Genomic DNA, 72089 nt, shown 5'->3' on the forward strand with positions numbered 1-72089 from the left:
GAAAATGTTTCATTCTCTGCTCCCTCAGTGAAGGCTGGATAAGTTCCGCAAACCTTACCCTTGTAGGGTGGATCAAGAAGGGTTGCCAGCCAGTAATGATCTCTCTCCTTGCTATGAATCCGAAGGTTCTTTCGCAAGCTTTGCATGATCAGGGAGGCCATGCGGCGAAGGTTTGCTGAGGCATTCGATCCGGAGTCCTCTGGGTCACTAAGCATGACATGATCCACAGCCACCTCCTCCCAGCCACGTACAAGTCCATGGGTTTCTGGGGACTGAAAACGATCCCTTGAAGACTGCTGCTGATGCTGAGTGCTAGGTTCCACCTCCGTGCTGACACAATCCTGATCCTCCTCCTCCTCCTTCTCCTCCTCTCCCTATGTGATCAGCTGGCTCACAGGAATACTGTCTGTAAAAGGGGGCCTTGATAGGTAAGGAAGTCCTCCTCTTCCTGCCTCTGTTCTGCCTCAAGTGCCCTGTCCATTATTCCACGAAGAGTGTGCTCCAACAGGAAGACAAGAGGGACAGTATCACTGATGCATGCACTGTTACCACTCACCATCCTCGTAACCTCCTCAAATGGTGACAGGACAGTGCATGCATCCTTGATCAGTAGCGACTGGCGTGGCAAAAAAAAGCCAAGCTCCCCTGACCTTGTCCTGGTGCCATACTCACACTAGTACTCATTGGTGGCCCTCTGTTGCATGTGCTGCTGCTGCACAATTGCCAGCGTTAAGTTCCACCTCGTGGGTATGAGACAAAAGACTCGGTTCTTGGGCAGGTTGCATTCCTTTTGAAGGTCAACCAGCCAAATACTGGCATTATATGACCGGCAAAAATGCCCACAGACTTTCTTGGCCTGCCTCAGAAGATCCTGTAAGCCTGGGTACCTGAACAAGAACCTCTGGACCACCAAATTAAGGACATGAGCCAAACAGGGAACATGGGTCAAGTGTCCCTGTCGGAGGGTGGAGAGGAGGTTGGTGCCATTGTCGCAAACCACCATTCCTGGCTGAAGCTGGCATGGCAGTAACCACCACTGAGTCTTCCCCTGCAGAGCTGACAGAATCTCTGCCCTAGTGTGGCTCCTGTCCTCTAAGCAGACCAACTCAATCCTGCATGGCATCTTTTTGCCTGAGTGTCTGCATAGCCTACAGAGCACTGCTGGTTCCGAGGACATATCTGCAGAGGAAGAGGCCATAGAGGAAAAAGAAGAGTAGGGGGCGGAGGAGAGAGGTATGGCAGAATCACCACTACTAGCATTTTGGAGGCGTAGTGGCATAAAAAGCGCCAACAATACTGCACCCTTTCCTGCATCCTTCCCAGCTGCCAGCAGAGTTACCCATGCCTACTTGCCTACTTGTCAGTGGTAATTTGCACCTTGCCGCTGGCCGTCCTGTCCAACGAGGCCAAGACATTGCCTTCCACATGCCAGTAGAGAACCAGAATGACCTTCTGTGAAAAGAAATGGCGTTTGGTAACCTGCCACTGAGGTAGCGCACATTCCACAAATTCACAAAAGGGGGCAGAATCTACCAGCTGACAAGGCAGAAGTTGGAGTGCTAGCAATTTATCCAAGCTAGCATTCAGCCGCTGAGCATGTGGATGGCAGGGACCGAATTTCTTTTGACGGCTTAGCAACTGGGGTAGGGAAATTTGCCTGCTACAATCGGATATTGGTGTAGCGATAGCAGATTGCCCGCAAGTACTTGGCACACCTAATTCTACACCTTCATTCCTCTCAGTGCAGGTGTCTAAGAGGACTGAAGGTATAGTGGGGTTGGAGATCTCAGCTGATCAGGAGCAAGGAGAAGTCCGCCTTGTTCTTTGGCGTGGGTCTTTTAAGTACTGTTGCCAATGGACTGCATGGGAGGTTGACATATGTCTGGAAAGCCTATGGTGCTGTCACGTACCTTACAGCGGAGTCAGACTGTTGAGGGTGGCCTCTTGCACGGTCTCGGTCTCCACACCCCTGGAGGTGGTAACAGGGAGCGTGAAGACAGTGAAAGGGTGCAGGTGCCTGCAGGTGGAAGTTGAAGACCTGGAGATGCTGGTTCCTCACGGAGGAAGAGGTGTAGGTTGATCATGGAGGTAGACAACGGAGGCTCAGCAGGTATACAGGAAACACTGCACGTCTGGAACAAGCAAGGTCGGCAACTGGCAGGCAATGCGGTACAGGAACGAGAGGCAGGTGCGTAGTCAAGGACGAGCAAGGGTCTGGTAACGTGCTAGCAATGAGGTACAAAATCAGGAAGCAAGCCAAAGTCGTAAGTCCAAGCCGAGGTCAGTGGTAGTCCAGGAGATTGTAACAAGGAGTATCCAAAGGAATGGGTATCAGGAACAAGGTCACAGGAACAAGATCACAGGAACAACGATCAGGTGTCTCCGGAGTAGCTGAAGACGATCCAGCACTGGTATGAGGCCAGGATCTTGTGTATATAGGGAGAAGTGTGCCAGGATTGGTGGAAGTGGCCGTCCGTGCGTGAGTACATACATACGTTCAGTTTGCGCGGGTGCGTCCGCGTGTTCGGATTGGCATACGTCCACGTGTTCGGATTACCGTGCGTCCGTTCGTTCCGGAACTCGTACGCCTCTGACGGGGACACTGCGCATGGCGCCTAGAACGAAGATGAACCGCTGCTATACGGGGACGGGCATTCACACGGTGAGTTCCCTGACAGGTGCCCAAGCAGCTGCTGTTTTGGCCACCCTTGATAGGCTTCAGACATATGTTGCAAACAGCAATGGTGTGATCTGCTGCACATGTATCAAAAAAGGACCACACCAAAGAACTTTTCAAAATACATGGGGAGTCAGCAGCGCCCTGCACATGCGGAGCTCTGCGGTGTGATGCAGTCAGGGGGCTGCCCTTAAGTGACCTCATCATCCCCTCCCTCCTCATCACTGGAGCAAACCTGGAAGTATGCTGTAGCTGGGGGAACATGACCTCTGGGCTCACGTTACTGCCTTCCTCAACCTGGGTACCATCATCAGAGCCTTCAAAACACTGCACATCCTCCTGCAGCATGTACCCAAAACTGTGGTTGAACAGTTCGGGGGGGAATCCTCCGTGCATGATGGTGGCGCTAGGGAAGGAGTGACTGATGACATTGAGCCAATGGAATAGGCCACTTTGGCAGCTCTGTTGCCAGACAAACTACTCTGAACCTGAGTGACAGAGGATTAGGAGGATGAGGAGGGCTTTATCTATTCCACCAACTCTTCTGCATTTTGTGGCTCAATAACACAGCCAGCTGCAGGAAAAAAGGACAAGTGTGCCCCACGGCCACGTGCTGAGGATGCACCGTGTCCATGGCCAGCACTGTTGGCTGTAGACATAGAGCCAGCTTGCCCTCTTTTAGTGGCCTATGAGCATCTGCCTCTCCTTGGTGGCCTTCCAGACAAGCATAAAAAGTTTTATTAGCAAAACACGCCTGAAGTTTACTAGAAAAAGTACACCAGGAATGGCCTACAGTCAGATATAGGCTTGGCTAGACTGGAATGCAGTGGATATATAAATAATATATGTAAGGCACTGTATATTAGACATGTGCAGAGTAAAATATTTTGTTTCGGAATTTAGTTTTCGTCCGAAAAATGTATTTATTTAGTTACTCCCGAAATTCTTTTTTATTTATTTAGTTTTTCGTTCAAAAATTGCATTCGTCCAAAAAATACACATGAATTACACTCAAATCTGTCTTTGAAGGCTTATGGTGTCTGTCGAATGTATAAAGAAGATTCGACAGAGCTAGTATATAGCATACTTCGTGTGAATTTTAGAACCCTATTAAAGTCTAAGGCCGCGTACACACGCGGGGACTGTTCGCTCAACTTTGTTCGTCAAACAGTTTCAGCGGACAGTCCGCTCAAAATTAGCATGGACGGACTTGGCCACACACGACGAACGAACAGTCCGCTGAAACCGTGCGCGATGACGTGAACGGCACGTACGACGGGACTAGAAAACGACGTCCTATACACTGCAATGCAACCTTCGGCGTATAAATTCTTTCTGAGCATGCGCGGAACTTAGTTTGACGAACAAGCCTACACACGCGGGGACTGTCCACTCAAACCAAGTTTCAGCGGACAGTTTTTCCGGATTTCCGAAAAACTTTGTTCGTCAAACTGTCCGCTGAAACTGTCCGCTGAAGCCCACACACGAGCGGACTGTCCGCTGAAACACTGTTCAGCGGACAAAGTTGAGCAAACAGTCCCCGCGTGTGTACGCGGCCTAAGGGACTCCAACATTCAAAATCTAAAGTGCAAATTTTAAAGGCTAATATGCAAGTTACTGTCCTAAAAAGTGTTTGGAGACCTGGGTCCTGCCCCAGGGGACATGTATCAATGCAAAAAAAGTTTAAAAACGGCTGTTTTTTCAGGAGCAGTGATTTTAATAATGATTAAAGTGAAACAATAAAAGTGTAATATTCCTTTAAATTTCATACCTAGGGGGTGTCTATAGTATGCCTGTGAAGGGGTGCATGTTTCTGGTGCTTAGAACTGTCCCTGCACAAAGTGTCATTTATGCAGGAAAATAAAGTCCTTTAAAATCACTCGCAGCGGGGGGCGTGGCTAGCCGCGGAGCAAGATGGACGCTTGATCACCGAGCTCCGCTCCACAGCAGGCTTCCTCAGCTACACCAGCGCAACTGACTGACTCTCTCTCGCACAACAGAGACTTGAAGTCGTGGGACACTCGGCGGTATGCCCGGACGCCGCCATCCTCCGCCGCAACCGCGCCGAATGACTGAATACTTCGGCCGCATGGAGAACGGAGGGAGCCAAGATGGCGCCGACCAGGCCGCTCTGCACACAGGCTCCGCGCCGCACAATCCACAGCCGCTCAATCCACATTGTGACCGGCCCAACACAGACAGGGATGGCGGAGGAGACCATGAGGAGATGGACAGTCTGCCCCATACACCGCTATACACAGGGGATACACCGCAAGAGAGAGGTAAGAGACTAGCCTCTTCCCCCTGTAACTCTCCTCACAAAGCGCCCACCGCTAAAAAGCACCATGGCCCTGACTCTGGCCCTTCTCATACCACCTCATCCCCCTTATCTACCTTGGCTACTATACCGGTAACTGACAACCCTGTGTCTGAAAGCATGTTAAAATCTATGCTGCTCACTCTGCAGAAAGACCTCCACAGGGAGCTGCAGCTCTCCCTATCCCAGGCACATGACAGGCTAGACTGCCTGGAAGATAGAGCAGACGTGATGGAGGACCACCTTTCAGACATGAGCAGGGCTCACAATGAACTCCTCAATGCACACGACCACCACACGGATGAGATTCAAAAGATAAAGCTGAAGCTCGCAGACCTCGAGGACAGGTCCAGACGTAACAATATAAAATTTAGAGGTATCCCTGAAACCGTATTGCCTAACGAGCGGCCGAAGTACCTGCACCATCTCTTTCTCACTCTTCTTCCTGACCTCACACCTCATGATATGACCATCGACCGAGCGCATAGAATTGCGAAACCGGACCATCTCCCAGATGACACACCCTGAGATGTTCTAGCAAGAATCCACTTTTATCAGGTCAAGGATCAACTCCTTCGCGCGGCCAGGAACTTGAGACCCCTTCCAGCTCCTTACAGCAAAGTGTCACTTTTTGCGGACCTGTCCCCTGCAACCATGGAGTTCCGCAGGGCATTCTCACCGGTTACGTCCCTACTCCAAGAGCACAATATTGTTTATCGCTGGGGATTCCCCACCAAGCTCCTAGTCACCTACCAACAAAAAGTGGTCCCAATCTTGTCACCCAAGGACGGCTACAAGAAGCTAACTAACTGGGGCCTACTTCCTCTCCGACCGAAGTCACACAACTCAGCAAATCACCCGAAAGACTCTCCGCCTCCTCCTCGGCGACCATCGCACAAATCCAACAAAACCTGATGCCCTCTACGACAAGCGCTGTCCCAGATACATGAAGCCTGCCTGGGCGTCTTCTTCAGTTTCACACCCCCGTTGAATTACAGTGTGCTACGCACACATTGTTAGGTGCCTTCCTTTTCCACGAAGGTAACCTGCTCTGTTACTACTTTTGGGTATTTTTTTGATTTTCCAGTTTTTTGCTTTTGTTCTTTTATTGTTTTGGTTCTTATTTTCCTCCCGGCCCTTGTTTCACCACCTTGTTAACCACTGGTGCCCAACAATTCTTGTAAGAACCACCAGTCCCTGAGGCCAGTCGCTTGCTCGACACACTGACATCTTTAAACCCATCTGAACTATCTCTTTTATTGTAATCTTAATGATCACAGATTTTATAAGATGTAAATCGCAACTGTCAACGTAGATTGTTGTACTGTATAAAATTGTAATACACTGTCTTATTCTGCCTGTGGTCGCGCTCAACATCTGTGCAACTCTATTTCATAATTGACCGCCATGCCAATTAAAATAGTCTCCCTCAACGCCAAAGGTCTTAACTCCCCCTTCAAAAGAAACCTCCTCTGGAAGGAAGCGTGTAAGCAAAAAGCTGACATAATATGTGTGCAAGAAACGCACTTTGCGCAACATAATCCACCCAAATGTACACATAAAAATTATTCACACTACTTTTTCTCTAACCACACTAAAAAGAAATGTGGAGTAATGATAGCTGTTAGCTCCGATCTATTTTTTAACCCACATCAAATTGACACGGATGAGGAGGGAAGGTTTATCATTCTAAATGCAACGATCGATAACCAAATCTTAACGTTAGTGAATGTCTACGCGCCCAACACCTCTCAAAAGAAGTTTTTTAAACGCCTCAGGTCCAAATTACAATTGATTCAACATGACTCCCTAATCATATGCGGGGACTTTAATGATATCCCTGACCCTTTGCTAGACACAACCAATCCCAGTAGGAAGGACTCCTCCGCCCTTTCCACGTTTATGACCAATGAAAATCTATACGACCCATGGAGGTGCGCACACGATGTTGAGCGCGATTACACTTTTTACTCCTACCCGGGCAACTCCTACTCTCGGATCGACCTCTTTCTCACAAACAAAAAAGCTTTATTGTCCACCTCAGAAGCCCATATTGGCACGATTACATGGTCAGATCACGCACCAATCTCTTTGACCCTATTTCCTCCTCAATGCCCCACTAATCACTCTGTGTGGCGAATGAATGCATCCCTATTAACCAATATTACTTACGCAAAGGAAATAGAATCCGAGATTGGGAGTTTCTTTGAACGCAACTGTGCATCGGTAGACAACCAAGCTACAGTATGGTTAGCACACAAAGCCTCACTACGGGGGCTTTTTATGAAATTGGGAGCCAGAGAATGCAAAAGACGAGACGCAGAGGTAGACCAGTTGTTACAACGCATTAAATCCCTGGAACTGGCCCATAAATCCAACCCCACTACTGTACTGCTAGACTCCCTTCGTGATTATAGAAAACAACTTACTGAATTATTGAACCACAAATTTGACTACTACATCAAGCGACTAAAACTGAACTCATATGCCTTCAGCAACAAATCTGGAGCCTTTTTGGCTAAACAAATTAAAAAACAACAACGCAAGGCCAAAATCCCATACCTCCTAAACTCTTATGCCCCGTACACACGAGCGGACTTTTCGACATCCAAACTCCGACGGACTGAGTCCGGCGGACTATCCGATCGTGTGTGGGCTGCAACGGACTTTAGCGAAGCTAAAGTCTGACGGACTTTAGAAATGAAGCATGCTTTAAATTTTCCCGACGGAACTCCGCCGGACCCGGTCCCCTTTGAAAAATCCGCTCGTGTGTGTGCTACTCCGACGGACTAAAACCGACGCTAGGGCAGCTATTGGCTACTGTCTATGAACTTCCTACGTCGAATCCAGTCGTACGTCATCACGTTCGACTCCGTCGGAGTTTGGTGTGATGGTGTGTGGTCAAGTCCGTTCGGTCGAAAAGTCCGCCAGAACTCCGTCGGAACTCCAGCGGAACTCCGGCGGAACTCCTTTGGAGGTCTGTCAGACTTAATTCCTCTCGTGTGTACGGGGCATAAAGGTACACGAATGACCAGTCCTCTTGACATAGCCAACACATTTGCAGCCTTCTATTCGGACCTATATAACCTACAAACAACGATGTCAGATCCCCCGATAACTACCGACTCTATTAACGCTTTCCTATCTTCAGTTCAACTACCAGTATTGACACCGACTCAACTGCAAGACTTATCCACCCCCTTTTCGCACACCGAAGTACAATCAGCTATCAAATCGCTCCCACTACATAAAGCACCAGGCCCCGATGGATTTGTTAATGAATATTATAAGCTCTACAATGACATCCTTTCCCCTCATCTCTGTAATGCCTTTAATCAATATGCCTCCTCTGGCATAATGCCAAAGGAGTGTCTGAATGCCCTTATAGTAACCCTACCCAAACCGGGCAAACCCTCGGATACTCCAGGAAACTTTAGACCTATTTCACTCTTAAATACGGACACCAAATTATACGCTAAACTGCTGGCTCTTAGACTATCCACGGTGATGACTCAACTGATCCATATAGACCAGGTGGGCTTCATCCCTGGAAGACAAACCTCGGACGGCACTCGTCGCTTTGACATTATTCAGTGGACAGAACACACCAAAACGCCTTCTCTGCTCCTTTCCCTGGATGCAGAGAAGGCGTTTGACAGAGTTCATTGGCTATATCTGGAAGCTGTCCTACGTAAATTTGGCATAACCGACAAACTATTACAAGCCATCTTGTGCCTTTATTCATCCCCTAGTGCAAGGGTATGGACATCTGGAGTCATCTCGGATCCCTTTTCTATCACTAATGGCACACGCCAGGGGTGTCCCCTTTCCCCTCTAATTTTTGCTATGATCATGGAACCACTAGCCCAACACATTCGTTCCAACCCAGACGTTAAAGGTGTCACAATAGGCCAAGTAGAACATAAAATAGGATTATACGCAGACGATGTAATAATCTCGCTCTCCGACCCGCAAAAGTCCTTGGGGGTAGTTCAACAAATCTTGAGTCAATTTAGTGCTATCTCTCTTTTTAAGGTGAACCACAGCAAATCTTTGATGCTAGCCCTTGGTCTTGACAAATCGACGGTCCAACATATATCCACAGTCTCACCCTTTTCCTGGTCTACTTCTGCGTCTCTGACTTATTTGGGAATTAAATTAACTTCCTCCAGTACACAACTACTGCGGTCTAACTACTCGGCCCTCACAGAGAGGCTCCATCAATTATCACATGGGATGAATCATCCGTTTGTCTCATGGGCTGGCAGGATTGCATTAGTTAAGATGTTTCTGCTCCTCCACATTTTATACATTTTCCGCACTCTCCCGATACCGTTCCTACCGGTACATTTGAGATCTCTTCAAGCCATTCTCCATGCCTTTATCTGGCAAGGTAAAAAACCCAGGATTAATAGGAAAATCTTAACAACTCCAATCTGTAAAGGAGGTATGGGAGTCCCCAATGTCACTCTATACTACAAAGCAGTTATCCTAGAGCAACTTAAGGTTTGGTGGAATCCAACTAGCCCATCTAATTGGGCACAGATAGAAACAGAAATACTATCTACCAAACCCAAGCTACTTTTATCTGCCTATATCCTCGCACCTGGAACTAGACATTACGCGTTGGACACTGTATCTGCCTCCATTAGAGTATGGTCCTCCCTTTCACAAATGTCGCAAGGCATACCACATTCTATAATGCCCCTTATTCCTACTCAATCACTGACTCTCATTCTACCTGACCTCCCCATACAACCGTAGGTTGAAGCGGGCATATCGGATCTAGGAAAATTATTGTCCACCTCACGTCTAAAGTCTTTTGCGGAGCTCCAATCCACTTATCTAATCTCTCACAAATCCTTCTATATATATTTAAGGGTTAGGTCCTTACTCAACAAACTCAAATGGACTCATCACCGTGGGGTATTGCATACCACGGTAGCATATTTCACCTCAAACGATCTTGCATGCAAGGGCATATCGTACTTATACAAAGAGCTTTCCCGATCCTCAGATGATCCGCTACAAGCTCATATTTTAAAGTGGTGCACATGCCCGTGGAATGGCGCCAAACGTCGCTACTTAAAAATCCCCATAGGTGACGCTTTACATTTTTTTTACTGGTTACATGTTTTGAGTTACAGAGGAGGTCTAGGGCTAAAATTATTGCTCTCGCTATAACGTTCACGGCGATACCTCACATGTGTGGTTTGAACACCGTTTTCATATGTGGGCGGGGCTTACGTATGCGTTCGCTTTTGCATGCGAGCACATGGGGACAGGGGCGCTTTAAATTTATTTTTATTTTTTTTATTGTTCATTTAACTTTATTTATTTTAGTTTGACATTTTTTTCCCCAAAAATATATTTTTGATCACTTTTATTCCTATTACAAGGAATGTAAACATCCCTTGTAATAGGAATATGGGATGACAGGTCCTCTTTACAGTGAGATCTGGGGGTCAATAAGACCCCACATCTTACCTCTAGGCTGGAAAGCCTGAAATAAAAATAAAAAATAAAATAAAAAGGCTTTGATCGTATTGGCGAGTTGGTAGAAGCACCAGAGGGGCGGTGAGGGGCGTCTATGGCTGGGTATTGCAGGGTATCACCGAGTATGGCTGGGTATCTCCGAGTATGGCTGGGTATCTCCGTGTATGGCTGGGTATTGCAGGGTATCTCCAAGTATGGCTGGGTAAGGCAATTTATGGCAGGGTATTGCAGAGTATTGGTGGGTATTGCAGAGTATTGGCGGGGTATTGCAGAGTATTGGCCGGTATTGCAGAGTATTGGCTAGTATTGCAGAGTATTGGCTAGTATTGCAGAGTATTGGCGGGTATTGGAGAGTATCGGCGGGTATTAGAGAGTATTGGCGGGTATTGCAGAGTATTGGGGGGTATTGCAGAGTATTGGGGGGGTATTGCAGAGTATTAGCTGGTATTACAGAGTTTTGCCAGGGTATGGAGGGGTTAAATTCGGAGAGCAGCGATGTGGGCACTGCGCTGCTGACACTGATCTATTTCCCCTCCGCTGTACCGATCGGTACAGAGAGGGGGAGGGAGTCATAACATGACGCCGGTTTGTTTACAAGTGATCACTCCGTCATTTGACGGAGCGATCACATGGTAAACGGCCGCGATGAGCAGCCGTTTACCGTGATCCATGATGCACCGGGTCCACTGGACCAGGCGGTCACAGATGCTCTCCTGTGCATGCCCCAGGGGGCGCGTGAGAGCAGAATTCTGGGTGGCCATTAATTAACAGCCTCTCAGAGTTAAACAACCGCCCTGAAGCCCTTAATCGGCTATGGGCAGTTGTTAAGTGGTTAATATCCATACCAGACCTAAAGGGCCTGGTAATTGAATTTGGGGGACCCCCACGCTTTTTTTTTTTATCAATGACTTTTAATGAGTGTTCTCTGTATTACAGAGCCGACAATTCATAATAGCTGCGAGTGATTTTAAAGGACTTTTTTCCTGCATAAATGACACTTTGTGTAGGGACAGTTCTAAGCACCAGAAACATGCGCCCCTTCACAGGCATACTATAGACACCCCAGGTACGAAATTTAAAGGAATATTACACTTTTATTGTTTCACTTTAATCATTATTAAAATCACTGCTCCCGAAAAAACGGCCATTTTTAAAACTTTTTTTTGCATTGATACATGTCCCCTGGGGCAGGACCCGGGTCCCCAAACACTTTTTAGGACAGTAACTTGCAGAATCTTTTCTCTCTGTCGAATCTTTTTTTCTCTGTTGAATATTTTCTCTATATAATCTTGGACTAATAGAGGAAAGGTTAGGCACATTCGACCACAGGTTCTATAGACACAGACTGTTATTGTCAGAGTCACGTCGAATCTCCTATTCTATATCGAACTCTTGTAACATAGAAAACGAAAATAAAACATTTATTTATGTTGGATCTTTCATTTTTCGGATTCTGTGCTTTCGTTATCATTTGTCAAAAAGAAAATACCTGAAATTCGGACGAAAATGCATTCGGACGAAAACGAATGCACATGTCTACTGTATATACTGTATATTGCATGCACTGCAGATCACTGAATCACCTACCTGCCTGCCTGAAAGAATATTTGAAAATGTACACCAGGAATGGCCTGCAGTCAGATATAGGCTTGGCTAGACTGGAATGCAATGGATATATACATATGTGTGTGGGATACTGTATATATATTTTATGCACTGTAGATCACTGAATTGCCTGCCTGAAAGCATATTTGAAAACATGCACCAGGAATGGCCTGCAGTCAGTTATAGGCTTGGCTAAACTGGAATGCAATGGATATATTTAATATATGTAGGAGACGGTATATATATATATATATATTGTATGCATTGCAGATCACTGGATCACTTGCCTGCCTGAAAGTGTATTTGAAAATGTACACCAGGAAGGGCATGCAGTCAGATATAGGTTTGGCTAGAGTAGAATGCAGTGGACATATATATGTAGGAGACTGTATATATATTTAATGCACTGCAGATCACTGAATCACCTGCCTTCCTGAAAGTATATTTGAAAACGTACCCCAGGAATGGCCTGCAGTCAGATATCCGCTTGGCTAGACTGGATTGCAGTGGATATATATGTAGGAGACTGTATATATATTTAATGCACTGCAGATCACTGAATCACCTGCCTTCCTGAAAGTATATTTGAAAACGTACCCCAGGAATGGCCTGCAGTCAGATATCCGCTTGGCTAGACTGGAATGCAGTGGATATATATGTAGGAGACTGTATATATATTTTATGCACTGCAGATCACTTAATCGTCTGCCGGAAAGTATATTTGAAAACGTACATCAGGAATGGCCTGCAGCTGCTTTTCTAGACTGGAGTGCAGTGGATATATATATATAGGTAGGAGACTGTATATATATTGTATGCATTTCAGATGATTGAATCACCTGCCTGCCTGACTGAAAATATATTTGAAAATGCACACCAGGAATGGCCTGCAGGCAGATATGGGCTTGGCTAGACTAGAGTGCAGTGGATATATATATATATATATATATATATATATATATATATATATATATATATATATATATATATGTAAGGGGCTATGTATATATTTAATGCACTGCAGATTACTGAATCACCAGCTATAGGCTTGGCTAGACAATAATGCAGTGGATATATATATGTAGGAGACTGTATATATATATATATATATATATATATATATATATATTGTATGCATTGCAGATCATTGAATCACCTGCCTGCCTGCCTGAAAATATATTTGAAAATGTACACCAGGAATGGCCTGCAGTCAGATATGGGCTTGGCTAGACTAGAATGCAGTGGACATATATATATATATATATATATGTAATATATGTAGGAGACTGTATATATATTTTATGCACTGCAGATAACTGAATCACCTGCCTGAAAGTATATTTGAAAATGTACACTAGGAATGGCCTGCAGTCAGATATAGGCTTGGTTAGACTAGAATGCAGTGGATATATATATCTAGGAGACTATATATATATATTTTATGCACTGCAGATCACTGAATCACCTGCCTGCCTGAAAGTATATTTGAAAATGTACACCAGGAATAGCCTGCAGTCAGATATAGGCTTGGCTAGACTGGAATGTAGTGGATATATATAGGTAGGAGACTATATATATATTTTATGCACTGCAGATCACTAAATCGTCTGCCTGAATGTGTATTTGAAAACATACACCAGGAATGGCCTGCAGTCAGATGCAGTCAGATATAGGCTTGGCTAGATTTGATTGCAGTGCATATATATATATATATATATATATATATATATATATATATATATATATATTTAATGGACTTCAGATCACTGAATCACCTACCTGCCTGAAAGTATATTTGAGATGTACACCAAGAATGGCCTGCAGTCAGATATAGGCTTGGCTAGATTATAATGCAGTGGCTATATATATATGTAGGAGACTGTATATATATTTTTCTGTTCAAATTTTTTATTGTGTAGAAACATAAGGATAAAGGTTACAGGCAAACACATTCAAGGCCGTAAGTACAGCGCGTGACATCAATTCAGCAGGGATAAAAAAAAACAAAAAGAAAGAAAGCATAACTTATAAGTCACAAAGTATACATAGCAGGGGGTATAACGTTAGCGCTCTTCAAGTTAGAACAAGGAGATTAAGGAATTCCATAGAATGAAATCTAGTAGGGGAGGAAGGACCCCCCACCCAACTTCAGCATAAAACAGCAAAACTACTATGTCGAGATAGGGGAGAACATAAGATCAGTCAAGTCGTCAGTAAACAGGCCTTGTTCATGGTTCAGGGAACACAGGTATATCGTATGCAGCCATAGGCTAAGAAAAAGAGAAAAAAAAAGAGAAAAAAAAGGGGGGAGACAGAGTAGGAAGAAAGAAGGTAGCATGTAGAGGGGGGACAGAATAGAAGTGGGGGAGAGGGGGGGGAGAGGGGTGGTCGGTGTCGGTAGGAGCACTCGGAGCCCCAGGCAGCCATCAGATTAACCAATTAAAGTGTGGACTAAGTTTATGGTACAAGAAGGGTAGAATCAAAATCTTGGGGAAGAAAGTTATCCACCCATGGAGCCCAAATTCGAGAATGGTGAGGGACACGGTCTAGTAACGTCGCTTCAATCTTGCTATGGATCATAGCATGAGTCACTCTATGTTTAGTCTCAGTTATATGAAGGTTCGGGGTCTTCCAGGCTTTAGCTATGGTCTGTTTTGCAGCCGTAGTCAATTGAAGGAGAAGACGGCATTGCAATTTGGTATAATCTCCCGGGATATGATTTAGAAGCGCTATGGCCGGGTCGGGGGGTAGGGTATCATGAAGCAATGTGGAAGCAATTTGAAAAACTGCCAACCAGAATTGCTGTACTATCGGGCATGTCCACCATATATGAGCATGTGTGCCCCTTTCCCCACAGCCTCGGAAACATGCTGGAGAGTAGTTTGGTAGAAATTTGGAGATCCTGGCAGGTACCAGATACCACCACATGAGCACTTTATAATTAGCCTCCAGGGCTACTATGTTTTGGGTAGATGATTTAGTCATGGCCCACACATGGGACCAGCTCTCCATATCAAGGGTCAGTTGCAGGTCCTTGGACCACTGTGCAGCATAAGAGGGAAGGGTAGTAGAGGAATTGGTTAGGTGGGCATAGATGGTTGAGATAGTACCCGGGGCGTGAGGGTTTGAGGAGCAAGTTTTCTCGAAGAAAGACAGATTGGTAAGAGAGGTAGAGGAGCCAATTATTGTTTTGACGAAATGGGCTATTTGGAGGTATCGGAAAGCTTCAGAGGGGGGTAAACCATTTTGGGCCTAAAAACCGAGAAAGATTTAAGAGAGGTATTAGTAACGAGATCAAGTATTCTGCAGAGGGGGGCGTGGCTTGCGCGCGGCCGAACATGGCAGCTTGAGCTGAGAGCTCCGCACACCATCCGGACGGCAAAGCAACTTACCGGGCTCCCACACCGACATCCGCGGCACCGACAGATCCCCCGTAGCTGCCCGCATCACCAGCGACCGAGATGTCCCGCAAACGAGGGCAGGAACCGGGCCCGCGGCGCCTCCAATCATTCGCCTATCAGCCCCACACAGCCAGGCAAGATGGCGCCGCCGGAGGCACAGCGCGCCATTTACTGTCCTTCCCTGAGCCTGCCTCAAACCATCCACACAAAATTAGGCACAGGATGGCCTCAGGAGAACCGCCAGACTACGCTCCAGCGACCCCAGCTACCCAGAGTCCAGCGAAGACAAGGATGCGGATGGATACAGCAGGACAGGCCGCAGACACTGTGAGTACAGGCCTACATAATGACACTGCAATCTCTTCCTTGCAATCATCCATCGCTCAGTTCCCTACCCTGGGGCAACCGGTGCTAGACACCACCATGAAGGACATGTTAGTGTCCCTCCAATCATCCCTCATGTCAAATCTTTCCTCTTTGATCAACAAATTTTCACTTGAAATGAAACACATGGATAACAGGGTGACTTTCATTGAGACCAAAGTGGAAGAGTGCACGGAAACGATTAATGATCTGGTTGATGCCTATCATGACCATAAAGACGATTCCCTATGGATGAAATCTAAACTCGCGGACCTTGAGGACCGCTCAAGGCGCAATAATGTTAAGATACGCGGCATCCCGGAATCTGTACAGCCTACAGAATTGCATAATTTTGCTAGCACCCTGTTCTCCAGCTTACTACCAGAACTGTCCCCCATAGAACTAACGATTGACCGCATACATAGATTGCCTAAACCACGCCATCTTGAGGCGGATGTCCCTAGAGATGTTCTTCTCAGAGTGCACTTTTTCCAAGCCAAGGAGCAAATCCTCCTGAAAGCGAGAGAACTGTCCCCTCTACCTGCCCCCTACTCGGATATCCAGCTATACGCTGACTTGTCTCAATACACGCTACAGATGCGCAGACAACTCCGCTCTATCACTAAGGCCATGAATAACCACAAAATTCAGTACAAATGGCGTCACCCGGCCACCATATTGGCCACCTACAACGGCATACCCCACACCATCTCCACCCTGGAAGGAGGCTTGAAACTGCTGCGAGATTGGGGTGTCCTTCTAGATCCACCACCGGAGACGCGTGATCCCAAAGGGACCCCAAATCCATTCTCCTTTGGCGCGGGCCGCGGATCCCGCAAGAATAACCGTCGCTGATAAAGAACCCGGGACACTCTCAACGACTGCCCGTCCGGCATGGTTTGCGACACGAATCATACTTGCTGAACTATACCCCCACCCTGACCAGCTGCCCTTCAGCGTCTGCTGCTGAATTGGCCACTGGCTGATCCATTGTGCATACTGCACATCTCGGATCTCTACTTTTTTTGTTGTTTTAACTTTTTCTTTTTACTCCCCTTTTCTCCCCTCTGGACACGTTTGTCCCACCTTCTATTGTTCTCATTGCCCTGCTCCCCAGTTGCAGATACCACAGCTCACCGACCAATATTTTCGACGCCGCTACCAGGAGCAGCGACTAGTGCTTTTATCAGGTGACATCTGAGGACCTACCCAGGTCTTTTCCACAACTACTGCCAACTCCAAACGCTTGAGGGGATACCGATTAGAGCTGAAGTTACTTCTACCACATCCTAGATCTGAGCTAATCCACCAGCACTCGGGTCCTCAGGACCCCAGGAATCTTCTCCCTTGCCTTTGTTTGCCTATTTATTTATTTTTATTTTTCCTTCTCTCTTATCATCAACATCTTTAAGTGCTAGAGACCTCCTCCCCTAAATACGAATAAGGGAATCAACATCATCTCAATTAATGCAAGAGGTCTAAATCACCCCGCAAAAAGATCATCTCTATGGTCAACTGCTATGTCCCACCATAGCGATATTATTTGCGTTCAAGAGACACACTTCTCTGCGAAAGCTCCCCCTAAATGCCAACATCGGCTGTACTCACGGGTGTTCACATCCTCATTCCACAAGAAAAAACGGGGAGTGATGATAGCGATCAAAGACTCAGTGAATTTCCAACTTGGATCCTGCGAATCCGACCCGGAAGGAAGGTTTTTAATATTGATCGGTTCAATTGATAATGTTATGTATACCTTTGTCTCTGTTTATGCTCCCAACAATGGTCAATTGGCGTTTATCAAAAAAATTGTCCGTAAAGTTAAGAGAATCCATCGAGGCCATATCATCCTATGTGGAGACTTTAACATGGTACCTGATGTTGACCTTGATTCAACCTCTGGCACCAAGAGACGCCCCTCCCTACTGGGGAGTTATTTGTCCTCAATGGATCTGTATGATGTCTGGAGGTGCTGTCACGCGAGTGAGAGGGACTTTACTTTCCTCTCGCCGCGTCACAACACTTACTCGAGAATTGATCTATTTTTGGTTGATAAGATATTGTTGCAGAGAATAGTAAAATCTGATATACACACCGCCACCTGGTCGGACCATGCTCCAGTGAGCATTAGCATCTCTGATGGCCCCTCCCACCAAAAATCTTTCATATGGAGAGTAAACGACTACTTACTCCGTAACACTAGCTCATGCTCCCATATCAGGGAACGACTAGTAGAATACTTTTCAATCAATCAGGAAGCTGTGTCGGACCCGGTGGTGGTGTGGAACGCTCATAAAGCAGTGATTAGGGGAACCTTCTTGCAACTAGGTGCTAGAAAAAAAAAGGCTAGATCGCAGAAGCTAGATGAATTGACTAATGCATTAGCAAAGGCTGAGTCACAGAACAAACTTGCACCCTCTCCTGCCCTCCAAGCACAAATTTTCACCCTGCGCCACGACCTGCGAGCACACCTCCTTGAGAAACAAGAAAAGCTATACAGGTTAATAAAGGCCAGATCATACACCACTGGCAATAAAGCAGGTAAAGCAATGTCTCTTAAAATCAAAGGATATAGAACCAAGACTAAAATCCCATTTATATTCCACCCTCACTCCCACAGGAAACTTCTTAAACCTCATGACATCGCCAATGCCTTTAGTACGTACTACGGAGATCTATATAACCTTGCTAAAGACCCCTCCGCCACACAGCCCTCCCCGGAGAGTATATCTTCCTTCCTTGACAAACTACAACTCCCACAAGTATCGCCAAACCAACTCGCTTCACTCAATAGCCCATTCACGATTGATGAAATTAGACGAGCCATCCATAACCTCCCAGCAGCCAAATCTCCTGGCCCTGACGGTTTCACAGGCGAATATTATAAAATGTTCCAAGACATTTTAGCGCCCTTTCTATGTAATACCTTTAACACAGCTGCCAAATCCGCACAATTTCCCCCTGAAATGCTTAGTGCTCGAATAGTGGCTCTTCCCAAACCGGGGAAGGAGCCAGACTCCCCTAAAAACTTCCGACCCATTTCGCTGCTAAATATTGATATAAAAATTTATGCTAAACTTCTTGCTAATCGACTAGATAACATCCTACCCTCATTGATACACCCAGACCAGTCCGGATTTACGAAAGGCCGCCAGGCATCTGACGCCACTAGACGCATGATAGACCTTCTCCACCATGTCGAACACACCCAAACCCCATCCCTACTCCTATCTCTCGACGCCAAAAAGGCATTTGATAGGGTGCACTGGGGCTATATCTCATTGACGCTTCATAAATTTGGGCTATCAGGTCCAATCCACGACTACATAATGGCTCTCTACTCAAACCCATCTGCCAGGGTACTTGCCTCAGACACCCTATCAGATCCCTTCAATATCACTAACGGGACAAGACAGGGATGCCCGCTCTCCCCACTAATATTCAACTTAGTTATGGAACCCCTAGCAGAAAGCATCAGAACCAATAGCAACATACAGGGCATCCGCATAGCAGACACTGAACACAAGATTAACCTCTTTGCGGACGATGTCATACTTTTAATCACAGACCCAGAAAGAACACTACCAGAGGTCCAAAAGATGCTAGCCTGGTTCGGAGAAATATCATATTACAAGGTTAACGACACTAAATCGTATATACTAGATCTGGGAGTAAGTAAGGACACCAGCGATCGACTCAAACTAATCTTCCCTTACAGTTGGGCGAAGCTCAGCATAACGTACCTCGGCATCCAACTTACCCCTAGAACGAAGCTATTATTTGAAGCAAATTATATTCCACTTCGAACTAAACTTCACTCAGACCTGACCAGGCTGGCATCGGTTGAATTCTCATGGCTGGGCAGACTAGCGGCGTTTAAAATGCTCCATCTCCCCCAAATATTATATTTGTTCAGGACTGTCCCGATCCCCATCCCCGCCAAGTTTTTCCAATCTCTGCAATCTCTCCTCTTGAAATTTGTGTGGCAAGGCAAAAGACCCCGTTGCGCAGGGTCCCAACTGACTAAACATCGTATGGCGGGTGGACTAGGCTATATTAACTTCCAAGATTATTACTGGGCTTCCATCCTGACCCAAGCTAAAGCATGGTTCTCCAACGCACCATCCCCTACCCTATGGGAATCCATTGAACGATCCTCAGTCCCAGGCAAGGACCTGGTGCCCTGGCTAATGGCCCTCCCTTTAGGAGGCAAACATCCCCGAACCCTATCTCCCCCAATCCTTGCTACATGCCAAACTTGGTCCAAATTAACAAAACTTTCCTCTGATGACCCTGACTGCTCCAATGTTCCTATCCCCATTGAAACACTTCAACATCTGATCGAAGAATCCGACTTCAAGCGATGGAAAGGGTTAGGAATAACTCACCTAAATGATCTGGTTAGCAAGAATGACATTACACCTTTTCCTATACTATGTGCACAATACCAACTACCCGGCTCTGATATATTTCTATACCTTCGCACTAAACATTGTATTACCGTATATACTCGAGTATAAGCCGAGATTTTCAGCCTCTTTTTTGAGGCTGAAAGTGCCCCCCTCGGCTTATACTCGAGTCATCGCCGTCTGACTGCTCGATCAGCGTATCGAGCAGACAGACGGCGGACATACTACAATTTGAAAGCCGCGCCTCCTTCTCCGCCTCCGCCTGTGATAGGCGGAACACTGAATTTCCCAGCAGCCTGTGTTCCGCCTATCACGGACATCGTCTCATCCTCGTCCGTAGTACGAGGATGAGACGATATCGGTGATAGGCGGAACACAGGCTGCTGGGAAATTCAGTGTTCCGCCTATCACAGGCGGAGGCGGAGGCGGGGCTTTTGAATTTTAGAATGGCCGCCGAGGCGATCCTGGCAAGGCACGGGACGGAGGCAAGGCAAGGCACGGCACGGGACGGGACGGAGGCAAGGCACGACACGACACGGGACGGAGGCAAGGAGGCAAGGCACGGCACGGGACGGAGGCAAGGCACGGCACGGGACGGAGGCAAGGAGGCAAGGCACGGGACGGAGGCTCGGGACACAGGTAGGCTGGACACACACACACACACACACACACACACACACACACGGACACACACGGACACACACGGACACACACACACAGGGATGGATGGATGGATGGAGACACACACACACAGGGATGGATGGATGGATGGAGACACACACACACAGGGATGGATGGATGGAGACACACACACACAGGGATGGATGGATGGATGGACACACACACACACAGGGATGGATGGATGGATGGACACACACACACACAGGGATGGATGGATGGATGGACACACACACACACAGGGATGGACGGACACACAGGGACGGACACACACACAGGGATGGACAGGCATGTCTCACCCTCGGCTTATACACGAGTCAATAAGTTTGCCAGTTTTTTTGGGGGTAAATTGGGGGCCTCGGCTTATATTCGGGTCGGCCTATACTCGAGTATATACGGTAATTCCCTTAAAAAACGTACCGTATCAATCCCCCGTCCAGCTTGGCAGTTCCTTTCCTCTTCCTCTAAACTTAGTAAGGGCATATCTCTGTTCTATAAACTATTTAACCACAAATTGACATTTGTCAAATCGACTCCTCTAATCCGCTGGGAGAAAGATCTAGGCCACTCCTTCACCGCAGAAGAATGGGAAAAAGCAGGTAGATCCGTCTACAAAGCCACCAGTTGCTCCACCCTCTGGGAACTAGCATATAAAATAACGTATCGTTGGTACCTGACCCCGGTCAGGATATCCAAATTTGATTCTGCAATATCTGACCTATTCTGGCGAAATAGCGGAATGAAAGGCAGCTTACTCCATATACTTTGGCACTGTCCAAAAATCTCGGAATATTGGAAAACAGTATACCAACTTATAACTGAGGTAACATTAGCTGATGTACCAAAAAAACCTTCTCTTGCCATACTATCTCTATCACTGAACAGGTTCCCCAACCCAACCAGACACATTATAGCTCACATTTTTCTGGCGGCGAGGCTTAACCTTACCAGGAAATGGAAAGATCCACTTCCCCCCACCCTGAAAGAAGTACTTCACACAATACAGACACACTTTACTCACGAATCCACTCTAGCACTAACCCATAAGAGCTCATCACAAACTCTCCTCATGTGGAAACCATGGATAGAATGGACCGAATCCCCAAGGTTGTTACAGATCTTTGAATAAGGTCAATAACATATGGATCTCTAGATTCACTAACGGAGCGGGGGGGGGGGGGGGAGCACCCTACAGGGACGCAGAAGTGATCCCTATACGGGGTGTCCAGGTGGGGTGTTCCTCCTGCACTTCTCCCACAGAACGACTTCCAACACATAATGAAGGTCTGTACTGAGCTCCCCTGCGCAACTTGTATCACATCGCGTAAACGCTAAGCTTCTTGACACATGAAGGGTAACGAATAGGCGGTAGCCCATTCTTGTACTTCCTTGGATGTCACCAGTAGACCCAGGTAACGGCATTATAGCATATGAGTCATGGTATCTGTTTCTTTGTTATCTACTGATTTGACGTTATTTCTTTTTCTGTTTTTATTTTCCTTTCTATTTGTACAATGGAACTGTATATGTTACATGTGCTATGAGACAATCATCTCTGTTCACCATTTGTTTGTAATGAAAATCTTTAATAAAAATCTATTGAGAAAAAAAAAAAAAGTATTCTGCAGAGACCAGCTTGGGACCAGAGGATAAATGACCCAGGCTCCATCAGAGCCGGGTAGAAACGGGGGTGGCCAAAGAAGGAAAGTAAGGGGGAATGCCGAGAAGCCAGCCCAAAAGGGCCACGTAATCTGTCCCATATTTTTAGAGAGTGCTTCGTAATAGGATTAGTTATGGGGCCACGCGCCCCGAGGGCGGGAGCCATAATGTGTTATGTATTAGTAAAGGATATAACTCTATCGCTTCCAAGCTGACCCATAGGGGGATTTCTGTAGTAGCATGAAACAGGGCCACCTGAGCCAGCTGGGCAGCCTGATAATAACGAGTAAAATTAGGTATACCAAGACCTCCCCTACCCCTATCCCGGAGAAGAATGGATCTCGGAACCCTGGGTTTGGTTGGACCCCAAATGTACTTGAACACCCGAGACTGTATAATACGATGGAAGTAGGACGGGACTGGGATAGGGAGAACTCTGTAGAGGTAGAGGAGTTTAGGCAGTAGAGTCTTCTTAACGGCCGTAATTAATTAAAAACTGCCTATCCAGGAGACACATAGGGGCTTCCAGGTTTCTAACAGTGAGGTAAGGTGCGATAGCATGGGGATATAGTTAGCACGGAAAAGAGCGGAAGGATCTCCGGTCAGTTTAACTCCCAAGTATGGGAGTGTAGAAGCGGACCAAGGAAAGGGGAAGGTACTTTGTACATGTGCCAATTCCGAGGGCGAGAGTGACACATTTAGAGCTTTAGATTTCTGCTGGTTAACTTCTAGGCCCGAGATAGTTGCAAATTTATCTAGAATAGAAATAAGATTCGGGAGGGTTGTTCGGGGGGAGGTCACGAATAGGAGCGCGTCGTCAGCAAATAAACAGATTTTGTGAGAAGTGGATGCTACTTCATGTCCTTTTATATCAGGGGAATTTCTGATTAGGGCAGCGAGAGGTTCGATAGTCAAAGCAAAAATAAGGGGGGAAAGAGGGCAGCCCTGTCTAGTTCCTCTTTCTATGGGAAAAGCATCTGAGCGGAAACCCGAGTATTTAATATAGGCTTGTGGTTGATTGTAAAGAGCATTCACCCATTGAAGAAAATGAGGGCCAAACCCCCAGCGTTTGAGGATATAGTCTAGGTAGGGCCAGGACACTGTGTCAAATGCTTTTCTTATATCAAGAGATAACAGGTGCATCGGGATTTTACGGGTCTTGGCTAGGTGTTGGAGTAAGATTACCCGTCTAACGTTATCACTAGCTTGACGTCGAGGCATGAAGCCCACCTGATCCTTATTGACCAACTTACCAATCAGTGGGTTAAGACGAAGGGCTAAAATCTTGGCTAGGAGTTTAATGTCCAGGTTCAGCAAGGAAATAGGTCGGAAGTTAGACCATAAGGAGTTATCAGTGTTAGGTTTGGGAATCATAGCTATTATAGCAGTTAGGGTGTCTCAACCAAACGTCCGATTCAGCAGAAGGGCATTAAAGGATTTACAAAGGAGAGGGGTCAGAATGGGGGCACATTTTTTATAATACGTGGCAGAGAGCCCATCTGGGCCAGGTCTCTTATGCGGCTTGAGAGTCTTGATAGCTGCAAGAATTTATTCCGATTTAATGGGCGCTTCTAGGGATTCCCTATCAGTGTCAGTCATAGATGGCAGGGAAAGGTCCTGAAATAGTTGGTCAGCCGTCCGTTGAGAAAAAGTAGATTTAGCTTTATATAGGGTTTCAAGGCGATTACGGAATTCCCGGAGTACTTTAACGGGGTTACTCGTGTAAGCATTCTTACCTATTTTAAGCCTAATGGGGGCCTGGGCTCTATCAGGGCATCTAAGGCGCATAGCCAATAACGTATCCGGTTTATTAGCTTTCATATAGAGAGTATGATTGGATCTACGGATAGCCTTGTCAGCCGATTCAGCCAGTAGCAGATCCAATTCAACTCTAGATTTTTCCATTGTCAATCGGTTTTGATCTGTTGGGGAGGACTGGAACTGTAGAAAGTCTTGGTGGAATTTCTGCTCCAACCCAGCCAGGTGGAGTTTTTTATTTCTCTTGAGATGTGTGGATACTGAGATACAGGTGCCTCTAATTACTGGCTTATGTGCTTCCCAAAGTAAAGTAGGGGAGATTTCAGGGGTGGAATTATTTCTTATATAGTCCCTAAGGGCAACTTGAATGTCTAAAAGGAAAGACTGATTGGTGAGATGAGCTTCATTAATGCACCATGAGCGATCTCGGGATTGTGGAATCAGAGAAGATATAGAGGTTATTACTGCGCAGTGGTCCGACCACGATATGGGGTGAATAGAGGAATCAATCAGAATCGGGGATGAAGCAACTGACAGGAAGATATGATCAATTCTGGAGAAGGAATTATGGGGATAGGAATAAAAAGTATAATTTTTCCTGGACGGGTGGCATTCACGCCATGTGTCAAGCAGGGAGGCTTGTTGTAGTAGTTTCCGAAACCGTAGGGACAGAGCGTACTGTTCAGGGGCATATGGGGATTTGTCCAAATGGGGTTGCAGAACTAGATTGGAATCCCCAATGGGTCCGTAAAACCTGGAGCAGATGTGAAAAGAAGGGGAGGGGGTTGTTATTGGGGGCATAATAGGAGACCAAAGTAGTTTCTACATCTTGGAGTAGGCCTACTAGAATAATATATCGCCCCTCAGGGTCTTTAATTTCTGAGAGTACCGAAAAGGGGAGGGTATGATGGATAGCTATCAGCACACCACGCTGTTTCGTGGCTGCGGATGCAGTGAAAACCTGGGGGTATCGGGAATTAAAATATTTTGGGGTTGCGTTAGAGGAAAAATGGGTTTCCTGAAGAGCTACTATGCCAGCCTTCAGGGACGCAAAAGTCTTGAAAGCCTTGACCCGTTTGTTAGGGGAATTTAATCCCTTAACATTCAATTAAATAATGTTTATGGGGGCCATCGGGAGGGTATTGGAAAAATATTAAAGGGCGTCTCCAGGACTCCGCCGTCCCACCGACACACGACCAAAGGGGGAGGAAGGAAAGGAGGGAAGAAGAATAGAGAAATAGGGGTAGAGAAGTTGGATTCGTAAGGCAAAGACACGGGTAACTTATGGTGGGGAAAACAGAAATCTGTTGCCCGACCAAATAGTGCGCAGACTCCCCAGCCGGCGAGCCAACTGAAGGGTTTGCACACCATACTAGGGGGAAGCAATGACAGTTCCCCGCCACAAATGGAATCTTTTGAAAACAGGTCTAAGAGGTCTTTAAACAGCAATGAGACATCACACTAGGATAGCCACTAGTAACAAGCTTTGAACAATAGTGTGACTAGCTAAGCACTCTTACAGACAGATTCACTGTGTGGGCAAGAGTAATCGTATGCTGAGTAAAGAAGCAAGTCGTTTAGACCACGTAACAGTGCACATATAACAGGAACAGAACAAAATTAAGCAAACAACAGCACAAATAATATATATAAAAGAAAAAAAAAAGAAAAAAAAAATGTTCGGAAATAACAGGGTTCGAGCCTGTGCAACCCCAGAGGGTGATAGGAGACTGCATGAGCTCCCCCCAAAACACACAAAGAGAAGGGGGAAAGCCCATCACAGGACAGTCTCCTTAGGCCCTGGTGGAGGAGTTAGGCAGTAAAAATACAAACGCGTCGGGGCCTCACACCAGGGTACCTCCGGTAGCACTCAGTATAAAAGTAGACGACAGGATTCAGCGTGGTGAGTATAACGAACGGTCAGATACGGTCTCACGAGGCGGACGAGCTGGGGTCCCTTTTCGTACAGAAGAAGGAGCAGGTGGAGGCCTCCTCGGAGTGGCAGCGTAGGGGTGATTCGAGATCCGGGCTGGGGTGCGAGGTAAGGCCACCTCAGACGGTTGAGGTGGAACAGCCAAGCGAAGGGATTCCAGGAGGCTCTGGAGGGCTTCAGGAAAGGTACAGGTGTGTTGCTGCCCTTGGTACGAGAACTGTAAAGCGAAGGGAAATCGCCACGTATATTTCACCTGATGTTGTTGTAGAACCTGTAGCTGTGGCTTCATCGCGTGGCGTTTTGCGATCATTAGAGGGGCTAAATCGGAGAAGAGTTGGTAGGTATAGCCTTGAAAGATAAGGTTGTCTTTCGTACGTGCAGCAGCCAGTAATTGTTCCTTGGTACGAAAGAAATGGAGTTTAATGATGATATCCCGCGGAGGGCCATCAGGCTGTCGTCGGGTGAGGGCCCTATGTATCCGATCGAATTCCAATCGTTCGATCGATATGGAAGGCGACAGTTCTTGGAAGAGGGCAGTAACAAAAGATTGTATATCATCAATCGCTTCTGGTATGCCTCGCAAGCGCAGGTTGGATCTACGGGAACGATTCTCCGTGTCTTCTAGGCGAGAGAGAAGGGTGGTATTCTCATCTCGCAGGGCCGCTTGCTCCCGGACCTGCTCTTGTAATGTAAGTTCAATATCATCAACTCTGGTTTCCAGATCCGATGTACGTTGGCCCAATTCCCTGATCTCTCTGGTCAGCTTATTGGTGATCTGGTCCGAGGTGGATTTAAGTGCCTTATGGAGCATGGTCTCCATCAGGGATAAGAAGTCTGCCTGAGATAATCCTGAGGGTGGAATGGTGGGGGGGCCCTCAGCGTGGTCATCCTCCTCACTATCCGTGTGGCCTGTACCGTCTGGGGAAGCAGCACGTTGCAGAGCTAGGGCCTTCGCCGCCATCTTGGACGAGGCGCGGGCTAGAGCTTCCTTAATCGGTTTAGGCTTGTTCTTGCCTCGTTGACTTGTCAGGACCATACCGTAACGGTCAGTATGCGTTCCGGAGGCGATATGTTGAAAAAAAGGGGTTGCGGGGTGGCACAAACCCGTAATAAAGGTCCGATGTTGTGGCGGGGAGTGCGGAGCTCTAGTGGAACACGTCCTCCATGCAGAGCCTCGCGCATGCGCCCCCCCGACTGTATATATATTTTATGCACTTCAGATCACTGAATCACCTTCCTGCCTGCCTGTCTACCTGCCTGAAAGTATATTTGAAAACATACACCAGGAATGGCCTGCAGTCAGATATAGGCTTGGCTAGACTGGAATGCAGTGGATATATATCTATCTATATATATATATATATATGTATATGTAGGAGACTATATATTGCCTGCCTGAAAGTAGAAAGTTCACTATGCAGTAAATCACGTCTCGGGGGGGGGGGGGGGGGGTTAATTGTCTTGGGGTGGAGGTCTAAGGGCCGATGGAGCATCTCCATCTCGATGGGGGAGTCCACCGGGTGGCCTAGCAAGTCATTGAAAATGGAACATACTGTTTGCGGCAAAGTCCCAGCCTCTATTCCCTCAGGTATTCCCCTGACTCTGACATTGTGTCTGCGGCCACGATTGTCAAGGTCCTCGACTTGACGGTGTAAATCAAAGAGATAGGACAGTTGTGAGTCATAGGAGCATTGCACTTGCCTTATAGCTGCAGTATGTGTGGTTTGCTCCACGTCCGAAAGGCGGGTAGCTACTGCATGATATCTGTCTTGAGGTCCAGGATAGCCGAAACAGGGTGGTTGTGATGTCGGATGCCACTTTCTGCAGATTTGAGAGGCTTTACGTGGGACTCACATGCCTGCCAGGCGTGTCTCTCTCCTCCGGTAGTGAGTCCGATGCCGTACTCGGGGACCAAGGTTCTGAGGCCTGTGATACCTCGTTGTTGTCGGAGTGGAGGGTTCAGAACAGTTCAGGGATTAGGGTCTTTGCCTAAGCGCCCATATACGGACCCAATCAAGCCACGCCCCCATGATTAGGGTCTTTATCACTGTCACCTCAATTGTTCAGGTGAGCAGGAGAGGATACGGGTGGTGAGATGTCTGTTCTTTTAACAGATATTGCTCTATTACAGTCTCTACATTTAGCTGCTATGTTATCATACCTTGATGAAGATGATGATGATGAAGCAGGCAAGTTGGGTTCAATGAAGCTGAAGCAGGGATCGTTTCTGGTCCAGGCTTGATCATTGATGAACCGGCAAAAATATGCGAATGGAGGAAAAGATACGTTATAGTCTCTTTTGTACCTTGAGCCTTGTTGTGCCCATTTGTCTTGCAGGCCATATGGCAGGTTAGGCACCACTGGATTGACATCATGAGCAGTGTCCAGGAAGATTAGTCCAGGTAGAGGTGGGTCTGTCTTTTCCAACTCCAGCTCCATGAGAAGATCACCCAGATCTTGGGGCTTGCGATAGTCTTTGTTCCCTATTTTTGGGAAGTTTTGCAGTCTCTTGAATAGAGTGCTTTCTATGGCTTCAGAGCTACCATAGGCTTGCTCAAATATTGCCCATGCAGCAACAAGACCTGCATCTGGGTGGTCAACAATGCACTGTTCTCAGTCTTTTAACACAATCTGCAGATTCTGGCCCCAGCCACTTTATGAGCAAATCAAGTTCCTCCTTGGTAGTAAGGTTGAGATCAGCACTGGCAACTTTGAAGTTTAATCTTCAGGCCCTGTAGCTCTCCGGACAGTCGTCAAACCTTGAGAGGGTAGTGTTAACGAGCTCACGGCGTACCATTAGGGATGAGCTTGGTGTTCGAGTCGAACGTATGTTCAACTCGAACATCGGCTGTTCGCACGTTCGGAGAATACCGAACACTATGGGCTGTTTGCGCCAAATGTGTGTGGCGTTCACGACCCACAATGCACTGCACCATCGCAGTGCATTGCTGGCTCATGAATGACCAAGCATGCACTGTGAACCCACATGCTTGGTCAATCACAGTGCCGGCAGTGAAGAGAGCCATAATTGGCCACAGGCAGGATATCTGTGGCCAATTATAGCTCAGGGGGTTTAGTACACACCCCACTCTATATAAGGCCGCCAGCACGGCGGCCTTATGTAGTGGGTTCCGGCGTGAAAGGGAAAGAGCTAGATAGGCAGGGACAGTGTGTTCTTTTCTCAGGCATCTGCAGGAGTTAGACCCCTTTCACATCACACTGCCCATAGCATGGGCAGTTAAAACGCTGCTATTTTTTAGCGACATTTTACCGCCGTATTTGCGGCGCATTTCGGCCGCTAGCGGGGCGCTTTTACCCCCCACTGACGGCCGAGAAAGGGTTAAAACTGCCGGCAATACGCCGTAATAGCGGCGTTTTGCCGGCGGTATTACATCGCTGCCCCATTGATTTCAATGGGGAGCAGCGGTGGAGGAGCGGTAAACACACCGCTCCTTCACTGCTCCAAAGAAGCTGTTGGCAGGACTTTTCCCTGACGTCCTGCCAGTGCACCGCTGTAGTGTGAAAGCCCTCAGGCTTTCACACTACAAACAATGGTGCAGCTTTTTTAGGGCGGATTGCAGGCGCTATTTCTAACACTATAGCGCCTGCAAAACGCCCTGGTGTGAAAGGGGTCTTAAAGTGGGTGTTGTGTGCCTCCAGCATAGTATACACCTGTATCTACCCTTTATTGCTGGTGGAGGAGGAGGAGGATTGTGTCAGCATGGAGGTGGAGCCTGGCACTCAGCATCAGCAGCAGCAGTTTTTTAGGGATGATTTACAGTCCCAAGAAACACGTGGACTTGTACATGGCTGGGAGGAGGTGGCTACGGATCATGCTGTCCTTAGTGATCCAGAGGACTCCGGACTGAATGCCTCAGCTAACCTACGCTGCATCCCTGATCCTGCAAAGCCTGCGGAAGGATCCTTGTATTCTACGGATCAAGGAGAGGGACCATTACTGGCTGGCCACTCTCCTTGATCCACTGTACAAGAGTAAGGTTGCGGACCTTATCTTGCTGTCACAGAGGGAGCCGAGAATGAGACATCTCCGGGAGGCCTTGCAGAAAGGTCTGTGCAATGCGTTCCCAGAGACTGGGAGGTTACAAACTCCTAGTCCTGGACAACGTTTTGCTGAGGCTTCGGTCAGTCACAGAAGAAGCGTTGGACCGATGCATTCAGACAATTTTTTAGTCCGCAGCCCCAAGGTATGATCGGTTCCAGCAACCATCGCCAGCGTCTGATTTACATGGTGCAGGAATACCTAGGGGCAAGGTCAGACTTGGACACCTTTCCCACCAAAAATCCTCTGGGTCTTGAGGATGGATCACTAGCCAGAGCTTGCACAGTATGCAATTGAGCTACTGGCCTGTCCTGCATCCAGCGTTCTTTCAGAACGCACCTTCAGTGCTGCTGGTGGCTTTGTAACCGATCACAGGGTGCGCCTGTCCACTGACTCGGTTGATCGACTGACCTTCATAAAGATTAATCAGTCTTGGATCACCACCAGCTACCAAGCACCTGAAGCTGATGCAACTGAATATTTTTTTTTGAAATGTCACATCCCTTCAAGACTGCCTATGCTGATGCCTCAATGATCCTGCTGATATCTTGGAAGAACATTTTTGGTTCTGGGTGATGCCACCAGGCCAATTTTTCAGCCCCATGTTTAACAGCAGGGCTCATTCCTGCACTCCAAATTGAGTATATGGGAGAGGTTGCAGTGTCGTGGCACCAGCACCAGTGCTTAAGGCCCAATTTTTCAGCCCCTGTTTAACAGGGGCATGTAATACAATTTTTTGATGCAATGCTTTGCAGCAGGGCTCATTCCTGCACTCCAACTAGAGTATATGGGGGATGTTGCAGTGTCATGGCACCAGTGCCTAAGGCCCAATTTTTCAGCCCCTGTTTAACAGGGGCATGCAATTAAAATTTTTGATGCAATGCTTTGCAGCAGGGCTCATTTCTGCACTCCAACTAGAGTATCTGGAAGAGGTTGCAGTGTCATGGCACCAGCAAGCAGTGCCTAAGGCCCAATTTTTCAGCCCCTGTTTAACTGGGGCATGTAATTACAATTCTTGATATAATATTTCACAGAAGGGCCCGTTCCTGCGCCCACCGAGAGTAACTGTGAGGACTTATAGTGTTGTGGCACCAACACCACCACCACAACCACCAAAGGCCCAATTTTTTCTACCACTGTTCAACAATGGCATGTAATTACAATTCTTGATATAATCATTCACAGCAGGGCGCTCCAGCGCCCACCAAGAGTCACTTTGAGGGCTTACAGTGTTGTGGCAACACCAAAACCTTAGACCCACATTTCTACAGAGCATATAGAGCAGGCTCCTACTTTCAAACATCCAACTTACAAATGCCTCCTACTTGCAAACGGAAGGAGACAACAGGAAGTGAGTTGAAAAAAGATGGACGGCCAAAAAAATTATACAGGGGCGATAACCCTTCCCTATGTTTTCCAAAAAGCTTAAAAATAGATTTTTTGACTGGAGCTACACTGTCTTGTTTGCACCGCCTGTATACTGCTGCTCTGAGTATATAGGGCCTGGGGGCCCCATGCCTTTCCTTTTTTTAATATGGATTGGGTACGGGGTTCCCCTTAATATCCATACAAGACCCAAAGGGGCTGGTAATGGACAGGGGGGCTACCCATGGCATTTTTCTCAATGATTTTCATCCATATTGCCGGAAAAAATTACATTAAAACCGCAAGCATGTTAAATGTCATTTTGTGCAGGGACTGTTCTAAACAGGGGAAACACCTGCAAATTCACAAGCATACTATAGACACCCCCCCCCCCCCCCCCCCCCCGGCACAATATTTAAAGGAATATTTCACTTTTTTCACTTTAATCGTCATTAAAATCAGTGCTCCCGAAAAAAACTGCTGTTTTTAAAAAAAAATGTAGGCATTGACCAATGTCCCCTGGGACAGGAGCCGAGTCCCCAAACTCTTTTTAGGCCAATATCTTGCATATTAGCCATTAAAATTAGTACTTTTTATTTCGAACGTTCGAGTCCCATAGACTTCAATGGGGTTCTAAAGTTCACACAAATTTTTGGTCTGTTTGAAAGTTCTGGTGCGAAATGAACCAGGGGTGTTTGGCTCATCCCTACGTACCATATATCTGGCAAAGTCATTGAAGTCTGATCTCTCACTCTTCGGTGCCAAAGTAACTCGTGGAACCCCATGGGTGTGAAAGTTTTCTGGTGAAGTAGGGTGAAGTATACCAGGATGAAATGATGTTGCAAGAGCGTTTAACTGTGTTATAGTCCCTAAGGCTTGTGCTTGCTGTGGCTTGAGCAGCGGCTTGTCACTGGAAGTCACCTTGTTGTCAGCAAGAGGTGATGCAATTTGCTGCATAGATGCACATGTGTTGTAGACTTGAAGAGGCTCAGGCATTTGGAGCTGAGAGGTCTCTGTGTTGAGAGTCAGAACAGTGTTGTTAGTAAGATGTACAGGAGATAACTCTGTATCATTGCAAACATTATGCTTTAGTACATATTCACTGGTGCATTCGACTGGGTCTTTCAGTTCCGCTGGGATGGACCAGTCTGAGTTAGCGCTTTCTCCCATCGCTTGTTCGAGGACTCTCAGCCTTGCTAAAGCAGCTGCTTCCACCTTTCCATTTGCAAAATCTTTCAGTTGTAATCTGCCTCTGCTTGTTGAGCTTTCATCTTTGCCTCTACTTCTGCTTCCTTTCTGGTAAAGGAGCTTTGCACTTTTTTTTTAATTCCACATCAGCGTGGGCCTCTATCATCTTATCACTTAATGTTGAACTTCTGGAGCGAGAGGATCTAGAAGAGCATGTAGTGTGTGCTTGGTTGATGGAGATCTGGTCTCCTGCAGGTGAGCAATGCGGAGTTCGGTCTTACACTGGGCTTTTTGCACTAACAGATCCCTTTGTTGGTTTAGCGCATTAGCCCTGTCAGTTCTGCTGAAGAATCCTCCATATTACAATCCTACAAGAAAGCTGTCTATTTTGCAAACAGCCACTGGTAGTGTTCGTACGCAGCAGATAAGTGATCTATAGAGTCTCTTAGTTCAGCTGGTCGATCATATTTGACAAAACTGACATGCAGTGTGAAGTTCTGTGCCATTAGTCTGACAGATTGCTGGAGAACTCATGTCTAGTGATTTCATCGTTTTTTCTGAGTTTCCATGTAGGTTTTATTGTACGTTTGGGTCTTACAATCTGTTCGGCAATATCTGCAGAATCTGCTCCCTGTGGAGCTGTGGGTTCAAAGGCATGATGAATCTGCATTGGTTCAGCCACAAAAGGGTGCTCAGAGTCTTGTCTAAACATTTTTCATGTTTTTGCAAGAAATGGTACTGTCTCTTTAAGAAGACAAACAGCAGCTTAGACAGGTGAGGTAACACAGTTAAATGTAGAGAAACAGTTTTTAACATTCACATGAGATGCAATAAACTCATGCAACCATGTGCTTCACAAGATGGCAGATGGCATTGAGCTTGATTGCAGATCAGGCGCACACATATACACAGCAGGCTGTGGGAATTCTATACATATTTTGACTATTCTGACTCCGATTGTTGTGAAGCGACTATACCTTGTGAGACCTCTATGCTTGGCCTGTATAAGATTTAATCACTGAAGACAATCCTCATCAGATACTGGTAGTTTGAACTCACCAAATACCGATTCCACAAGATACTTTTATTCTGAACATCAGGTTACAGCAGATGACAAGATACAAACAGATGAATAGGTTGTAGTATTTATGCGGTCCAAAGATGATATTGTCTGTAGCTTACAATGCAGAATACATGTGCCCTGCTACATGTGGCTTATAGCTGCATCCATGACACAGGAAGTACAATCACAGGAAGAAGGGTGGAGCATTACATACAAAACAAAGTGTGTCATAACATAAGGGAAAAAGAACATAAGAAAAACAAATGCATTACCACAAAAGGTCACTAGATGGCAGCATGTGAACTAAATATAAAACGTCCATAGAAAATGGTTAGGAAAACAATCTATATCAATTCTATGCCCCATTGGGGCAGAACACCTTATATTTATGCTAACTTAGCTAAAGCCACAGAATTCAACTAGCAGCTAGGTCTAATGATGGGGGGTTGCCCACACTCCTCCTTACTTTTGCTACAACACTGCCAACTTTGTGTTGCTGTCCACCTACTCTCCTCATACACTTACCTGCTCTGTTGTGTGACTCCTCTTCTTCCTTTCAGTTTTTGTTCACTAATCAGAGGGTGAAAAATATTCATAGGCATCCAGAGACAGGGGTCTTGAGAGGACAGGGCCACATGAAAGCAGGAGAGTGGCCACCAGCTATTAGCGCACCAAATAAAATGCACTCTGCATTCCACTGACGTGTATTGAACCCAAAACACTCAATGCTAGCAAATATTTACCTTATCAATTAAATGGGGCACTGCAGTTTTTTTAGGAGGAGGAAATGCTGAGAAAGGTTCTTTTTTCATTTGTGTGGGTAGAAAAGGGTAAAGAATCTATGAAACAGTCTTGACCTTTATTGAAAATATTGGTTGGAATCATCCTTGAGGGATATTATGAATACAAATTATCCTAATTAATTGTGGTGACATGCTTCTTTACCTGCAATTGTCCTGGACTTAAACATAACTGTTATTGGTTAACTAAAATATACTTACTTACATTAAACTAATATTTATTGCTTTGGTTGTGTATTTGGCATCATTACGTTTGTACACATTGCACAACCAAGTCATTATATTGTCAATAGGGATGAACTTCGAGTTCGAACCGAACGTAAGTTCGACTCCAACATCGGCCGTTCGACCTTTCTTCGAATTACGAACATTATGGGCCATTCGAGTGGCATGTCATGGCCCATACAGTAATTTACTGTGGTATTGCAGTGCATTGCTGGCTGATGATTGGCCAAGCATGCACTATGACCCGCATGTTTTGACCAATCACAGCGCGGTAAGAATGGAGAGCCATAATTGGCCAAAGGCAGGATGGCTTTGGCCAATTATGCCTCAGGGGATTTAGTATACACCCCACACTATATAAGGCCACCTGGAAGTCGGCCTTGTGTAGTGTGTTCCGGCGTGCTAAGTGATAGAGAGAGAAACAGTGTCATTTCATTTGAGTTAGATAGAGCAGGCAGGCAAGTCAGTTAGATGCAGTCAGTGTATTTTGTATATATATATATATATATAGATAGATAGATAGATAGATAGATAGATAGATAGATAGATAGATACACACACTGTATTCGGTTTAGTTAGATCCATTCCTGTTATTCTCTTCCTAATATACTTACAGGCAGGCAGCTGCAGTATTTTCAGTCAGTGTACTGTATCCTGTGTACGGTGTGTAACTAAAGCTAACTGCAGACAATTGCTGGTGTTCTTTTCCTAATAATACCACAGGCAGGCAACTGCAGTATTTTCAGTCAGTGTACTGTATCCTGTGCAAAGTGTGCAACTAAAGCTAACTGCAGACAAAACCTCTTCCTAATAATACCACAGGCAGGCAGTTAATTCAGCTAACTGCAGTATATTAGTGTACTGTATACTTGGCACAGTGTGTAGCTAAAGCTCACTGCAGACAATTCCTGTTGTTTTCTTCCTAATAATACTACAGGCAGGCAATTCAGCTAGCTGCAGTATAATCAGTATATGTATATATACATCCCAGCTTTGTGCAGCTACATCTCACTGCGGGCCATTCCTTGTGTACCTATTCCAATACATCAAAGACAGTATGTCTGGAAGGCCAACAAGGAGAGGCAGACAGCCACAGGCCAATAAAAGAGGGCAAGCAGGCTCTGTGTCTAGATGCAACAGTGCTGGTCGTGGGCACGGTGCATCCTCATCAGCACGTGGCCGTGGGGCACACTTGTCCTTTTTCTCAACAGCTGGCCATGTTGAGCCACAAAATACTGAAGAGCTGGTAGAGTGGATGACCAAGTCATCCTGATTCTCCTTATCCTCTGTCACCCAGGCTACCTTGGCTGCCAATGCAGGTGCCAAAGCGGCCTATTCCTTGGACTCGAGGTCATCATCAGTTAGTTACTCCTTCCCTAGCCCCATCGGAGGAGTCCCCCGAACTGTTCGACCACAGTGTTGGGTACATGCTGCAGGAGGATGCACAGCAGTTTGAAGGCTCAGATGATGGTACCCGCCTGTTGTGGCGGCCATATACCACCCTGATGGACTGGGCTGTTGTGCAGATTATGCACACTGGCGGGGTATCATTTGAATATTGGACTAATTAACTCTCCTATATATACTCTGATATAGGAAGTGCCCAGTAGGAGGATCAGATACCGTTTCAGCTTTTGCACGGTAGACTTTTGCTTTGGGACCCTGGTTTTAGAATGCTCCAATAATGTTCTATTCAGTTCTTATTGTCTAAGGGTTTTATGGTAAAATCCTTTATTGCTAAATTTTTGTTCTATATTTTTTATTCTTAGGCTGGGTGACTTTCCTTTTGGATCTTGTCCTTGGAGCGTCATTGTACTGTGACTGTTCCTGGGTTAAGTCACGCTTTATAGTCTCTACTTTTTGGAGCAGTGTAAGCCAGTTTAATATGTCCCTTTCACTAAGGCATTACCTTTACTGTTTCACTATTTGTATGTTTTTACTTTTGGGAAGCGCTATTACGCTATGTCCCCTTAATGTAACTGTGCACTCTAGTATTTGTGCTTTGATGCAATGGCACTTACATACCCGCACAACCACCACTGTTTTACTTCTTTTTTTTTCCTCACTGTCGTTTTCACCTTTTTATACTAATTTTCCTTCACTTTTCTCCATTCACATTTTCACTTACATCTTATGGGTTGGTTTTTGTTGGCATGCTCTCACCCTCACTCGCTTCCTTCACTTCATTCTTTTCTCATTCTTCATCACTGGTTTCTCAGTTATTATTTCAATATTTTCAGTCAATAACGTCCTTACAGGATGTCTCCAATAGAGATGGCCTTGCGGTTCGCCCGGCGGTCAGTTCGCGGGAAAAATTTTGCTCGTTTGCGATTTGCCAAACCGGCGGACTTCTGGCGGTGTTCGCGGCGGCCATATTTGTTTACATTGTGAAGAACTTTGACCCATGACACATCCATCATGGGGTACAGGACAGCCAATTGAGACATTTCAGCACATGGACATACCCCCTACCTTATAAATAGAGTTGATCTGGCGGCCATTTTACATTCTGTCTTTTGTCAGCGTAGAAAAAGGATGCTGTGTGGAGCAGGGACAATCAGTTTAATTACTAGCTATTACTATTAGGTCCACAAAAGTCCTTTTAAGGACTGGTATAGGTGTACAGTATATAGGGTTGTAATACACCTATAATATATTTTCTTTCAAATATAGTATATATAGTATCTTTGCTGCTGAGTGCTGCTGACCGATTCTGCAGCTGTCTTTTATCAGTGTAGGGACTGAGGGACAGTTTGGTGTTTGGAGCAGGGACAGTCTGTAAATCACTAGCTACTAGGTCCACAAAGGTCCTTTTATAGGTGTACAGTATATAGGGTTGTACACGTATAATATACTTTCTTTCAAATAGTAAAAAGGTTAAGTCTGAGCATGTATGCCCTTTGCAAAATAATCTGGAGTGGGTGACTGGGGACAAAGAGAAGGCTAACTTATTAAATACTTTCTTCAGCTCTGTGTATACAAAGGAGCATGGGGGAGCTCATGTCCATAATGGGGGTGGTACTGACGCAGCCCCAAATCCACAATGGCTCATAAGTGATATGGTCCAGAAATATTTGGACAGAATAAAGGTGGATAAAGCACCTGGACCTGATGGCATCCACCCATGGATCCTAAAAGAATTGAGCTCTGTAATTTCAAAGCCATTGTATCTAATTTTTAGGGACTCATTAATGATAGGAATAGTACCACTGGATTGGTGCAGGGCCAATGTGGTGCCTATATTTAAAAAGGGAACAAAGTCTTTACCAAGTAATTATAGACCTGTTAGTTTAACTTCTATAGTTGGGAAGATACTGGAGGGATTAATAAAAGACCACATAGACGAGTTCTTGCAGGAAAAAAATATTTTGAGCAACAGACAGCATGGATTCATGAAAGACAGAAGTTGTCAGACAAACTTGATTTCTTTGTATGAGGTGGTAAGTAAAACCTTGGACAGAGGGGTGGTGGTGGATGTGATATATTTGGATTTTGCAAAAGCGTTCGATACAGTTCCACACACACGGCTCATGTGTAAGGTAAAGTCTACAGGTTTGGAAACATCAGTTTGTAGATGGATAGAAAACTGGCTAAAAGACAGAATTCAGAGAGTAGTGGTTAATGATTCTTACTCAGAATGGTCTAAGGTTATCAGTGGTGTACCCCAAGGTTCAGTGCTGGGACTCTTGCTTTTTAATATCTTTATAAATGATATTGGGTCTGGGATCAAAAGTAACATTTCCGTCTTTGCAGATGACACCAAGCTATGCAGTGTAATAACGTCCTTACAGAATGTCACCAATTTACAAGCCGACCTCAATGCTCTGTCTAATTGGGCGACTATGTGGCAGATGAGGTTTAATGTTGAGAAATGTAAAGTTATGCACTTGGGGGCTAAGAATATGCATGCATCATACACGCTAGGGGGAGTACAACTGGGGGATTCCATAGTGGAGAAGGATCTGGGGGTTTTGGTAGATCATAAGCTCAATAATAGCATGCAATGCCAAGCTGCGGTTTCCAAAGCGAGCAAAGTCCTTTCCTGTATTAAGAGAGGTATGTACTCCAGAGAGAGAGATATCATTTTGCCCCTGTTCAAATCATTAGTAAGACCTCATATGGAATATGCCGTTCAGTTTTGGGCACCAGTTCTCAAAAAGGATATTGGGGAACTGGAGAAAGTGCAGAGAAGGGCACCCAAACTGATAAGGGGCATGGAGGAACTCAGCTATGAGGAAAGATTAGAGGAACTGAATTTATTCACTCTTGATAAGAGGAGATTAAGGGGGGATTTGATCAACATGTACAAATATATAAGGGGTCAATATAGGGAACTTAGTGTCGAGTTATTCACTTTACAGTCAACAAAGAGGACAAGGGGGCACTCTTTACGTCTAGAGGAGAAGAGATTTCATCTCCAAATACGGAAAGGTTTCTTCACAATAAGAGCTGTGAAAATGTGGAATAGACTCCCTGCAGAGGTGGTTATGGCCAGCTCAGTGGATTGCTTTAAGAAAGGCCTGGATTATTTCCTAAGTGTACGTAATATAACTGGGTACTAGGGATGAGCCGAACAGCCCCCCCGGTTCGGTTCGCACCAGAACTTTCGAATGGACCCCAAATTCGTATGAACTTTAGAACCCCATTGAAGTCTATGGGACTCGAACATTCGAAATTAAAAGTGCTAATTTTAATGGCTAATATGCAAGATACTGTCATAAAAAGTGTTTGGGGACCTGGCTCCTGCCCCAGGGGACATGGGTCAATGCCTAAAATGTTTTTAAAAATGGCCGTTTTGGCGGGAGCACTGATTTTAATGATGATTAAAGTGAAAAAAAGTGAAATATTCCTTTAAATATGGTGCCTGGGGGGTGTCTGTAGTATGCCTGTGAAGTGCCATGTGTTTCCCGTGTTTAGAACAGTCCCTGCACAAAATGACATTAAACGGAAATAACATCATTTAAAACTGCTTGCGGTTTTAATGTTATATCTGGTTCCTGCAATATGGTTGAAAATCATTGAGAAAAATGGCATGGGTAGCCCTCCCTGCCCATTACCAGCCCCTTTGGGTCTTGTACGCATATTAAGGGGAACCCCGTACCCATATTAAAAAAAGGAAATGTGTGTGGCCCCCAGGCCCTATATACTCAGAACAGCAGTATACAGGTGGTGCAAACAAGACAGGGACTGTGTAGGTTTGTTGTGTTAAGTTGAATCTGTTTGTAATTTTCAACCGGTACATTTTTAAAGTGTAGCTCCAGTCAAAAAAACTATTTTTAAGCTTTTTGGAAAACATAGGGAAGGGTTATCACCCCTGTATAATTTGTTTTGTCGTACATCTTTTTTCATCTCACTTGCTGTTGTCTCCTTCCGTTTGCAAGTAGGAGATGTTTGTAAGTTGGATGTTTGAAAGTAGGGGCCTGCCCTATATGCTCTGCAGAAATGGCGGAACAAGGTGTTGGTTTTGTCACAACATTGTAAGCCCTGAAAGTTACTCTTGGTGGGCGCTGGGGCGCTCTGCTGTGAACGATTATATCAAGAATTGTAATTACATGCCATTGTTGAACAGTGGTAGACAAATTGACCTTTGGTGGTTGTGGTGCTGGTGCCACAGCACTATAAGTCCTCACAGTTACTCTGGGTGGGCACAGGAAGGGGCCCTCCTGTGAAATATTATATCAAGAATTGTAATTACATGTCCCTGTTAAACAGGGGCAGAAAAATTGGGCCTTAGGCACTGGTGCTGGTGCCACGACACTGCAACCTCTCCCATATACTCTAGTTTTATTGCAGGAATTAGCTCTGCTGCAAAGCATTGCATAAAAAATTGTAATTAAACGCCCCTCTTAAACAGGGGCAGAAAAATTGGGCCTTAGGCACTGGTGCTGGTGCCACCACACTGCAACCTCTCCCATATACTCTAGTTTTATTGCAGGAATTAGCCCTGCTGCAAAGCATTGCATCAAAAATTGTACTTAAACGCCCCTGTTAAACAGGGGCAGAAAAATTGGGCCTTAGGCACTGGTGCTGGTGCCACCACACTGCAACCTCTCCTATATACTCTACTTTTATTGCAGGAATTAGCCCTGCTGCAAAGAATTGCATCACAAATTGTAATTAAACGCCCCTGTTAAACAGGGGCAGAAAAATTGGGCTGATGGCATCACCCAGAACCAGAAATGTTCTTCCAACATATCAGCGGAGGAGGAAGAGGATAGACAATCAACATAACAGGACAGTCACTCAGCATCAGCATAGGCAGTCTTGAAGGGATGTGATATTTCAAAAAAAATTATTCGGTTACATCAGCTTCAGGTGCTTGGTAGCTGTGGGTGATCCAAGACTGATTCATCTTGATGAAGGTCAGTCGATCAACTGATTCGGTGGACCCTGTGATCGGTAACAAAGCCACCAGCAGCACTGAAGGTGCGTTCCGAAAGAACGCTGGATGCAGGACAGGCCAGTAGCTCAATTGCATACTGTGCAAGCTCTGGCCAGTGATCTATCCTCAAGACCCAGTAAGCCAGAGGATTTTCGGTGGAAAAGGTGTCCAAGTCTGACCTTGCCCCTAGGTCTTCCAGCACCATGTAAATCAAACGCTAGCGATGGTTGCTGGAACCGATCATACCTTGGGGCTGCGGACTAAAAAATTGTCTGAAAGCATCAGTCAGACGGCCACCTTCTCCACCGCTCCTTCTGACCGATGCCTCAGCAACACGTTGTCCAGGACCAGGAGTTTGTAACCTCCCAGTCTCTGGGAACGAGTTGCACAGACCTTTCTGCAAGGCCTCCCGGAGATGTCTCATCCTCTGCTCCCTCTGCGATGGCAAGATAAGGTCGGCAACCTTACCCTTGTACCGTGGATCAAGGAGAGTGGCCAGCCAGTAATGGTCCCTCTCCTTGATCCGAAGAATACGAGGATCCTTCCGCAGGCTTTGCAGGATCAGGGAGGCCATGCAGTGTAGGTTAGCTGAGGCATTCGGTCCGGAGTCCTCTGGGTCACTAACGGCAACATGATCCGCAGCTACCTCCTCCCAGCCACGTACAAGTCCACGTGTTTCTTGGAACTGTAAATCATCCCTACAAGACTGCTGCTGCTGATGCTGAGTGCCAGCCTCCACCTCCATGATGACACAATCATCCTCCTCCTCCTCTTCCTCCTCCTCCTCTTCCTCCTCCTCATCCTCTTCCTGTGTGATGGGTGGCACAGCAGGAACACTGTCTGGATAAAGGGGGCCTTGAGAGGCAAGGAAGTCCTCCTCTTCCTGCCTCTGTTCTGCCTCAAGTGCCCTGTCCATTATTCCACGCAGCGTATGCTCCAAGAGGTGGACAAGAGGTACAGTGTCACTGATGCATGCACTGTCACTGCTCACCATCCTTGTGGCCTCCTCAAACGGTGACAGGACAGTGCATGCATCCCTGATCGTGCCCCACTGGCGTGGTGAGAAAAAAACGAGCTCCCCTGACCCTGTCTTGGTGCCGTAGTCGCACAGGTACTCATTGATGGCCCTCTGCTGTGCGTGCAGCCGCTGCAGCATGGCCAACGTTGAGTTCCACCTGGTGGGCATGTCACATATAAGGCGGTTCTTGGGCAGGTTCAACTCCTTTTGGAGCTCAGCCAGCCGAGCACAGGCATTAAATGATCGGCGAAAATGCACACAGACTTTCCTGGCCTGCTTCAGGACATCCTGTAAGCCGGGGTACCTGCCCAAGAACCACTGCACCACCAGGTTAAGGACGTGAGCTACACAGGGCACATGGGTCAGTTGTCCCTGTCGGAGGGCGGAGAGGTGGTTGGTGCCATTGTCGCAAACCACCATTCCTTGCTTAAGCTGGCGTGGCGTCAACCACCTCTCGGCCTGCCCCTGCAGAGCGGACAAAACATCCGCCCCAGTGTGACTCCTGTCCCCCAAACAAACCAGCGCAAGCACAGCATGGCATCGTTTTGCCTGCGTATTTGCGTAGCCCCTGGAACGCCTACGGAGCACCGCTGGTTCTGAGGACAGAGCACTGGAAGAGGCCATGGAGGAAGAAGAAGAGGAGGGGGTGGAGGAGAGAGGTGTGTCACAACCAATAGTAGCATTTTGGAGGCGTGGTGGTGGAACAACCTCCAACACTACTGCACCTTGTCCTGCATCCTTCCCAGCTGCCAGAAGAGTGACCCAATGGGCCGTGAAAGACAGATAACGTCCCTGTCCATGCCTGCTGGACCATGAGTCAGCGGTAATATGCACCTTACCGCTGACCGCCCTGTCCAGCGAGGCAAGGACATTGCCTTCCACATGCCGGTAGAGAGCCGGAATCGCCTTCCGTGAGAAAAAGTGGCATTTGGGGACCCTGAGGAATGCCACTGAGGAACCACACATTGTACAAACTCACGGAAGGGGGCCGAGTCTACCAACTGAAAAGGCAGCAGTTGAAGTGCTAGCAATTTAGCCAAGCTAGCATTCAACCGCTGGGCATGTGGATGGCTGGGAGTGAACTTCTTTCGCCGGTCCAGCAGCTGGGGCAGGGACATTTGCCTGCTATAATCAGACGTGGGTGTACTGCTAGCAGAGTGCCCGGAAGCACTTGGCTGTGACACACCTAATTCTACACCTTCATTCCTCTCAGAGCAGGTTTCAGAGAGGACTGAAGGTCTAGTGGGGTTGGAGATGCCAGCTGATGAGGAGCAAGGAGAGGTCCGCTTTGCTCTTTGGTGTGGGTCTTTGAGGTACGCTTGCCAACGAGCTGCATGGCAGGTCAACATATGTCTGGTCAAGCATGTGGTGCCCAAGCGGCTGATGTTTTGGCCACGCGAGATAAGCTTGAGACATATGTTGCAAATAGCAGCGGTGCGATCTGATGCACTCGTCTCAAAAAAGGCCCACACCAAAGAACTTTTAGAATAATGCGCAGAGGCAGCACCCTGCACAGACGGAGCTCTGCGGTGTGATTCAGTCGGTGTGCTGCCCCTAAGCTGGCCCCCGGAGGGCATCCTGCCTCGTTGGACATGTGCCTCCTCCTCCTCCTCCTCTCTCCTACCAGGCACCCATGTGGAGTCAGTGCCCTCATCATCCCCTCCCTCTTCATCGCTGTAACAAACCTGGCAATATGCTGCAGCTTGTGGAACATGACTGCCAGATTGCTGTCCTTCTTGAGCATCCCCTCTCTCTGCATTCACGCTACTGCCTTCCTCTAGCTGAGTGTCATCATCAGAGCCTACAAAACATTGGGCATCCTCCTGGAGCATGTACCCAACACTGCTCAAAGAGTTCTAGAGACTCCTCAGGAGGACATGGTGGGTCTAGGGAAGGAGTCACTGATGATGACATTGAGACAAGGGAAGACGATGCGTTGGCAGCTGCTTTGCTAGTACCCTGAGACTGGGTGAGAGAGGATGAGGATGATGAAGAGGGCTTGGTCATCCACTCTACCAAGTCATTGGCATGTTGCTGTTCAACATGTCCAGCTGCCGAAAAGAAGGACAAGCGTGTCCCATGGCTACGTGCTGATGACAATGCACCGCGTCCACGACCAGCACTGTTGTCTCTAGACACAGAGCCTGCTTGCCCTCTTTTATCGGCTCGCGCCTGTCTGCCTCTCCTTGCTGGCCTTCCAGACATGGTAATGGCCTGAAGGGAGTTGGGTAAAACAGCAGTTGGGTAGTGTATATTGTGCTGGAGGCACACAACACTCACTAACTCCTGCAGATGCCTTTAGTATAGAACACCAGAGATAAAGGGGTATACTGTAATGGAGTCACACAACACCCACTAAGCCCTGCAGATGGCTCTATTAGAGAACAGCAATAAAGGGTAGATACAGGTGTATATTGTGCTGGAGGCACAAAACGCCCACTAACTCCTGCAGATGCCTTTATTATAGAACACCAGAGATAAAGGGGTATATACAGATGTATACTGTGCTGTGCTGGAGGCACACACAACTTCCAATAACTCCTGCAGATGGCAAGTGGGCTCAAATAGAGAAGAGCTATGTAGGTGGATATAGCGGTGTGTACTGGGTACAGAGCACGCAGACAGCACGCACAAGCTCCTAACACTACTGACTGCAAGCTCTATTATAAAAGATAGATCACTAGCTATATAGGTGAGGTGAATATAGCGGTGTATACTGCAGTCAGGGCACGCAGACAACAACCATTACACAACAGCAAGATCGAAAATCGGCTGATAACGATCGGTGTATACTGTTTTGAAGGTACACAGAACACCCACTAACTGCTTCAGACGCCAACACACTACACAAGGCCGCCGCGCTGGCGGCCTTATATAGTGTGGGGCGTGTACTACACATGACGTCGCTCTGACGAAACGCGTAGGGCGTGGCCTAGGACGTGCACCTCATATTGGTATACAAGCAGCAACGCCGGCGCAGTTACTTTTAAGGCGATTTTGTCTTTATTGGATATTGTGAGTAACCTGACTTTTAAATAAATAAATCGTTCAACAACAGTATTGCACTATGGTTGTACTTCTGTTTCCTCCTATGTGTAATTGCTAAACGGACTATTTGTGGAAGGAAAAGTGTAAAGCATTCCCCCAGCACAGCAGAAGCAGAGCCCAAGGAAAGCTGCACAGTGGCTCATACTGTGACTGCTCGGTTAACCCATTGTGGGTTTTTGGTCTGGTGAGCGCATATATATACCTTTTTCCTAACACAGAGTGGCGCACCGGAGAGGAATGCATTTAACCCTTCTGCACTAGTCACCTTGCTCTACCCCCCTCCTTTGACAAAAATTCCATGCGTTTTCCAGCAACTAAATGATGCGATTTTAAAAAAAATTCTGTTGGACATTGAAAGATTTTTTGTTATTTTTTCTTGGCACTCTCACAAACGCTTTTTGATTGTCACTTTTTGAGGATTCTGAACATAGAGCATAATTTATAGATATTGGTTTATGGTTTGCATATGTTTTTTTACTAAGCACACATGTATTATTATTTTTAATGGTTTATTTCCATGCGATTTATTCACTATTTTCTTGCAACACATGTGCATTTTTGAGTTACAAGTCAATAGACACACACTTAACACACGCATTTTGGCAGATATCACGCATATAGTGGATTTTGGGAGATTTCCACATTAGCTCACATTAATTCTTTAGATCATCAGCAGAGATAATAGATCACCTCACACATATACATAATTTGGGCACCCACAGTGCACGTAAAAAAGGTTTTAGCGCCAAAGCTTAATTTACACTTCAGATTTTCAGCCTACTCCTACATTTAGGGACAGGTTTCAAGCACAGGCAGCTTTAACCTTTGGAGTTCATTTTAATCCATTTTTATTTGATTTCACTTAGTTTTCCCCCCAACCTGTGGAGTGAACAGGTAGAATTTGTCCATAGCGCAATCTTATTTATTTTATCGTGTACTACACAGCCTGAGTTAGGATTGGCCACAGGCATCCTGCCTGTGGCCAATCATGGCTCTCCTTGCTGCTGGCGCTGTGATTGGCCAAGCATGCGGGGTCACAGTGCATGCTTGGCCAATCATGAGCCAGCAATGCACTGCGATGACGCAGTGCATTGTGGGCCGTGAGTGTCACACGAATTTGGCGCGAACGGCCCATAACGTTCGGAATTCGCCAAACGGCGAACAGCCGATGTTCGAGTCGAACATATGTTCGACTCGAACACGAAGCTCATCCCTACTGGGTACTAAAATTTATAGGTAAAGTTGATCCGGGGGAAAATCCAATTGCCTCTCGGGGGATCAGGAAGGAATTTTTTCCCCTGCTTTAGCAAATTGGATCATGCTCTGCTGGGGTTTTTTGCCTTCCTCTGGATCAACTGTGGGTATAGAATTGGGTATAAGGGGTGGTATGATATTTATTTTATATATATATATATATATATATATATATATTTTTTTTTTTTTTATTTTTTTTTTTGGTTGAACTGGATGGACTTGTGTCTTTTGTCAACCTGACTAACTATGTAACTATGTAAATATAGAAAGCATATTATAGTGCACTGCATGCAGTGCTGCTGACCAATTCTGCAGCTGTCATTTATTTTTTTATTTTATTTTTTCAATCGTTTTTATTGAGTTATTCATAATATAAGTGTACAAAGAGTCGCAAATACAGCTCATACAATTTTTTAAACAACACATTATACCATAGACGAACCCTGGCCCTGTTAGGACCATACATCTTGTATTTAAATGTTTCCATAGTTATAGGTGTCCTAAAGTGTAGAGGCAAAAAAAAGCAAAGAGAAAAATGGAAAGTGGGGAGGGTAGGTCCTACCCTCAGGCACCCCTAAGGGGAGCATGCTGTGCCCAGGGGTGTAGGGCCTCCCCCCCATCACAATACACACAACTACCACTATATTGTTCGATATTAGGCTGGAAACCATATGTATCTCATGTTGTCGTCTAGTTGCATTATGCTAGAAATAGTAATGAGCTAACCGTTGTTCTTCAAACAATAAAATCAATTAAACTATGAACTTATAGCTAACATATAACACATCTGAGGATACCAGTGCGCAAGGTATGACCAATTTGGAGCTATGTCAGTATTGTGCACCATGTCGGCGCTAAGAGAGACAGGGAACTTATGGGAACACAAAAAAAAAGGGAAAGAGGGGGGCAGAAAAGGGGGAGATGGGCAGGGCGTGTGTCATGTTGCGGGTGGTTATATAAACAATGCGGCTAGAATTCGTCAAATGAATTATGGTTGGGATTGGACGAGCCAGGAGTCCTAAGCCTCCCAGAGTTTCACTGTTTTAGCTAGATAACCTTCTGCTGCGGCAAACATACGTTCGTATGCTCCATGCATGTGCACCAGTCGTACAATTTCTGTACAAGAAATCTGTTCTGGGGACTTCCAATTACGGGCTATCATTAGTCTGGTTGCTAAGAGGATATTTGTAATTATATAAAGGAGTTTATGTGGGTAATTGTCTATGCCTATAGTTAGGATTGCCAGTTCAGGAGATGGGCTGATAGGAATATGCGTAACCTCTGATAGTAGGCAGAATACATCTGCCCATAGTGGCGCAATCTTGGGGCATTCCCACAGTATGTGGTAGAGGGTCCCTGGGAGATTACATTGTCTCCAACAGGTGGTATCTACTGCGGTGTCATATGTATGTAGTTGAAGAGGTGTTATGTACCATCTGAGATTGATCTTGTAGGTGAGTTCCCACAGGTTGGTGGATTTCGTAGCTATGTGGTTGAAGCATAACGCACACTGCCATTGGTGTGGAGATAGAGGAATACCAAGATCCTTTTCCCATTTCAAAATGGGGTGGGGGGGGGGTCTCGAAGGTGTTCTTGCCCTTAAGTGTAGCGTAGAAAATTGAAATGCCTTTGGCTGGGGAAGCATGGCTAGTGAAATATTGCCAGATTTTCAGGGGGATGTATATTTGGAGATGTGGATTTCGGATTAGACAGTGCGAGATTTGAATGTACTTGTAATATTCCTTCGAGGGGAGTGAGAAAATTTGCTGCAGCGAGGTGAATGGATGTATAAGATCCTTGTTATAGAGGTCCACAATATGCTTTACACCTCTGCCTTTCCATGGGGCCACCTGCATGTGGGGAATTATTAAATTGAGGATCTCTATTGGAATGGGGACTTTATAGGTACGAGCGGAGGTATGTAGGTTTTTAAGGAGATAAGCAAATGCCTCTACTGATGCTTGTATGGTTGGAGAGATACTGTTTTCAGTTTTTCTCAGTTTGGGAAAACTGAGTAGCCAGTTTTTTAGGTTCTTGCCAGGGATTTGGGAAGCTTCCATAGAGCTCCAGTGATTAGTGGGTTCAGGTATGAACCATGCTCTCATCTGTTCTAAGATTGCTGCATTATGATAATCCTGCATGTTGATATACCCTATGCCGCACACCATTTTATGTTTTACGAGGAGCTTTTGAGAAATTCTATTTTTTTTCCCTTCCCAGACAAATTTTCTGAGAAGGGATTGGAGTTGTGTGAAGTAAGATGCGGGTAACGGAATAGGGAGTGCCGAAAAAGGTATAGTAGCTGAGGGAGAATGATCATTTTGAATGCCGCTAGCCTGCCTAAGGCGGAGAGCGTCAACTTGGAGATCTTGTCTAATTCTTTGTGTAAGAAGGGGAAAAAGTTGGCATGATAAAGGTCGTTCATGTTGCTAGTTAATTTAGTACCCAGATATTGGAGAGAATGTGTGGACCATGCATATTGGTGGCTGCTTTTCAGATGCGCCTGTTGCTGCACTGGCATCGCTAAGGGAAGGATGTAGGACTTAGTGGTATTAACCTTATAATATGAAACACTACTAAATTCATCAAGAATACTTTGCACCGAAGCCAGAGAGGGGGCAGAGTCGGTCAATGAGAAAATAATGTCATCAGCAAAAAGGCTGATCTTGTGCTCAGAATTTTCCATGCGGAAGCCAGAGGTGCTCTCCTGGGATCTAATTTTCGATGCGAGGGGTTCAATCATAAGGTCAAAAATCTGAGGCAAAAGGGGACAGCCTTATCTCGTGCCATTGGTTATGGCAAAGGTTGTTGACAGCATGGACAGGCAGTATACTTGAGCTGAGGGGGAGGAGTACAAGGCTAGGATTGCAGTGAGGATAAAACCTTGAAAGCCACATTTTTCTAGGGTCATTCTGAGGTATTGCCAGTGAACCCTATCGAATGCCTTCTCCGCATCCAAAAAAAGAAGCAGAGAAGGCACCCGATGAGTCACTGCCTGGTGGATAATGTTGATCATACTCCTCTCAGCATCTGATGTTTGGTGTCCCCTGACAAAACCTGACTGGTCGGGATGAATTAGCAGTGGCAGGATGTCATTGAGCCTATATGAAATTACTTTGGCATATAACTTCACATCGTGATTGAGAAGTGAGATGGGGCAAAAATTCTGTGGCAAACTGGGCTCCTTCCCTGGCTTCGGTATGGTAACAATTAAAGCTCTAAGCATTTCTGGAGGGAAGGAGGCGGAGGAGGCAGCAGAGTTAAATACAGGAATTAGATGTTCAGCCAGTGTATGGCAAAATTGTTTATAGTACTCTCCTACAAACCCATCTGGGCCCGAAGCTTTATTATTCGGTAACGTTTGGATGGCCTTCATGATTTCCTCCTGCGTGAATGGGGTATTCAGTTGTTCTAGTTGCTGTGGGGAAATCTGGGGCAAATGTATTGACTTCAAGAAAGCTTGAATCTGGGAGGGTTGGGGTCTGGATAAAGTCGCCTCGCCTTCCAGATTGTAGAGACTACTGTAGTAGATACTAAAGGTGTTGGCAATGTCTTGTGGGTTGGTTAGTCTAGAGTTTGTGGTAGGATCGTACAGGAAGGGAATGGGTGATTTTGATAGATGACCTTTAATCTGATGGGAAAGCAACTTACCGGGCTTATTCCCTTCAGTGTAAAACTTCATTTTGAAGCGTTTTTGAGCTTTATTATGGTGTTCCAGAAGCAGGGTTCTGAGTTCAAGTTTAAGGGAGATTAATTTAGATTTAAGTGTCGGAGTTGGGTGTTGTTTATTAAGGAGGTCAGTATTATGGATGTTAGTGAGAATGCTGTCTATCCGCTGCCTCCTGTCCCTTGCTCCATATTGAATAAAAAGCCCCCTCATATACGCTTTGTGCGATGCCCACAAGATATGTGGGTCTGTAACAGAGTCCTTATTCTGTGAGAAAAAGCCTCCAGATTGTCATGTAGCAATTGGGCATATGGTTCTGACTGTAAATTCCTGGTTTTCAGTCTCCACAAATAAGCAGGGGTACTTTTAGCAGAGTCTTCTATAGAAATGCTCACCAGTGAGTGGTCAGACCAAGTAGTGGGGTGTATAACCGAAGAGGAGATTCTTTGCAGAGTCCAGGGGTCCGTCAGAAAAAGATCTATGCGCGATTACGAATTGTGGCAAGGAGAAAAAAAGAGTCTTTTTCGTCCGCGTGTTGGCATCTCCAAACATCATAGAGTCGAAAGGTCGACAGTAGGGAGTTTAGGGCTTGTCTGTGTCTCTTGGTGTGGGTGGAAGAGTCTAATTCAGAATCGGGAGTACAATTAATGTCCCCGCACCAGATTACTGCTCCCTGATGAATCTCTGCAACTTTCTTGTGTAGCCTACATAGAAAGTGAGCCTGGTGGACATTGCGGGCGTATAGAGAGACAATGGTATAGGGAGTGTCATTGATTGTGCAGGTCAGAATGATGTAGCGGCCTTCAGGATCTTGGATGCAAAGGGTGGATTGGCATGCTAATGGCAATTAGGACCCCTTTTCTTTTCATCATTGCGTTAGTCAAGTAACTGGTGTTAAAATGCTTGTTAGTGCAGGAAGGGGGGTGCCTGGCTAAAAAATGTGTCTCTTGTGCACATATAATGTCACATTTGGTTTGCCTGGCCAGGGCCCAGAAGGAAGCCCATTTAGCAGGGTGATTGAGCCCCTTGACGTTTATGGATACAATCTTGATTGTCATTGTGACTTGTGTAGGTAGAGAAGAGCAGCAGTAGGAGTATGCGTTACCTTAAATATGATAAAGGAGGAGTAGGAGTCCAAGGTTTTGCGCAAAGAAGCCCTCTATGGAGCTGTGCTAGGGTAATGCAGAGCTGGTTCGGAGCAATATGTTGATTGGAGTAGCGACCTGCAGAGAGAAGAAAGAAAGGAAAAATGGGGGGAGGGGGGAGAGGGCAGGGGAGCAGATTAGGTGGATCAGGAGTAGCTCCCTTCAATAGGATTCAGGTATCGGATGGTCGGACGTGGCTTCAGATGTGTGAAACAGGTGCCTGTGTCGCAGGCAGCAAACTGTTTTGTTTCCGCTAGGCAGAACAAAAAGGCAGGTAGTAACTAGAGAGTGTTTCCGCAGGGAGAGTCCTTAGCACAACGTGCCAGAAACACTAAGTGGGGGTAATGAGTTCCTTAAGACCGAGCGTGAACAGACACACTCTTACAGCATGAGTTGTCAGGTTCCCCAGAATACTATGGAGGGGGATGGTTTCTTTGGGATCTCGGTAGAAGTGGTTGCGTGCTTCCAGCTCCCATGTTGCTGTGGTTCATGGGGGTCACTTCATTAGAAATTACATTCCAGTCTTGCAGGAGTCTCAGTCCTTGTTGTAATGAGTTGATCAGGTGTTTTTCGATCCCCGTGATAAATGGATATTTTGGAGGGTGCTATCCACTGGTATTGAATTTGGTTATTACGTAGCGCTTTGGTGATCGTGTTGAGTTGCCTGCGCCTGCTCAAGGTGTGTTGAGACAAGTCAGCATAGATTTGCAGTTGATTGTACGGTTCAGGAAGAGTTTCCATCCCTCTCACTTTCTGCATAAATTGCTCTTTGATGTGATAAAAGTGCACTCTGAGGATGACGTCTCTGGGTACGGCATCTGGGAGGAAAGTGGATTTCGGTAGTCTGTGAATACCATCAATGATAAGCTCGATATTTTTTGTGTCAGGTAGCACAGCCTTAAGCAGGTTTTTCGCGAATGTGGGTAGTTCAGCATTCTGAACGGATTCAGGGACCCCGCGCATTTTAAAATTGTTGCGTCTGGCCCTGTCCTCTAAGTTCGCCATTTTGTCTTTAATCCAGCCTATATCTTGGGCCTGTGCTTCCTGAGCATCTATGATATCATTCACTGTAACAGTTATGTCTCCCACATTAGCCTCGATGTGCGTGACCCTGTGCTCTAGTGCATTGATGCTTCTCCCAAAGCTATGCATGAGGGAGAGCATGTCTGCTTGTAGCGAGCTCCTGAAGGACATTAACATTTCCTTGAGAGTGGTATCCATGACTGCTTGTCCCGCCGTGGGGAACGCTACAATAGCGTCAGGCTGTGGGCTCTGCTGGGGGAAGACGTAGGGCATGGTTGCAGCCTGTGTACCATCCTGGGATCCCCCTGCAGTGTTCAGGCGCATTTTAGATTTAGCTGGGCTGCTAGTAATTGGTGTCCCCGGATGTGATTCATAGGGGCCTCCCCCTTCGTTTGCACTTACCAGTGCGATGTCCCATGCGGGGGTGGTTCTGTCTCGGCGGGGAGAAGCAGCAGCCTCCTTCAGTTTGTGCAGGGCTGATGCCACTGCACCATTTTGGCCGCGCGGACAGCTGAGACATATAGGCCGTTAGCTTGCAGGGAATCCGATCCTCCTTCCGCTTGAGGGACATCTTCCCTCCGACGTGCGGACAGCTGTGCCGGTCCACCGGAGCTCAAAATTGGCCAGGGCAGGCTTGTAATCTCTTGTGAGGGGCGTCATAGTGAGGAACTCTGTCTTCAAGCGGCCATACTGGTCACGCGCCAGACACGCCCCCTGCAGCTGTCGTTTCTGTAGGCAGGGAGGGACAGTTTGGTTCTTGGATCAGGGACAGTCTGCAATTCACTAGCTAGTTACAATTAGGTCCACAAAGGTTCTTTTAAGGACTGGTATAGGTGTACTATTTGGTGTGCAGTATATAGGGGTATAATACATGTATAAAATACTTGCACATATAGAAAGCATAGTATAGTGCATTTCCACTGTGCAGCATTGTGACTGCTGAGCGGTTCTGCAGCGATACTACAAAGAGGGACAAACGCAATTAGAAAAAAGTATTATAACTGGTGTGATAGACCAGTGGCCCCCCAACATGACAGATTGAAGAGGGGTGTTATATACCTTCTTCCACATACATACTGCACTTCTCTAGAGACTTTTGTCACAGGCTCATTTAAAAAATGACAGGCAGAGGAAGAGGCAGGCCCTTCCGCAGGGGTGGTAGGGGTAGGGCAGGAGCAACAGGCTTGAGCCAAAGTGGAAAATTGCAGAAGGTGCGTTCGATTACATCAAAGGATGCACCAGACTTGGTTGAGTGGCTCACTCAGTTTTACTCTTCTGCACCCTCCTCATCCTCTTGATCTGCACCCTCTTCTTCACTCTCTGCTGTGTGCACCTCCAAAAACACTACCACCAACACCACCACCACCACCATATACCCAACGCTTGAGTCACAGGAATTATTTTCCGATCCATCACAAGACATTGCCGATGTGCAGTCACTCTTGGCATTAGATCAGGAAGAGGAGGTAGCAACAACCGCCACTCAGCAGTCTGACGACAGTACCCAGATCAGCCCAAGGAGGAGGTTGGTTCCCGGTGTTGCTGCCTACTCTGAGATCTCTAATTATAGCGGTGGGGAAGGTGACGTCGATGATGACATGTCTAGTGGTGTCACGTGGGTGCCCACAAGAGAGGAAGAGGATGGGAGTTCAGAGGGAGAATGGACCAGCAGATAGGGAGGAGAAGCAGGCGAAACTTAGATTGCACAGGAGGGACCAAGCAGACTACTAATGTATCAGGAGCGAGGCATCAACCATGTACAGTCACATCTGGCGCTCCCAGGACGCTGGCACATGGCTCCACGCTGTGGGCTTTTTTTAACGTGTCCGCTGCTGACAATAATTTTGCCATCTGCAGCCTTTGCAGTCAACGCATAAGTCGTGGTAAGCCCAACACTCACCTAGGGACGACCGCCTTAAGAAGGCACATGAGCTGCCATCACTGAGCCCAGTGGGGGCAACGGAACCCACAAAGCTATACTCCAGGCTCTCACCGCCCAGCCTCGTCTTCTGATAGTCAGAACTGATTGTCAGAACTGATAGCCCGCCAACTACTGCCATATAAACTGGTGGACTCGGATGCCTTTCGAAAATTTGTGGCCATTGGGACACCACAACGGAAGGTCCCAGGTAGGAAGTATTTCTCACAGAAGGGCATCCCAGAGCTATATGGCTATGTTCAGCGGCAAGTGAATGTATCTCTGGCACACAGTGTCGGTGCCAAGATACATCGGACCACAGACACGTGGTCTAGCAAGCACGGGCAGGGAAGGTATATAACTTTTAATGCGCACTGGGTGAACCTTCTGAAGATCGTCAAGCATGTAACCCGTGGCACCCGTGTAGATTTGGTTTTACCACCATGGATTGCATGCAGGCCTGGCTCTTCTTCTCCTCCTCCTACTCCATCCTCCTCCCTCTCCTCCTCAGCTGACTCCTCCTTTTCCGCTGCTAGCGTCTCTTCCACAGAAGCTATTCGACATGCCAGATGAGACGTTGCCATGCTGTGCTGCGTCTGTTGTGCCTGGAAGCCAAGAGCTACACTGGCCCTGCACTCCTTTCAGCTTTGCGTTCACAGGCAGATCAGTGGCTAACACCGCTCAATTTGATAGTTGGTAAAGTGGTGTGTGACAATGGTGCCAATCTGCTTAGCGCATTGAAACAGGGCAAAATTACACACGTGCTATGCATGGCACAGGTCTTAAACTTGCTTGTGCAGTGATTCGTTGTCAAATACCCTGGGGTCCAGGACATCTTGCGGCAGGCAAGGAAAATCTTGGCCCATTTCAGAAGATCTTACACGGCCATGGCTTGCCTTTCTGACATTCAGCGGCAACACAATCTGCCGGTCAAATGTCTTATTTGCGATTGCCCGATGCGATGGAACTCAACCTTCTATATGCTTGATAGTCTGCTGCGGCAGAACAGATTCTGGGGAGCTAGCTTTTTTTTCACCGTGCCAGTGGCTGCTCATGCGCGACACATGCAGACTTCTGCAGCCATTTGATGAGATAACCAAACTGGTCAGTCGCAGCCATGGCGCCATCAGTGACATCGTACCTTATGCCTTCTTTATGGAGCGTGCATTGCGTCATGTCATTGATCAAGCCGTGCAGGAGCAGGAGCAAGAAGATGAGGAAGTCGCAATGCTGGATGAATTCCCAGGGGGGGCTACTCTATCTGAGACAAGTCAACAACAGGAGTCTGAAGAGGAGTCAGAGGAGGATGGTGCTGGGGCGGATGAGGAGGAGCAAGAAGAGCATGCTTTAAACCTTTCTGGGATCCCTGTTGTTGTGCGTGGATGGGGAGAGGAGAACGAGGAGGACAACATTATCCTGGATGATGAGCAGGAGCTAGGCCACCACACCGCTTCCAGTTTAATGCAAATGGGGGCCTTCATGCTCCAGTGTTTTAACAGGGACCCCGTATAAAAAGCATAAAGGTCAAGGACCAGTACTGGGTGGCAACGTACTTAGACCCCCGGTAAGAACACAAAATGGCAGAAATGTTACCACTATCACAGAGGGCTGTCAGAATGGAGCACTTCCAGGCCTTGCTTCGAGAAATGCTGCATTCTGCTTTTGCGTGCGCTGGCAGAGGAGGAATTCCCACTCCAAGAGAAAGAGTTGCGGGTACCAATCCAACAGCGCCTGCAAGAAGAGGGCGGTTTGAAGATGTGTTGGTGACTTCTGATATGAGGTCATTCTTTCAGCCGACCCATCGACAGGTCTCATCTGGATCCAGCATCAGGGAATGCCCAGACCAACAGCCGATGTGGAAGCTCTGAGAAGTGATGAACCCCTGGACTACTGGGTGGGCAGGCTTGACCTCTGGCCAGAGCTTGCCCAATTTGCATTGGAACTGTTGGCTTGCCCCTCGTCCAGTGTCCTGTCCGAAAGGACGTTCAGCACAGCAGGGAGGATCGTGACCGATAAGTGCACTCGCCTAGCTCACGACAATGTTGACTACCTCACATTTATAAAAATGAATGAGGCATGGATCTCAGAGGAATTCAACACATGTGACCAGTAGACCATGTATATGCATAACTCTATAAACAATTTATTTAATCGAGCACACAGACCTTTTTTCTACCTTTGGCTCACTTCCTTGTACAAAAAAAGCACATCGTACTAAATGCCCGTACCCTCCTGTTTGAAGAGGTTGAGTGGTGTCATATTTTTGGGTCCCGCAGCGAGTTGCTGGTATCAGTTCTGGTGTCTGTGCTCTCTATCTCGGTGCTGGTGTCAGTGCTCTCTCTCTATCTCGGTGCTGGTGTCAGTGCTCTCTATCACGGTGCTGGTGTCAGTGCTCTCTATCATGGTGCTGGTGTCAGTGCTCTCTCTCTATCTCAGTGCTGGTGTCAGTGCTCTCTATCACGATGCTGGTGTGGTGTCAGTGCTCTTTATCTCGATGCTGGTGTCAGTGCTCTCTATTAAGGATGAGCCGAACACCCCCCTGTTCAGTTCGCACCAGAACCTGCGACTAGACCTAAACTTTGTGTGAACTTTAGAACCCTATTAAAGTCTATGGGACTCGAACGTTCAAAATCTAAAGTGCTAATTTTAAAGGCTAATATGGAAGTTACTATCCTAAAAAGTGTTTGCGGACCTGGGTCCTGCCCCAAGGGACATGGATCAATGCAAGAAGAGAAGAACAGAACAGAAGGCGGCGGCGACAGAAGACCGGGCCACTGCCTGTAAAAGAGCTATAAGAAGGCGCGGTGACCCGGCAGAAGAACTGAAGAGGGGGACAAGACCCCCGAAGTCGGAAGAAGAGGCCACGGCGAGGAAGAAAGCCGGACTCCTCCGCTAGTAAAAGAGCTACAAGAAGATAGCGGAGGAGTCCGGCGAGAAGACCCCCGAAGACGGAAGACCCCCGGAGCTGTGCAATAAACTATTTTATCTTGTGTGTTGTGTTTTTTTTGTACTTTATTTTACAGGTGAATGGGTAGGGGTACATTGTACCCCATACTCATTCACATAGGGTGGGGGGCCGGTATCCGGGGGCCCCCTTATTAAAGGGGGCTCCCGGATTCCGATAAGCCCCTCGCCCGCAGACCCCGACAACCAACGGCTAGGGTTGTCGGGAAGAGTCCCTTGTCCTCATCAACATGGGGACAAGGTGCTTTGGGGTGGGGGGGCCGCACGGCCCACCTTCACCAAGGCACCCCCCATGTTGAGGGCACACGGCCTGGTATGGCTCAGGAGGGGGGGGGGGCGCTCGCTCGTTCCCCCCTTTCCTGGCCGGCCGGGTAGCGTGCTCGGACAAGGGTCTAATGTGGACCTGGGGTTACCCCCACGCCGATTTTTTTTGGCGTTGGGGTTCCCCTTTAAGTCCATACCGGGTGGCGGGGCCAGCGACGTCTCCTTCGCGGGCCCCGCCTACCGGGAGACCCGCTCGAAATGAGCGGACTTTTCTCCGGGCGGGAAAAGTCCGCTCATTTCAAAAGTACGGCAGACTGGCACACACGGCCGGATTGTCCACCGAAATGCGAGTCCGGCGGGAAGATTGGAGTGCAAAACTACTTTCTAAGTCCGCCGTACTTTCGGGTCAAAAAGGTATGCCGGAGGCTACACACGGGGGGATTGTCCGGCGGACTTCAGTTTGCTGGACTTTTTCACCCACTTGTTTGATCGTGTGTGCGCGGCATTAAAAATAGTTAAATAAGACAAACACGCTTTTGAAAAATTCCTTTATTAAAAAAAAAAAGGATTCCAGCGGTGGTAATCCACTCTTGCTATCCAGCGATGGATGATCATCTCTCTGGGGTCCAGCGATGGCTGATCTGATCTAGCAACGGGTGATTTCTCAGTCCAGCGCAGCAAATTCATCCATCTTCTGTCTCCACTGAGGAGACACTGCGGGAAACCCAGCGGGTGACGTTTCTTATATGTGGAGGGCAGGGCCACCCATCACCTGCTCCTGCCCCTCTCTGACCCTAGTGGGGGAAGCTGGGCTTCCCCAATGACCTATGGATGACCCCACCCCTCTCTGATGTAAGGGAAACCTGCGTTACATCAGAGGGGGTGGGGTCACCCATACATCATTAGGGAAGCCCGGTTTCCCCCACTAGCGTCAGGGGGGGATCAGGCGATGGGTGGCCCCACCCTCCTCATATAAGAAACGTCAGCTGCTGGGATCCCGCAGTGTCTCCTCAGTGGAGACAGAAGATGGTTGGATGGATTCGCTGCGCTGGACTGAGAAATCACCAGTCGCTGGATGAGATCAGCCATCGCTGGACCCCGGAGAGATGATCATCCGTGGCTGGATAGCAAGAGTGGATTACCACCGCTGGAATCTTTTTTTTATTTTTTTTTTATTTTTATTAAAGGAATTTTTCAAAAGTGTGTTTGTCTTATTTAACTATTTTTTACACTTTCTTTGTGAAATGGTAGGGGTACTTTTGTACCCCCTTACCATTTCAAATGGGGGGGGGCCGGGATCTGGGGGTCTACTTGTTAAAGGGGGCTTCCAGATTCTGATAAGCCCCCCACCCGCAGACCCACACAACAACCAGCCAAGGTTGTGGGGATGAGGCCCTTGTCCCCATCAACATGGGGACATGGTGCTTGGATGGATCACAGACCCCCAAAGCATCCTCCCAATGTTGAGGGCATGTGGCCTGGTACGGTTCAGGAGGGGGGCGCTCTCTCGTCCCCCCCTCTTTTCCTGTGGCCTGCCAGGTCGTGTGCTCGGATAAAGGGTCTGGTATGGATTTTTAGGGGGAACCCCACGTCAATTTTTTTTTTAATTTGACGCGGGGTTCCCCTTAACCACTTCAGCTCCGGACCAATAAACACCTTAAGGACCAGAGGTCTTTTTGCAATTTCGCACTGCGCTGCTTTAACTGGTAATTGCGCGGTCATGCAATATTGCACCCAAACGAAATTTGCGTCCTTTTCTTCCCACAAATAGAGCTTTCTTTTGATGGTATTTGATTGCCTCTGCGATTTTTTTTTTTTGCGATATAAATGGAAAAAGAGCGAAAATTTTGAAAAAAAAAGATATTTTCTTCTTTTTGTTATAAGAAAAATCGAATAAACTAAATTTTAGTCATACATTGAGGGCAAAATTTATTCAGCCACATGTCTTTAGTAAAAAAAATGTCAATAAGCGTATATTTTTTGGTTTGCGCAAAAGTTATAGCGTCTACAAACTAGAGTACATTTTCTGGAATTTACACAGCTTTTAATTTATGACTGCCGATCTCATTTCTTGAGGTGCTAAAATGGCAGGGCAGTACAAATCCCCCCCAAATGACCCCATTTTGAAAAGTAGACACCCCAAGGAAATTGCTGATGGGTATGTTGAGCCCATTGAATATTTATTTTTTTTTGTCCTAAGGGATTGAATAATGACAAAAAAAAAAAAAAAAAAATTTTTACAAAAAGTTGTCACTAAATGATATATTGCTCACACATGCCATGGTTATATGTGGAATTGCACCCCAAAATATATTCCGCTACTTCTCCCGAGTATGGGGATACCACATGTGTGGGACTTTTTGGGAGTCTAGTCGTGCACGGCACCCCGAAAACCAATCACCACCTTCAGGATTTCTAAGGGTGCAAATTTTTGATTTAACTCCTCACTACCTATCACAGTTTCGAAGGCCATAAAATGCCAAAATAGCACAAAACCCCCCCAAATGACCCCATTTTGGAAAGTAGACACCCCAAGCTATTTACTGAGAGGCATGTTGAGTCCATGGAATATTTTATATTTTGCCACAAGTTGCGGGAATATTACAAACTTTTTTTTTTTTTGCACCAAGTTGTCACTAAATGATATATTGCTCACACATGCTATGGGCATATGTGAAATGACACCCCAAAATACATTCTGCTGCTTCTCCTGAGTACGGGGATACCACATGTGTGGGACTTTTTGGGAGTCTAGTCGCGCACGGCACCCCGAAAACCAATCACCACCTTCAGGATTTCTAAGGGTACAAATTTTTGATTTAACTCCTCACTACCTATCACAGTTTCGAAGGCCATAAAATGCCAAAATAGCACAAAACCCCCCCAAATGACCCCATTTTGGAAAGTAGACACCCCAAGCTATTTACTGAGAGGCATGTTGAGTCCATGGAATATTTAATATTTTGCCAAAAGTTGCGGGAATATTACAAACTTTTTTTTTTTTTGCACAAAGTTGTCACTAAATGATATATTGCTCACACATGCTATGGGCAGAAGTCAAATTACACCCCAAAATAAATTCTGCTGCTTCTCCCGAGTACGGGGATACCACATGTGGGGGACTTTTTGGGAGCCTAGCCACGTACGGGACCCCGAAAACCAAGCACTGCCTTCCGGATTTGAATATAAAATGCTACCAAAAAACCTGTTAGCGATGGCAGGGATCAGGCCTGACTCTGCGATCGCTGCAGTTATGTGTTTAGTGTTTTGTAAGTGACAGTGATCGATCGATACTGCACTTGGGTGGGCTGGGCAGAGGGGCAAAACGCAGGTGCTAGCAGGTATTTGGGCTGATCCCGCTAACAATGCGTTTTTTTGGAACCCTAAACTGCTGGGGACGCTAGTATAGATCTGATCAGATCAGATATTGATCTGTTCAGATTCTATACCACTACGGGAGGTGTATGCTTTGCGTGTGGGTGTTAGCAGTACTGGCACTAACCTAGCGCTGCCTGGGGCGACGCAGACCCTGACCCTAAAACCTAATTGATATCACCCGCCGGGTGATCAGGGGGTTAAACCTTTATTGGGTAATAAATGGTGGGTGCCCTGATGCTATAAAAAACAAACTAACCAGAGTCACCCGTAACACTTATACGGTGATCAGTGGTGAAAGGGTTAACTAGGGGCAATCAGGGGGTTCAAATTTTTATTAGGTAGTATATGGGGGTCCCTGGCGCTATATAAAAACCTGACGGGGAACCTAAATAACTAACTGGCTAACCAGCGTCACCAGTGACACTTATACTGTGATCGCTGGTGAAAGGGGGTGAAAGGGTTAACTAGCAGCAATCAGGGGGTTAAAACCATTATTGGGTAGTATATCGGGGTACCTAGCGCTATAAAAACCTGGCGGTGAACCTAAAAAAATAACTAGCTACCTAGCGACACTAGCGACACTGATGCAGCGTTCAGAAAAATTATCGCTTAGTGACACTGGCAAAAGGGGGTGAAAGGGTTAACTAGCGGAAATCAGGGGGTTAAAACCATTATTGGGTAGTATATCGGGGTACCTAGCGCTATAAAAACCTGGCGGTGAACCTAAAAAAATAACTAGCTACCTAGCGACTGTAGCGACACTAATGCAGCGATCAGAAAAACGATCGCTTAGTGACACTGGCAAAAGGGGGTGAAAGGGTTAACTAGCGGCAATCAGGGGGTTAAAACCATTATTGGGTAGTATATCGGGGTACCTAGCGATATAAAAACCTGGCGGTGAACCTAAAAAAATAACTAGCTACCTAGCGACACATGCAGCGATCAGAAAAATGATCGCTTAGTGACACTGGCAAAAGGGGGTGAAAGGGTTAACTAGCGGCAATCAGGGGGTTAAAACCATTATTGGGTAGTATATCGGGGTACCTAGCGCTATAAAAACCTGGCGGTGAACCTAAAAAAATAACTAGCTACCTAGCGACTGTAACGACACTAATGCAGCGATCAGAAAAACGATCGCTTAGTGACACTGGCAAAAGGGGGTGAAAGGATTAACTAGCGGCAATCAGGGGGTTAAAACCATTATTGGGTAGTATATCGGGGTACCTAGCGATATAAAAACCTGGCGGGGAACCTAAAAAAATAACTAGCTACCTAGCGACACATGCAGCGATCAGAAAAATGATCGCTTAGTGACACTGGCAAAGGGGGGTGAAAGGGTTAACTCTAGGGGCAATCAGGGGGTTAAATCTTTATTGGGGGGTGATAGGGGGCTACCCTGGACCTAACACTAACTGTCCTGACAGTTTTTACTGTCACAACTGACACTGAATGCATTGATCAGTAAAGAAATGATCAATGCAATCAGTGACACTGTGACTGGGGGGGGAGGGGGGGCGGGGGGGGATCGGGGGGGGGGATCGGGGTGGGGGTTTGTGTGCCTGTGTGTACCTACATGTCAGTGTAGTGTTGGTGCACACTTACTATTAGTCTTCTCCTCGTAGTCCGGTCAAAAAGACCGCCCCGAGGAGAATGACATCACTTCCTCCTTCCTGTGTAAACAATACACAGTGGGAGGAAGCTTCTCATTGGCCAGGAGCGATCCAGAGGGGGTGGCCGAAAACCAACGGCCATCCCCTCATCACGGAGCGCTCCTGGAGCGAACCGGACCGCCGTAACCAGCGGGAGGGGGTCCGATCGGACCCCCCACCCGCTGGAAGGCAGGCACGTACATCTACGTGATTGTGCCTGCCTGTGCCATTGTGTTGACGTACATTGGCAATACGGCGGTCCTGAAGTGGTTAATATCCATACCAGACCTGAAGGGTCTGGTAATTGAATTTGGGGGAACCCCACACTTTTTTTTTTTATCAATGACTTTCAATGAGTGTTCTCTATATTACGAGAGCCCACAATTCATTATAGCCGATAGTGATTTTAAAAGACTTTTTTTCCTGCAGAAATGACACGTGCAGGGACAGTTCTAAGCACGGGAAACATGCGCCCCTTTACAGGCATACTATAGACACCAACAAAAAAACAAATAATACCACGCTGGGGCAAAACCTAAAAGCTGCAACTAAAAACCATCAAATATCAATTATGGATCAAATCAGAAAAAATTATGTGTAAAGTTGCGCTGAATATACGTGAAATCTATAGTGTAAAAAATAATGAAATCCAATATAGATTATATATAAAACATAAGTCAAAAATACAACATGTAAGAAATTCTAAAATTCAATCTCAAAGGTCCTTATACGAAAAGAAATCATGGTTATGATTTAAGTTCCCAGATTATAGAGAACAGGGAAATCAGTCCTTCTCAAAGGTTTGATGAGACCTTCCTGGTTTTGCCAGTATCACTTCCAGACTGGAAAAAAGTTGGACTCTTACCACAATGGATGGACTCCAAACCAACGGAGTCATTAGCGCTGGCAGACAAACCCTCTGCAGGGATCACAGGTGCGTACTTCGCTGTCACACTCCGCTGAGGGCGTGAGCACGTACGGATCTTCCGAAGGTTATCAACGCGGGCCGAAAGATTCTGCAACCAGAAGATCGTCCTGCTTTCCTCTCAGTCGACGTGGAGCAAATGGGCAGGGTGGCCGTCCAATCACTGTTAGTTTCTGGAGTTTTTTAGAGCTCTCCAATAGGCTATCATATATGAAGGTTCTTCAATGAGCAAAGCTGCACGATTGAACTACATGTTTCAAAGTCAAGGTAATTGTTCTAATACAACTTTTTTTGCATTGATCCATGTCCCCTGAGGCAGAACCCAGGTCCCCAAACACTTTTTAGGACAATAACTTGCATATTAGCCTTTAAAATAAACACTTTAGATTTCTCCCATAGACTTGTACAGGGTGTTCCCGGCTTTTCGAATTTGCCACGAACACCCCAAATTGTTCACTGTTCGCCGAATAGGCGAACAGGCAATGTTCGAGTCGAGCATGAGTTTGACTCAAACTCGAAGCTCATCCCTACTCTCTATCACGGTGCTGGTGTCAGTGCTCTCTCTCTCTATCTCAGTGCTGGTGGGGTGTCAGTGCTCTCTATCTCGGTGCTGGTGTGGTCTCAGTGCTCTCTATCACGGTGCTGGTGTCAGTGCTCTCTATCACAGTGCTGGTGTCAGTGCTCTCTATCACAGTGCTGGTATCAGTGCTCTCTATCTCGGTGCTGGTGTCAGTGCTCAGTCTCTATCACGGTGCTGGTGTCAGTGCTCAGTCTCTATCCCGGTGCTGGTTTCAGACTGTGAGGGAGATAGCAGCGAAGAAGCCAATCAGCAGGCAGTGCCAACACCATGGCTGAGTATCAGCACTGGACTAGCACCTCCGGACCACCGCAGTGGAGCCCTGCATAGGTGGGGGTAAGGCCTGGGCAGAGGGAGGGGCTCAAGCACAGGTTGGCACACTGGGACACTGGCACAGGACTGCGCTGCCCTGACTGTGGCACTGATCATCTCCTGCACCCCCTTCATAACCTGCCCTGACCTTGCCTTTCCTCCATGACCTTCATGCGCTCCTAAATTGTCAAAATTTCACAGATAAAAAAGAATGCTTGTAGTTGTTGATCCCAGACTATGTGTGCACAGCTAGTAAGTATTTTGTGGCTGAAAATATGACCTGGAGGTTTTTAAGGTTTGTCTGCCATTAAAGTCAATGGGGTCCTTTGCGAACCTTGCGGTTTGCAAACTTTTGGCGGCGTTCGCGGTTCGCATTCACCAAATTTCCCATCGGAAGCTCGTCCATCACTAGTCTCCATTTTACAAGCTGACCTCAATGCTCTGTCTAATTGGGCGACTATGTGGCAGATGAGGTTTAATGTTGAGAAATGTAAAGTTATGCACTTGGGGGGCTAAGAATATGCATGCATCATACATTTTAGGGGGAGTACAACTGGGGGGATCCATAGTGGAGAAGGATCTGGGGGTTTTGGTAGATCATAAGCTCAATAATAGCATGCAATGCCAAGCTGCGGTTTCCAAAGCGAGCAAAGTTCTTTCTTGCATTAAGAGAGGTATGGACTCCAGAGAGAGATATCATTTTGCCCCTGTACAAATCATTAGTAAGACCTCATCTGGAATATGCAGTTCAGTTTTGGGGACCAGTTCTCAAAAAGGATTTCGGGAACTGGAGAAAGTGCAAAGAAGGGCAACCAAACTGATAAGAGGCATGGAGGAGCTCAGCTATGAGGAAAGATTAGAGAAACTTAATTTTTTTCACTCTTGATAAGAGGAGATTAATGGGGGATATGATCAACATGTACAAATATACTGTATAAGGGGTCCATATAGTGAACTTGGTGTTGAGTTATTCACTTTACAGTCAACAAAGAGGACAAGGGGGCACTCTTTACATCTAGAGGAAAAGAGATTTCATCTCCAAATACGGAAAGGTTTCTTCACAGTAAGAGCTGTGAAAATATGGAATAGACTCCCTGCAGAGATGGTTCTGGCCAGCTCAGTAGATTGCTTTAAGGAAGGCCTGTATTATTTCCTAAGTGTACATAATATAACTGGGTACTAACATTTATAGGTAAAGTTGATCCGGGGAAAATCAGATTGCCTCTCGGGGGATCAGGAAGGAATTTTTTCCCCTGCTTTAGCAAATTGGATCATGCTCTGCTGTTTTTTTTTGCCTTCCTCTGGATCAACTGTGGGTATATGGGATTGTATGATATTATAATTTTTTTTTGTGGTTGAACTAGATGGAATTGTGTCTTTTTTCAACCTGACTAACTATGTAACTATGTAATCACTTCTGACGTAACCTCCTCTGGTGCATGGGACTTTGCATATGTATACATGAACTGTGTGGTCATATATCCAGGCATGAATGGCCTGATATATATGCAGGGGCATACTTTTTTGCCCACATACTATGTAGGGTCACATAAGATATTTAAATTTTTGCATTTTTAAATTTTTGCCTTAGGTGCTGCGCATCTCTACCCGCATCTTTGGTTGGCTGTGCCCCCCCTCTTTCCAATCAGGGAAGAAGGATGGGGCCCTACAACGTGTGACCTCCCACAAGTCATACTGCGTTTTTTTGGCCTGTACCTTGACTGTGGCATCTGTGGAGCAATCCGGGACCCCGACTCTGGAGTCAAGGGGTTTTCCTTTTAAGCAAGAGGCTCTCCATGTGGGAATAAAAAAAAAAAAGTAACATGAGCCCAGAGAGAGGGATTGCCCAAGAAGGACAACAAACTGGCAGTCATGTTCCTCCAGCTGCAGCATACTGCCAGGTTTGCTCCAGTGACGAGGAGGGAGGGGATGATGAGGTCACTGATAGGGATGCCGAACTGTTCGCCCGGCGGTTGGTTCGTGGTGAATTTTGCGTGTTTGCGATTCGCCAAACCGGCGGACTATTGCCACTGTTCGCCCTGTGGACATATGTGTTTACAGTGTGAAAGAACTTTGACCCATGATGACACATCCATCATGGGGTACAGGACAGCCAATTGAGACATTTCAGCACATGGACAATTGGACATTCCCCCTACCTTATAAATAGACCTGATCTGGCGGCCATTTTACATTCTGTCGTTTGTCAATGTAGGGAAAGGTTGCTGTGTGGAGCAGGGACAGACTGTAGTGACACAAATCGCTAGCTATTAGGTCCACAAAAGTCCTTTTAAGGTACTGGTATAGGTGTAGTACAGTATATAGGGTTTAGTGCACTGCTGTGCTGGTGATTGCAGCTGCCTTTTGTCCGTGTAGGGACAGGATGCTGTGTGCAGCAGGGAGAGACTGCAGTGACACAAATCACTAGCTATTAGGTCCACAAAAGTCCTTTTAAGAACTGGTATAGGTGTAGTACAGTATATAAGGTTCAGTACACTGCTGTGCTGGTGATTGCAGCTGTCCTTTGTCAGTGTAGGGACAGGACGCTGTGTACAGCAGGGACAGTCAGTTTAATCACTAGCTAGCTATTACTATTAGGTCCACAAAGGTCCTTTTAAGGACTGGTATAGGTGTACAATATATAGGGGGCTGGTGCATTGCTGTGCTGCAGATTACTGCTGGTTTCTGCAGCAGTCTTTTATCAGTGTAGGGGCTGAGGGACAGCCTGCAAATCACTAGCTACTAGGTCCACAAAGGTCCTTGTAAGGACTGGTATAGGTGTGCAATTTATAGGGTGCTGGTGCAGGGCTGTGCTGCAGATTACTGCTGATTTCTGCAGCAGTCTTTTATCAGTGTAGGGACTGAGGGACAGTCTGTAAATCACTAGCTACTAGGTCCACAAAGGTCCTTGTAAGGACTGGTATAGGTGTACTATTTGATGTGCAGTATATAGGAGGGTAATACATGTATAGAATACTTGCACATATGGAGTAGCATAGTATAGTGCATTTCCACTGTGCAGCATTGTGACTGCTGAGAGGCTCTGCAGCGATACTACAAAGAGTGACAAACGCAATTTAAAAAAAAGCATTATAACTGGTGTGATAGACCAGTGGTCCCCAAAAACGACAGATTGAAGCGGGGTGTTATATACCTTCTTCCACATACATACTGCACTTCTCTAGAGACTTTTGTCACAGGGTCATTTAAAAAATGACAGGCAGAGGAAGAGGCAGGCCCTTCCGCAGGGGTGGTAGGGGTAGGGCAGGAGCAACAGGCTTTAGTCAAAGTGGCAAATTGCAGAAGGTGCATGCGATTACGTCAAAGGATGCACCAGACTTGGTTGAGCGGCTCACTCAGCCTTACTCATCTGCACCCTCCTCATCCTCTCGATCTCGATGTGTACACGTGGATAGATCTTTTTTTTTGTTTAAATCTTTTTATTGAAAAATAAAGTAGTCATACACATAGTAGTTATATACTGTGAAATGTACATATGACAGTCGGAATAAGTGCAGACAAATAACAAACCAGTAACAAACTGTAGGTATTGAAAAGTGTACCTACTTAAAGTGAATATGCAACCAATCTTGATCGCTAAACTCTATACCAATAACTTGAGCATAGAAAGAAAAAAGGAACCGTGTTTATACCGTTCAACCTGTCCAGCTGTATGTAAACAGATTAGAAACAAGGTGGTAATCTTAGATTCGATTATTAAACGATTTCCATGGGAACCAGTTCTTATCATATTTCTGTAAATTACCGTCCCTATATACTAAAATTTGTTCATATTCCATTACGGAGTTCATTCTTGCTTTGGCACTTATAATTGATGGAGGGTCTGGTGTTTTCCAATTACTCATGATCAGGGATCTTGCCGCTAGGAACACATGCATGACCACTGATCTAAATTTTGGTGGGAAGTTGTTTATATTTATACCTAGAATGGCCTGTTCCTTCCGGGGTGGAGCCTTTTTCCTTACGATCCTAGAGATCATGTCAAACACTGCTACCCAAAAGGGTTGTAAATTCGGGCAGGCCCACAACATATGTAGCAATGTCCCAACATTCCCACATCCACTCCAACATACGTTGGAGATGCCTTTAGAAAATTTAGCAACAATGTATGGGCTGTAATACCATCTTAAGATTTTTTGCATTAATTCATCGTAGTTCGAGCACCTGGAGTACATACTTATGTGTTTTATGGCCATTTTCCATTGGAGATCTGTGAATTCTTTCCCTATTTCCTTTTCCCAACTTACTGAGATACCTTTAGTTTTTGAAGAGCCATAGTGTAAATGAAACCATATTTTTTCAGTGACTGGCAACCACACCACTTGAAATGTCTGAAAATAGGAAGCTAGTTGCGTATATGTTAAAAATTCAGAATTTGGAAGATGGAATTTCTCCTGTATCTTACTAAATGGAAGTATTTTACCTTCTGAAGTTATATCTATCCAGTTTACTACTTTGTGTAATGACCATTGGGATAGTCTAATGTTTGGTATATTCCATTTAGCAATGTCCAAAGGTATTGGTACTCTTTTAGATGGGTAGAATTCATTCCCTTCAGTTGTTATTTCTTTCCATGCTGTGACTGAGGCTTGAATAGTAGGGTGTTTAGGGATGTTGTTCCATTTAGTAATACATGCTGCCATAAGTAACGCCAAGGGAGGGGAATCCTTCATCCAAGCCTTTTCCAATTTATACCATGGTTTGGCATCTAAATCTATGAACCAATATCTGAGTTGGTCCAGAAGAAATGCGGTATAGTAATCTCGCAATACTGGGATACCCATGTCTCCCGTGGATTTGTGTCTATGCTGCATATTGGGGGAGCATCTAGATTTTTTGCCATCCCACACAAAGTTCAACAACTGCTTTTGTAAAGTAACTAAGAAAGAGTGCGGGAGGGGGATTGGCAGAGCCCTAAAAAAATAGGTTAATTTGGGAAGAATAAACATTTTGTATGCCGCAATCCGGCCTGACCATGACAGATAAAACTTCTGCAGTTTACTGATATCCTGTTGAAAGGATAATACTAGGGGACCATAGTTTTCTTTATACAGTTTATCAGTGGGGTAAGTAAGATTCACGCCTAAGTATTTAATCGAGGTGGTAGTCCACGGGTATGGGAATGTATTTTTAAGATACGTTTCTAACGGTGGGCTGATGTTCATTCCTAAGATAAGTGATTTTGATGTATTAATTTTATAAAAAGAGATTTTACTAAATTCCATAAGTACTGAGTGCGCCGCTGGCAGAGAAACTGAGGGATTAGTTAGGGACAGTATGACGTCATCTGCAAATAATGATACCTTGTACTGTCCCCCACTCGTATGTATACCTTCGATCAGTTGGTCTTCTCTCAATCTCTCTGCCAGAGGCTCCATCACAAGGGCAAAAATGATTGGAGAAAGGGGACAGCCTTGCCTGGTCCCATTCGTTATATCAAAGGGTTTAGAATATAAGCCCTCGGTATACACATGGGCCGAAGGTTGTGAATAAAGGGCTAGTATAGCATCCCGTATCGTGCCTTCCATCCCAAATTTAGAAAGCACTCCACGCAAATAACCCCAGTGGATTCTATCGAAAGCCTTCTCTGCATCCAATGACAGAAGCAGAGAAGGCTCCCTTTTTTACTCCACCAAATACATGAGATTAATCATTCTTCTGGTAGCGTCAGTAGTCTGACGGCCTGCTACAAACCCAACTTGATCATAATTAATCAACTTGGGTAGAACTGTTTTCAGTCTATTTGCAAGTAGTTTAGCGTGGAGTTTCACGTCCACATTTAATAGTGATATCGGACGAAAGTTCTGCGGTACATTAGGGTCCTTTCCCAGTTTAGGAAGAGTAACGATTGTCGCTGTGAGCATTTCTGGAGGGAATGATGCCGCTGCTGTCGCAGCATCAAACACTCGGGACAGATGTGGCACTAGACTAGAGCTGAAAGTTGGTAATATTCCGATGAGTAACTGTCGGGGCCTGGGGCCTTATTGCGCGGGAGGCTGGCTATAGCGTTCGCTATTTCTGATAAAGTAAAGGGTGTATTGAGATGCTCGAGATCATCTTTGGACAATTTAGGTAAATTGATTGAATTCAAAAACGCAGTGATTGAGGATTCAGTGGGTTGGTGTGTCTCTCCATCTGATTGTAAGTTGTATAGTGTCTTGTAATACTCACTAAACATATCAGCTATTTCCTGCGGATTCATGCGTTTCTCATTAGTTCTGGGGTTTAGAAGAAAGGGCAGTTTTTGGCAAATAACTTTGTCCTTAACTTGCTTGGCCAATAATTTACTAGCCTTGTTACCATATCCATACCTCTGGGCTTTAAGAGATCGGTATTGATTGTCATGTGCAACCAACAAGGATCTCAATTCCTGTCTGGCTATGAATAGTTGTTCCCTAAGATGTTGGGTGGTTTGTCGTTTGTTTTCGGCTTCCAACTTATTTATTCTTTTTAGTAGAGTGTCTAATTTTTCTGATCTTTGTTTCTTGATCCTACTACTCAACTAAATAAGCAGACTTCTTATGTAGGCTTTATGTGAGTTCCATACTACAAAGGGATTGCTCACTGAGGGTACATTTCGTTCGAAAAATGCCACAAGTTCTTCTTCAATAAATTTCCTATGACCTGGTTGCGATATAGTATAAACATCATTTCTCCATCTATTTGCTCTTGTTTCCAAGCGGTGATCCCCTACATCAACCGAAATCGGTGCATGGTCAGACCATGTGATGCAGTGGAAATTTGCAGTAAGGTGAATTTGTCAACCAAAAACATATCAATACGTGAATAACTATGATGAACATTCGAATAAAAAGTATAGTCTTTTTTCAGATGCGTGTTGGCATCTCCATACGTCAAACAGTTCCGAGTGAGAGATGAAGCTCTCTAGTGATACCCTTTTTGTTAGACCTTGACCGGAGAGATCCATCTCCCCCCCAGGAATTGCATTAAGATCGCCACACCACACCATCTTCCCCTGTTTAACTTTAGACACCTTTTTCCACAATTTGTTCATGAAGGAAAGTTGTCTGACATTTGGCGCATACACATTAACCAAAGTTAATTTTATATTATTAATCTCACATATCAGCACAATATAGCCGCCTAGCTCATCCAGGTGTACTTCTATAGTTTTAAATTGAACTGTGTTTTTAATAGCAATAGCTACACCTCTTTTTTTTTTTTTTTTTTAATTCGCTAGAAACACATGGGGGAATTGCTGATTGTGGAACGTAGGTGTTTTGTGGGTGGCAAAGTGGATTTCTTGGAAACAAATCACGTCACTACGTAAGCGCTTAGCTTCTTTCCATGCCAACTGACGTTTAAAAGGGCTGTTAAGGCCTTTAACATTAAGTGATGATATGCGAAAGGGCATAGTTTCAAAGGGCCTCCGCCTCTTTTTAACTTAATTAGTTAGGTTTGGGACACGGCCTATACACCGAAGCAGGAGACCCTGTAAAACCTCCCTATGCACCCCACGCACTACTGGAATATAAATGCGCAATGCACCGCTAAAGGTTGCTCTAGGAGCCAAGTACAGTCAATCA

Source organism: Lithobates pipiens, unplaced genomic scaffold (genome assembly GCF_037356315.1).
Source record: "Lithobates pipiens isolate NorthernLeopardFrog02 unplaced genomic scaffold, aLitPip1_a1.2 Scaffold_10, whole genome shotgun sequence".
Taxonomy (NCBI): domain Eukaryota; kingdom Metazoa; phylum Chordata; class Amphibia; order Anura; family Ranidae; genus Lithobates; species Lithobates pipiens.